Source organism: Amblyomma maculatum, chromosome 7 (genome assembly GCF_055883805.1).
Source record: "Amblyomma maculatum isolate TAMU_Amacu chromosome 7, ASM5588380v1, whole genome shotgun sequence".
Taxonomy (NCBI): domain Eukaryota; kingdom Metazoa; phylum Arthropoda; class Arachnida; order Ixodida; family Ixodidae; genus Amblyomma; species Amblyomma maculatum.
The window spans coordinates 55282585-55354673 of NC_139350.1; the positions used below are offsets into that span (position 1 = coordinate 55282585).

Here is a 72089-nt window from a genome sequence, read left to right on the forward strand (position 1 = left end):
GGTAAAACTCGCAACAACCAGACTTCGGCTGTCACGAAAGGTTTAAAATTTTTTGAGGACAGCCAGTTCATCAAGCACACTGATCCAGTCAGGTGGATCGGAAAGCACCCGATACGTTTCTCTAAGGAGCAGCACACTCTCGATAAAGTTCTCGCGTACAGAACGCGTGTTGACATCTGCATGTTGCACCTGCATCCTTGTTTTCCACAGGCTGTGGAGGCTCAGGACCATGACTAAATCCAAAGGAATACCCTCACTCTCGACTGGAAGGAACCGTATGCCATACGGATCTAACGGAAGGTCTTTCTTTAGTGTTCTCTGGAGAACATCCCAGTGAAAGACTGGGTCCCAGCAATCCAGAAAGACGTGCTCGATTGTCTCTGGTTTTTTGCAAAGGAGACAGTCTGTTGTCCAGGGAACGAATAAGCCTCTTTCATGTAACCAGGTTTTAACAGGTAATGTGTTGGAATGTAGCTTAAAGAAGAACGTTTTAACTGAAGGCCTAACTGGCATCTTTTTCACACGCTTTAAGACATCCTGTCCGGGGCCTCCACGGTGTGGTGCACGGTAAATCGGCAACGGTATCATCACATCCAGAAGATCTTTGTACAGCTTCTTCTTACACACTTTGCTCAAGTATTCCATTGAAAAACGCGCATGCAACATTCTGAAAGACAAGACAACTTCGCGCATGTACCCTTTTAAAGCGCCACTCATATTCTCACCAGAACAGACAACGTATTCTGGAAGCATTTTACACAGTCGTACTTGCATGACCGTCCTCAAGAATTTGTCGTTTTGATCACGAAGGAAAAAAAAACGCGAGACAACCTGTCGCAAAAAGAGATGCACAAGGCCCAAGCCCCCCGCCTTAACAGGCAGAAAGAGGTTGGTTCTGCTGCACTTTTCCCATGTTGATGACCACATGAAAACGGCAAAGACACGATGAATTTTTTGAATGCTAACACGCGTCGCCGAAAGCACATTCATTACGTACCATATCTTTGCCACAAGGAAAACATTGCACACATAAGCGCGTGAGAACATTGACAACGGCTTGCCCTGCCATGAATCAGCTTTCTCTCTCGCTCTCTCTGCTTGGCCAGCCCAGAATGGGGTGGGATCTTGGTACGATTCAAGCGGTACGCCTAAATACTGGGTCGGCAATTTTGACCATTGCAAACGAGAAAAGTATTCAGGCGTAACATCCCAATCTCCATGCCAGAAACCGGCACTTTTTTCCCAATTTACTTCACAGCCTGTCTGTCGGCAGAATTTTTCAACAAGGGCAGTAACTTCTTGAATGCTTTCTCTGCTTGAACAGAATACAGCGATGTCATCTGCATATGCCAGCATTTTGACCTGTGCTGACTGCAGCATAAAACCAGTTATACGTTCATTGTTTATGATAGACCGGCAGAGAGGCTCGAGGTAGGCCGCGAACAGTAGGGGTGACAGGGGGCAGCCTTGCCTCACTGACGACAGCACACGAATGCTGTCAGTGAGCTCTCCATTCACAATTATCCGTGTCGTGCAGTTCGCATACACCATTCGAACACCTTCCTCAATCACTCGCCCTATGTTTGAGTGTGTCAATACTTCAAACAAGGCATCGTGCGAAACGCGATCGAATGCTTTGGCGAGATCCAGCTGTATCATTGCCACTCGAGATCCAATCGCGTCACAACACTCCAAAACAGTTCGTACCACGTGCACATTAGTTGCGATGCTTCGACCTTTAATGCCGCACGTCTGGTGTGGCCCAACCAGACTCGGTATTACGCTTTGAAGCCTTTTCGCCAGCACTTTCATGTATATTTTGTAATCCACGTTGGTGAGGCTTATCGGCCGATAAGAACCCACCAACAGGCGTTTTCCTGGCTCATCATACTTCGGAATCAAAACAATGTGCGAGGTAGAAAACGAAGGTGGGACCTGCTTACGTTCGTATGACTCATCTAGCACTTTAAGCAAAATCTGGGCTGTGTAATCTTTAAATGCTTTGTAGAAAGCAGCGCCAAGCCCATCAGGTCCTGGCGACTTTCCCATTGGAAGGTCGTCTATCGCACTTTCTATTTCTGTCAAACTTATGGGTCGTTCTAGACGCGTTTTAACATCCTCATCGAGCTTTGACATTTGGCGCAAAAATTCTTCCTGAAAGCCATTTTTGACTTCGCGTTTACGGCCAAGCAATTCATTGTAGTGTTCTATAAAGGTATTTTTGATAGTAGCAGGGTCACTAGTTACAGCACCTCGGTTGTCAATTTGCCGTATTTCCTTTTGATACGCGTGCCGTTTCTCATCTGACAGCGCTCGCTTAGTTGGCGTCTCCCCCGCCCAAAATTTTTCCGACCTTGCTCTTATCACTGCTGCCTTATACTTTTCAGTGTCAATGTTTTCAAGTTGTCGTTTCAAGGCTTTTATTTCTTCTGCATATCTTCCCGGCTGGATGCTATCCATGCTAAGCAAAAACTCAAGCTCCTCGTGCATTTCTTTCTCTTTTCTTTTTTCCTCATATCGAATTGCGCTTGCAGTTTTGATAGCTAAAAGCTTTACTCTCTGCTTTAGCTCCTCCCACTCAACTATATAGCTTTCGGCCTGCGTCGAAAGTAATTTATCGAGTTCTTTCGTTGTCTCTCTTACAAAACTGTCGTCCTCTAAAAGCTTCACGTTAAATTTCCACAGGTGCCAGTTAAATCGTGACCTCCGCTGTTTCCTGCCAAATGTTCCAATTACTAAGCAATGGTCACTGAAGCTTACGGGCTTAACGTCATACTCTGTGCACAATGAAGCCAGTTCAACAGAGACATAAATGCGATCTAATCTGGCGTGGCTATCCCTTTGAAAATGCGTGTATTTAGGGTGTGCGTCGTAAGAGAACAAATAGCCAACGTCTTCGAGATTACACTCATTAATTAAAGAGTGCAGCAGCTGAGCACTCTTATCCCTCACTGGCAAATTTTTTGCGCGGTCCTGAGCGAAACAAACACAGTTGAAGTCTCCTATCAATATTACTACCTTGTCGCACCTAAGATGCATTTCGAGACTTTCGAAAAATGTTCTGCGCTCGCTCACCGCGTTCGGAGCATAAACACAGACAACACGATAACTATAATTTGAAAACGAAAAGTCAACAACAAGAAGGCGACCGCATTGGGAAGCCACAACGGAAGCAACGTTGATGCCTAAACTTTTACGAATAAATAAAACGCAGCCACCCGACGCGCCGACGGAATGGCAGACGCATACGTCATACAAAGAAGAAAAGGACGACGCCATACGATCAGTTAGCTCGTCGCTTTCAATCTTAGTTTCTTGGATAGCGATTAGGTCAAGGTCATTTTCAAGAATTAGGCATCGCAGCTGACTTTGTCGTCTTCTTGCTCCCAAACCCCGGACATTTAAAGATGCTAGACGAAGTGTTACATCGAGATTAACCGCCATGTTTAGTAACAAAAGCCCCGCTAATAAGAGTTCGTGGCGGGTAACAAAACACTAAACTCACAGTGCATAAAGCCTCCATGCAGCGTTCCCCAATCCAGTCTTTTGCAGGCGCCGTACAGATCACAGCCAGCACCGTCTTTACTGAGTCCACCTGGCCACACAGGCCAAAGGATTATGGAGGCGGTTTCACCGCCTGCCTTGACTCGGATGGGACGTTCGGGTTCGGCCGCGATTTGACGGCCGGCCGTCTCCTCCCGGTTGTTTTTGGTGGCGGCTCCCCGCTGCCACTGCCGTCCAGTTGCTCACTCTCGGTATCTTTCTGGTCACGCGGCCGCTTTCCGGGAAGTATACCGGCACCGACGCCAGCTGCTCCCTGAGTAACGTCCATTGCGGGTGCTTCGGCGCCCTCGATGTTCGATTCGTCGTCGTTCGTCGCGTTTTCCAACGCAGAATCCTCTTGGTCGGTAACTATTGGTTTGCTCGGTGGGCTAGCGTGAACACTAGGCTTCTGCGGCACAAGGACTTGAAGATTAGGCTGCAATACTTCCTTGTCCGCTGGTCCTTTTCCTGCTTGCGAAGTCTCCTCAGCGTCCGCCTCATCCATGTACAGCTCGAACGCTTCATCGCTTTTGCCGGGACCGGTGACGCTTGCGTATGTGCGAGTGCACTGACTCTCTTCGTGTCCGAACCGACGGCAAGAGCTGCATCGCGGAATGCGGCACTCACGCCGTATGTGACCTGTACCTTGGCAGCGCAGGCAAAGCGGGGCCCTGCCAGGCACTACCACTAGAGCCAATTCGCCACTGACGCTCACCTGATGCGGAAGGTCGTCGAGCTTGACACCTGGATTCAACTTGAGTGTCACAAGTCTTGTTGTTGAACCCTTATCCGACACGCCCTGTGCTCTCCACTTCTCCTTTGCAACATCTGTCACCCTCCCGAAAGCAGCAAAGGCGAGCCGCACGTCTTCGTCTGGTACACTGTGCAGCAACCAGTGTACCTTCATTCGGACGTCTCGGTTAGCAGGATCGATGACGAGACACCGAGCCACGGAGGCCGGGTAGAGGGGTGAGGAACCTTCTCTAACTTATAACAGAAGGAGGCAGCGTCAAGTGGCTAGAGTGTTTTCTGTTTTGTGAAGGATTATTTTTTATTTATTGCGCGAGAATACAGCTACCGACATTATGTGAGATGTATGTCATTCTCAATTAAGCAAACTTGCTTGTACTGTGCATGTGACAACTATTTAACTACAACCAGAGCCTAAAAATCCCGCCACTGGGACGACTCGAGACTTGAGCTTTTAGGTCAAGAGCCTAACACGCTAGCCGACTGCACCACAGAGCCCGGGTCGAGGGGTATGCCAAGAAGGAACCTTCTCTAGCTTATAACAGAATGAGGCAGCTTCAAATGGCTAGAGCGTTTCCTGTTTTGTGGAGCATTATTTTTTATTTAATGCGCGAGAATACCGCAACCAACATCATGTGCGATGTATGTCTTTCTCAATTAGGTAAATTTGCTTTTTCTCTTCAGTGACAACTACTACACAAAAGATAGAGATAAAAAAATGACGCCACCGGGAGGACTCGAAACTCCAACCTTTCGGTTAACAGCCGAACTCGCTAGCCGATTGCACCACAGAGGCCGGGTCGAGGGTCTTTTTTTCTTTTTTGACTGACTGTGTACTATCAGCGTTTTTATATTGAATGCATACCGCTGTGACTGCCGTTGCCCGCCCACAAGCGCTTGCGCTTCTGCGGGCACCCGCTATTTATTGCATGCATATTTCTCGCAATAAATTTCAAGTATGTATGTATGTATGTATGTATGTATGTATGTATGTATGTATGTATGTATGTATGTATGTATGTATGTATGTATGTATGTATGTATGTATGTATGTATGTATGTATGTATGTATGTATGTATGTATGTATGTATGTATGTATGTATGTATGTATGTATGTATGTATGTATGTATGTATGTATGTATGTATGTATGTATGTATGTATGCTTGTACTGTGCATGTGACAACTCGTAAACTACAACTCGAGCCTACAAATGCCGCCACTGGGACGACTCAAATCTCGAACTTTTCGGTCAAGAGCCTAACACGCTACCCGATTGCACCACAGAGCCCGGGTCGAGGGGTATGCCAAGAAGGAACCTTCTCTAGCTTATAACAAAATGAGGCAGCTTCAAATGGCCAGGGCGTTTCCAGTTTCGTGAAGCATTCTTTTTATTTCACGTGCGAGAATACAGCAAGAAAGCATTATGTGAGATGTATGTCTTTCTCAATTAAGCAAACTTTCTTTTGCTGGGCTGTGACAACTACTGCACTACAGCTAGAACCAAAAAATGCCGCCGCCGGGAGGACTCGAATATCCACCTTTAGGTTAACAGACGAACGAGCTAGCCGACTCCGCAACGGAGGCCGGGTCGAGGGGTATGCCATGAAAGAAGCTTCTCTATCTTATAACGGACTGAGGCAGCTTCAAGTGGCTAGAGCGTTTCCAGTTTTGTGGAGCACTATTTGTTATTTAATGCGCGAGAATACAGCAACCAACATTATGTGAGATGTATGTCTTTCTCAATTAAGCAAATTTGCTTGTGCCCTGCAGTGACAACTACTACACAATAGATAGAGCCAAAAAAATGACGCCCCCGGGAGGACTCGAACCTCCAACCTTCCGGTTAACAGCCGAACGCGCTAGCCGATTGCGCCATGGAGGCCGGATAGAGGGGTGAGGAACCTTCTCTAGCTTATAACAGAAGGAGCCAGCGTCAAGTGGCTAGAGTGTTTTCTGTTTTGTGAAGGATTATTTTTTATTTATTGCGCGAGAATACAGCTACCGACATTGTGTGAGATGTATGTCATTCTCAATTAAGCAAACTTGCTTGTACTGTGCATGTGACAACTATTTAACTACAACCAGAGCCTAAAAATGCCGCCACTGGGACGACTCGAAACTTGAGCTTTTAGGTCAAGAGCCTAACACGCTAGCCGACTGCACCACAGAGCCCGGGTCGAGGGGTATGCCAAGAAGGAACCTTCTCTAGCTTATAACAGAATGAGGCAGCTTCAAATGGCTAGAGCGTTTCCTGTTTTGTGGAGCATTATTTTTTATTTAATGCGCGAGAATACAGCAACCAACATTATGTGAGATGTGTGTCTTTCTCAGTTAAGCAAATTTGCTTGTGCTCTGCAGTGACAACTACTACACAATAGATAGAGCCAAAAAAATGACGCCACCGGGAGGACTCGAACCTCCAACCTTTCGGTTAACAGCCGAACGCGCTAGCCGATTGCGCCACGGAGGCCGGGTAGAGGGGCTGAGGAACCTTCTCTAACCTATAACAGAAGGAGGCAGCGTCAAGTGACTAGAGTGTTTTCTGTTTTGTGAAGGATTATTTTTTATTTGTTGCGCGAGAATACAGCTACCGACATTATGAGAGATGTATGTCATTCTCAATTAAGCAAACTTGCTTGTACTGTGCATGTGACAACTATTTAACTACAACCAGAGCCTAAAAATGCCGCCACTGGGACGACTCGAATCTTGAGCTTTCAGGTCAAGAGCCTAACACGCTAGCCGACTGCACCACAGAGCCCGGGTCGAGGGGTATGGCAAGAAGGAACCTTCTCTAGCTTATAACAGAATGAGGCAGCTTCAAATGGCTAGAACGTTTCCTGTTTTGTGGAGCATTATTTTTTATTTAATGCGCGAGAATACCGCAACCAACATCATGTGCGATGTATGTCTTTCTCAATTAGGTAAATTTGCTTTTGCTCTTCAGCGACAACTACTACACAAAAGATAGAGCCAAAAAAATGACGCCACCGGGAGGACTCGAACCTCCAACCTTTCGGTTAACAGCCGAACGCGCTAGCCGATTGCGCCACGGAGGCCGGGTAGAGGGGTGAGGAACCTTCTCTAACTTATAACAGAAGGAGGCAGCGTCAAGTGGCAAGAGTGTTTTCTGTTTTGTGAAGGATTATTTTTTATTTATTGCGCGAGAATACAGCTACCGACATTATGTGAGATGTATGTCATTCTCAATTAATCAAACTTGCTTGTACTGTGCATGTGACAACTATTTAACTACAACCAGAGCCTAAAAATGCCGCCACTGGGACGACTCGAAACTTGAGCTTTTAGGTCAAGAGCCTAACACGCTAGCCGACTGCACCAGAGAGCCTGGGTCGAGGGGTATGAATAGAAGGAACCTTCTCTAGCTTATAACAGAATGAGGCAGCTTCAAATGGCTAGAGCGTTTCCCGTTTTGTGGAGCATTATTTTTTATTTAATGCGCGAGAATACAGCAACCAACATTATGTGAGATGTATGTCTTTCTCAATTAAGCAAATTTGCTTGTGCTCTGCAGTAACAACTACTACACAATAGATAGAGCCAAAAAAATGACGCCACCGGGAGGACTCGAACCTCCAACCTTTCGGTTAACAGCCGAACGCGCTAGCCGATTGCGCCACGGAGGCCGGGTAGAGGGGTGAGGAACCTTCTCTTACCTATAACAGAAGGAGGCAGCGTCAAGTGACTAGAGTGTTTTCTGTTTTGTGAAGGATTATTTTTTATTTGTTACGCGAGAATACAGCTACCGACATTATGTGAGATGTATGTCATTCTCAATTAAGCAAACTTGCTTGTACTGTGCATGTGACAACTATTTAACTACAACCAGCGCCTAAAAATGCCGCCACTGGGACGACTCGAAACTTGAGCTTTTAGGTCAAGAGCCTAACACGCTAGCCGACTGCACCACAGAGCCCGGGTCGAGGGGTGTGCCAAGAAGGAGCCTTCTCTAGCTTATAACAGAATGAGGCAGCTTCAAATGGCTAGAACGTTTCCTGTTTTGTGGAGCATTATTTTTTATTTAATGCGCGAGAATACCGCAACCAACATCATGTGCGATGTATGTCTTTCTCAATTAGGTAAATTTGCTTTTGCTCTTCAGCGACAACTACGACACAAAAGATAGAGCCAAAAAAATGACGCCACCGGGAGAACTCGAACCTCCAACCTTTCGGTTAACAGCCGAACGCGTTAGCCGATTGTGCCACGGAGGCCGGGTAAGGGGTGAGGAACCTTCTCTAACTTATAACAGAAGGAGGCAGCGTCAAGTGGCTAGAGTGTTTTCTGTTTTGTGAAGGATTATTTTTTATTTATTGCGCGAGAATACAGCTACCGACATTATGCGAGATGTATGTCATACTCAATTAAGCAAACTTGCTTGTACTGTGCATGTGACAACTATTTAACTACAACCAGAGCCTAAAAATGCCGCCACTGGGACGACTCGAAACTTGAGCTTTTAGGTCACGAGCCTAACACGCTAGCCGACTGCACCACAGAGCCCGGGTCGAGGGGTATGCCAAGAAGGAACCTTCTCTAGCTTATAACAGAATGAGGCAGCTTCAAATGGCTAGAGCGTTTCCTGTTTTGTGGAGCATTATTTTTTATTTAATGCGCGAGAATACAGCAACCAACATTATGTGAGATATATGTCTTTCTCAATTAAGCAAATTTGCTTGTGCTCTGCAGTGACAACTACTACACAATAGATAGAGCCAAAAAAATGACGCCACCGGGAGGACTCGAAACTCCAACCTTTCGGTTAACAGCCGAACGCGCTAGCCGATTGCACCACAGAGGCCGGGGCGAGGGTCTTTTTTTCTTTTTTGACTGACTGTGTACCATCAGAGTTTTTATATTGAATGCATACCGCTGTGACTGCCGTTGCCCGCCCACAAGCGCTTGCGCTTCTGCAGGCACCCGCTATTTATTGCATGCATATTTCTCGCAATAAATTTCAAGTATGTATGTATGTATGTATGTATGTATGTATGTATGTATGTATGTATGTATGTATGTATGTATGTATGTATGTATGTATGTATGTATGTATGTATGTGTGTGTGTGTGTGTGTGTGTGTGTGTGTGTGTGTGTGTGTGTGTGTGTGTGTGTGTGTGTGTGTGTGTGTGTGTGTGTGTGTGTGTGTGTGTGTGTGTGTGTGTGTGTGTGTGTGTGTGTGTGTGTGTGTGTGTGTGTGTGTGTGTGTGTGTGTGTGTGTGTGTGTGTGTGTGTGTGTGTGTGTGTGTGTGTGTGTGTGTGTGTGTGTGTGTGTGTGTGTGTGTGTGTGTGTGTGTGTGTGTGTGTGTGTGTGTGCGTGTGTGTGTGTGTGTGTGTGTGTGTGTGTGTGTGTGTGTGTGTGTGTGTGTGTGTGTGTGTGTGTGTGTGTGTGTGTGTGTGTGTGTGTGTGTGTGTGTGTGTGTGTGTGTGTGTGTGTGTGTGTGTGTGTGTGTGTGTGTGTGTGTGTGTGTGTGTGTGTGTGTGTGTGTGTGTGTGTGTGTATGTATGTATGTATGTATGTATGTATGTATGTATGTATGTATGTATGTATGTATGTATGTATGTATGTATTTATGTATGTATGTATGCTTGTACTGCGCATGTGACAACTCCTAAACTACAACTAGAGCCTACAAATACCGCCACTGGGACGACTCAAATCTCGAACTTTTCGGTCAAGAGCCTAACACGCTACCCGATTGCACCACAGAGGCCGGGCCGAGGGGTATGCCAAGAAGGAACCTTCTCTAGCTTATAACAAAATGAGGCAGCTTCAAGTGGCTAGAGCGTTTCCTGTTTTGTGGAGCATTATTTTTTATTTAATGCGCGAGAATACCGCAACCAACATCATGTGAGATGTATGTTTTTTTCAATTAGGCAAATTTGTTTTGCTCTGCAGTGGCAACTACTACACAAAAGATAGAGCAAAAAAAAAGCCGCCACCGGGAGGACTCGAATAACCAACCTTTAGTTTAACAAACGAACGCTCTAGCCAATTGCGGCACGGAGGCCGGGTAGAGGGGTGAGGAACCTTCTCTAACTTATAACAGAAGGAGGCAGTGTCAAGTGGCTAGAGTGTTTCCTGTTTTGTGAAGGATTATTTTTTATTTAATGCAAGAGAATACAGCAACCAACATTATGTGAGATGTATGTCTTTCTCAATTAAGCAAACTTGCTTGTACTGTACATGTGACAACTATTTAACTACAACAAGAGCCTAAAAATGCCGCCACTGGGACGCCTCAAATCTCGAACTTTTCGGTCAAGAGCCTAACACGCTACCCGATTGCACCACAGAGCCCGCGTCGAGGGGTATGCCAAGAAGGAACCTTCTCTAGCTTATAACAAAACGAGGCAGCTTCAAATGGCCAGGGCGTTTCCAGTTTCGTGAAGCATTCTTTTTATTTCATGTGCGAGAATACAGCAACAAAGCATTATGTGAGATGTATGTCTTTCTCAATTAAGCAAACTTGCTTGTACTGTGCATGTGTCAACTACTAAACTACAACCAGAGCCTAAAAATGCCGAAACTGGGACGACTCGAATCTCGAACTTTTCGGTCAAGAGGCTAACACGCTAGCCGATTGCGCCACGTAGGCCGGGTCGAGCGGTATGCCAAGAAGTAAGCTTCTCTATCTTATAACAGACTGAGGCAGCTTCAAATAGCTAGGGCGTTTCCTGTTTCGTGAAGCATTCTTTTTTATTTCATGTGCGAGAATACAGCAACAAAGCATTACGTGAGATGTATGTCTTTCTGAAATAAGCAAACTTGCTTGTGCTGCGCAGTGACAACTACTGCACTACATACAGCTAGAGACAAAACATGCCGCCACCGGGAGGATTCGAATATCCAAGCTTTTGGTTAACAGACGAACGCAATATCCGATTGCGGCACGGAGGCCGGGTCGAGGGGTATGCCAAGAAGTAAGCTTCTGTATCTTATAATTGACTGAGGGAGCTTCAAATGGCTAGGGCGTTTTCTGTTTCGTGAATTTATTCTTTTTTGTTTCAGGTGCGAGAGTACAGCAACAAAGCATTACGTGAGATGTATGTCTTTCTGAATTAAGCAAACTTCCTTGTGCTGCGCAGTGACAACTACTGCACTACAGCTAGAGCCAAAAAATGCCGCCACCGCGAGGACTCGAATATCCACCTTTAGGTTAACAGATGAACGCGCTAGCCGATTGCGCAACGGAGGCCGGGTCGAGGGGTATGCCAAGAAGTAAGCTTCTCTATCTTACAACAGACTGAGGCAGCATCAAATGGCTAGGGCGTTTCCTGTTTCGTGAAGCATTCTTATTTGTTTCATGTGCGAGAATACAGCAACAAAGCATTATTTGAGATGTATGTCTTTCTCAATTAAGCAAACTTGCTTGTGCTGCGCAGTGACAACTACTGCACTACAGCTAGAGACAAAAAATGCCGCCACCGGGAGGATTCGAATATCCAAGCTTTTGGTTAACAGACGAACGCAATATCCGATTGCGGCACGGAGGCCGGGTCGAGGGGTATGCCAAGAAGTAAGCTTCTCTATCTTACAACAGACTGAGGCAGCATCAAATGGCTAGGGCGTTTCCTGTTTCGTGAAGCATTCTTATTTGTTTCATGTGCGAGAATACAGCAACAAAGCATTATTTGAGATGTATGTCTTTCTCAATTAAGCAAACTTGCTTGTGCTGCGCAGTGACAACTACTGCACTACAGCTAGAGACAAAAAATGCCGCCACCGGGAGGATTCGAATATCCAAGCTTTTGGTTAACAGACGAACGCAATATCCGATTGCGGCACGGAGGCCGGGTCGAGGGGTATGCCAAGAAGTAAGCTTCTCTATCTTACAACAGACTGAGGCAGCATTAAATGGCTAGGGCGTTTCCTGTTTCGTGAAGCATTCTTATTTGTTTCATGTGCGAGAATACAGCAACAAAGGTTTATGTAAGATGTATGTCTTTCTCAATTAAGCAAACTTGCTTGTGCTGCGCAGTGACAACTACTGCACTACAGCTAGAGCCAAAAAATGCCGCCACCGCGAGGACTCGAATATCCACCTTTAGGTTAACAGACGAACGCGCTAGCCGATTGCGCAACGGAGGCCGGGTCGAGGGGTATGCCAAGAAGTAAGCTTCTCTATCTTACAACAGACTGAGGCAGCATCAAATGGCTAGGGCGTTTTCTGTTTCGTGAAGCATTCTTATTTGTTTCATGTGCGAGAATACAGCAACAAAGCATTACGTGAGATGTATGTCTTTCTCAATTAAGCAAACTTGCTTGTGCTGCGCAGTGACAACTACTGCACTACAGCTAGAGCCAAATAATGCCGCCACGGGGAGGATTCGAATATCCAAGCTTTTGGTTAACAGACGAATGCAATATCCGATTGCGGCACGGAGGCCGGGTCGAGGGGTATGCCAAGAAGTAAGCTTCTCTATCTTACAACAGACTGAGGCAGCATCAAATGGCTAGGGCGTTTCCTGTTTCGTGAAGCATTCTTATTTGTTTCATGTGCGAGAATACAGCAACAAAGCATTACGTGAGATGTATGTCTTTCTCAATTAAGCAAACTTGCTTGTGCTGCGCAGTGACAACTACTGCACTACAGCTAGAGACAAAAAATGCCGCCACGGGGAGGATTCGAATATCCAAGCTTTTGGTTAACAGACGAATGCAATATCCGATTGCGGCACGGAGGCCGGGTCGAGGGGTATGCCAAGAAGTAAGCTTCTCTATCTTACAACAGACTGAGGCAGCATCAAATGGCTAGGGCGTTTTCTGTTTCGTGAAGCATTCTTATTTGTTTCATGTGCGAGAATACAGCAACAAAGCATTACGTGAGATGTATGTCTTTCTCAATTAAGCAAACTTGCTTGTGCTGCGCAGTGACAACTACTGCACTACAGCTAGAGCCAAATAATGCCGCCACGGGGAGGATTCGAATATCCAAGCTTTTGGTTAACAGACGAATGCAATATCCGATTGCGGCACGGAGGCCGGGTCGAGGGGTATGCCAAGAAGTAAGCTTCTCTATCTTACAACAGACTGAGGCAGCATCAAATGGCTAGGGCGTTTCCTGTTTCGTGAAGCATTCTTATTTGTTTCATGTGCGAGAATACAGCAACAAAGCATTACGTGAGATGTATGTCTTTCTCAATTAAGCAAACTTGCTTGTGCTGCGCAGTGACAACTACTGCACTACAGCTAGAGCCAAATAATGCCGCCACGGGGAGGATTCGAATATCCAAGCTTTTGGTTAACAGACGAATGCAATATCCGATTGCGGCACGGAGGCCGGGTCGAGGGGTATGCCAAGAAGTAAGCTTCTCTATCTTACAACAGACTGAGGCAGCATCAAATGGCTAGGGCGTTTCCTGTTTCGTGAAGCATTCTTATTTGTTTCATGTGCGAGAATACAGCAACAAAGCATTACGTGAGATGTATGTCTTTCTCAATTAAGCAAACTTGCTTGTGCTGCGCAGTGACAACTACTGCACTACAGCTAGAGCCAAATAATGCCGCCAGCGGGAGGATTCGAATATCCCAGCTTTTGGTTAACAGACGAACGCAATATCCGATTGCGGCACGGAGGCCGGGTCGAGGGGTATGCCAAGAAGTAAGCTTCTCTATCTTACAACAGACTGAGGCAGCATCAAATGGCTAGGGCGTTTCCTGTTTCGTGAAGCATTCTTATTTGTTTCATGTGCGAGAATACAGCAACAAAGCATTACGTGAGATGTATGTCTTTCTCAATTAAGCAAACTTGCTTGTGCTGCGCAGTGACAACTACTGCACTACAGCTAGAGCCAAATAATGCCGCCAGCGGGAGGATTCGAATATCCCAGCTTTTGGTTAACAGACGAACGCAATATCCGATTGCGGCACGGAGGCCGGGTCGAGGGGTATGCCAAGAAGTAAGCTTCTCTATCTTACAACAGACTGAGGCAGCATCAAATGGCTAGGGCGTTTTCTGTTTCGTGAAGCATTCTTATTTGTTTCATGTGCGAGAATACAGCAACAAAGCATTACGTGAGACGTATGTCTTTCTCAATTAAGCAAACTTGCTTGTGCTGCGCAGTGACAACTACTGCACTACAGCTAGAGCCAAATAATGCCGCCACGGGGAGGATTCGAATATCCAAGCTTTTGGTTAACAGACGAATGCAATATCCGATTGCGGCACGGAGGCCGGGTCGAGGGGTATGCCAAGAAGTAAGCTTCTCTATCTTACAACAGACTGAGGCAGCATCAAATGGCTAGGGCGTTTCCTGTTTCGTGAAGCATTCTTATTTGTTTCATGTGCGAGAATACAGCAACAAAGCATTACGTGAGATGTATGTCTTTCTCAATTAAGCAAACTTGCTTGTGCTGCGCAGTGACAACTACTGCACTACAGCTAGAGCCAAATAATGCCGCCAGCGGGAGGATTCGAATATCCCAGCTTTTGGTTAACAGACGAACGCAATATCCGATTGCGGCACGGAGGCCGGGTCGAGGGGTATGCCAAGAAGTAAGCTTCTCTATCTTACAACAGACTGAGGCAGCATCAAATGGCTAGGGCGTTTCCTGTTTCGTGAAGCATTCTTATTTGTTTCAAGTGCGAGAATACAGCAACAAAGCATTCCGTGAGATGTATGTCTTTCTCAATTAAGCAAACTTGCTTGTGCTGCGCAGTGACAACTACTGCACTATAGCTAGAGACAAAAAATGCCGCCACCGGGAGGATTCGAATATCCCAGCTTTTGGTTAACACACGAACGCAATATCCGATTGCGGCACGGAGGCCGGGTCGAGGGGTATGCCAAGAAGTAAGCTTCTCTATCTTACAACAGACTGAGGCAGCATCAAATGGCTAGGGCGTTTCCTGTTTCGTGAAGCATTCTTATTTGTTTCATGTGCGAGAATACAGCAACAAAGCATTACGTGAGATGTATGTCTTTCTCAATTAAGCAAACTTGCTTGTGCTGCGCAGTGACAACTACTGCACTACAGCTAGAGCCAAATAATGCCGCCAGCGGGAGGATTCGAATATCCCAGCTTTTGGTTAACAGACGAACGCAATATCCGATTGCGGCACGGAGGCCGGGTCGAGGGGTATGCCAAGAAGTAAGCTTCTCTATCTTACAACAGACTGAGGCAGCATCAAATGGCTAGGGCGTTTCCTGTTTCGTGAAGCATTCTTATTTGTTTCAAGTGCGAGAATACAGCAACAAAGCATTCCGTGAGATGTATGTCTTTCTCAATTAAGCAAACTTGCTTGTGCTGCGCAGTGACAACTACAGCACTACAGCTAGAGACAAAAAATGCCGCCACCGGGAGGATTCGAATATCCCAGCTTTTGGTTAACACACGAACGCAATATCCGATTGCGGCACGGAGGCCGGGTCGAGGGGTATGCCAAGAAGTAAGCTTCTCTATCTTACAACAGACTGAGGCAGCATCAAATGGCTAGGGCGTTTCCTGTTTCGTGAAGCATTCTTATTTGTTTCATGTGCGAGAATACAGCAACAAAGCTTTATGTAAGATGTATGTCTTTCTCAATTAAGCAAACTTGCTTGTGCTGCGCAGTGACAACTACTGCACTACCGCTAGAGCCAAAAAATGCCGCCACCGCGAGGACTCGAATATCCACCTTTAGGTTAACAGACGAACGCGCTAGCCGATTGCGCAACGGAGGCCGGGTCGAGGGGTATGCCAAGAAGTAAGCTTCTCTATCTTACAACAGACTGAGGCAGCATCAAATGGCTAGGGCGTTTCCTGTTTCGTGAAGCATTCTTATTTGTTTCATGTGCGAGAATACAGCAACAAAGCTTTATGTAAGATGTATGTCTTTCTCAATTAAGCAAACTTGCTTGTGCTGCGCAGTGACAACTACTGCACTACCGCTAGAGCCAAAAAATGCCGCCACCGCGAGGACTCGAATATCCACCTTTAGGTTAACAGACGAACGCGCTAGCCGATTGCGCAACGGAGGCCGGGTCGAGGGGTATGCCAAGAAGTAAGCTTCTCTATCTTACAACAGACTGAGGCAGCATCAAATGGCTAGGGCGTTTTCTGTTTCGTGAAGCATTCTTATTTGTTTCATGTGCGAGAATACAGCAACAAAGCATTACGTGAGATGTATGTCTTTCTCAATTAAGCAAACTTGCTTGTGCTGCGCAGTGACAACTACTGCACTACAGCTAGAGCCAAATAATGCCGCCACGGGGAGGATTCGAATATCCAAGCTTTTGGTTAGCAGACGAACGCAATATCCGATTGCGGCACGGAGGCCGGGTCGAGGGGTATGCCAAGAAGTAAGCTTCTCTATCTTACAACAGACTGAGGCAGCATCAAATGGCTAGGGCGTTTTCTGTTTCGTGAAGCATTCTTATTTGTTTCATGTGCGAGAATACAGCAACAAAGCATTCCGTGAGATGTATGTCTTTCTCAATTAAGCAAACTTGCTTGTGCTGCGCAGTGACAACTACTGCACTATAGCTAGAGACAAAAAATGCCGCCACCGGGAGGATTCGAATATCCCAGCTTTTGGTTAACAGACGAACGCAATATCCGATTGCGGCACGGAGGCCGGGTCGAGGGGTATGCCAAGAAGTAAGCTTCTCTATCTTACAACAGACTGAGGCAGCATCAAATGGCTAGGGCTTTTCCTGTTTCGTGAAGCATTCTTATTTGTTTCATGTGCGAGAATACAGCAACAAAGCTTTATGTAAGATGTATGTCTTTCTCAATTAAGCAAACTTGCTTGTGCTGCGCAGTGACAACTACTGCACTACAGCTAGAGCCAAAAAATGCCGCCACCGCGAGGACTCGAATATCCACCTTTAGGTTAACAGACGAACGCGCTAGCCGATTGCGCAACGGAGGCCGGGTCGAGGGGTATGCCAAGAAGTAAGCTTCTCTATCTTACAACAGACTGAGGCAGCATCAAATGGCTAGGGCGTTTTCTGTTTCGTGAAGCATTCTTATTTGTTTCATGTGCGAGAATACAGCAACAAAGCATTACGTGAGATGTATGTCTTTCTCAATTAAGCAAACTTGCTTGTGCTGCGCAGTGACAACTACTGCACTACAGCTAGAGCCAAATAATGCCGCCACGGGGAGGATTCGAATATCCAAGCTTTTGGTTAACAGACGAACGCAATATCCGATTGCGGCACGGAGGCCGGGTCGAGGGGTATGCCAAGAAGTAAGCTTCTCTATCTTACAACAGACTGAGGCAGCATCAAATGGCTAGGGCGTTTCCTGTTTCGTGAAGCATTCTTATTGGTTTCATGTGCGAGAATACAGCAACAAAGCATTACGTGAGATGTATGTCTTTCTCAATTAATCAAACTTGCTTGTGCTGCGCAGTGACAACTACTGCACTACAGCTAGAGCCAAATAATGCCGCCAGCGGGATGATTCGAATATCCCAGCTTTTGGTTAACAGACGAACGCAATATCCGATTGCGGCACGGAGGCCGGGTCGAGGGGTATGCCAGGAAGTAAGCTTCTCTATCTTACAACAGACTGAGGCAGCATCAAATGGCTAGGGCGTTTCCTGTTTCGTGAAGCATTCTTATTTGTTTCAAGTGCGAGAATACAGCAACAAAGCATTCCGTGAGATGTATGTCTTTCTCAATTAAGCAAACTTGCTTGTGCTGCGCAGTGACAACTACTGCACTATAGCTAGAGACAAAAAATGCCGCCACCGGGAGGATTCGAATATCCCAGCTTTTGGTTAACAGACGAACGCAATATCCGATTGCGGCACGGAGGCCGGGTCGAGGGGTATGCCAAGAAGTAAGCTTCTCTATCTTACAACAGACTGAGGCAGCATCAAATGGCTAGGGCGTTTCCTGTTTCGTGAAGCATTCCTATTTGTTTCATGCGCGAAAACAGCAACAAAGCATTACGTGAGATGTATGTCTTTCTCAATTAAGCAAACTTGCTTGTGCTGCGCAGTGACAACTACTGCACTACAGCTAGAGACAAAAAATGCCGCCACCGGGAGGATTCGAATATCCAAGCTTTTGGTTAACAGACGAACGCAATATCCGATTGCGGCACGGAGGCCGGGTCGAGGGGTATGCCAAGAAGTAACCTTCTCTATCTTACAACAGACTGAGGCAGCATCAAATGGCTAGGGCGTTTCCTGTTTCGTGAAGCATTCCTATTTGTTTCATGTGCGAGAATACAGCAACAAAGCATTACGTGAGATGTATGTCTTTCTCAATTAAGCAAACTTGCTTGTGCTGCGCAGTGACAACTACTGCACTACAGCTAGAGACAAAAAATGCCGCCACCGGGAGGATTCGAATATCCCAGCTTTTGGTTAACAGACGAACGCAATATCCGATTGCGGCACGGAGGCCGGGTCGAGGGGTATGCCAAGAAGTAAGCTTCTCTATCTTACAACAGACTGAGGCAGCATCAAATGGCTAGGGCGTTTCCTGTTTCGTGAAGCATTCCTATTTGTTTCATGTGTCGAGAATACAGCAACAAAGCATTACGTGAGATGTATGTCTTTCTCAATTAAGCAAACTTGCTTGTGCTGCGCAGTGACAACTACTGCACTACAGCTAGAGACAAAAAATGCCGCCACCGGGAGGATTCGAATATCCCAGCTTTTGGTTAACAGACGAACGCAATATCCGATTGCGCATGGAGGCCGGGTCGAGGGGTATGCCAAGAAGTAAGCTTCTCTATCTTACAACAGACTGAGGCAGCATCAAATGGCTAGGGCGTTTCCTGTTTCGTGAAGCATTCCTATTTGTTTCATGTGCGAGAATACAGCAACAAAGCATTACGTGAGATGTATGTCTTTCTCAATTAAGCAAACTTGCTTGTGCTGCGCAGTGACAACTACTGCACTACAGCTAGAGACAAAAAATGCCGCCACCGGGAAGATTCGAATATCCAAGCTTTTGGTTAACAGACGAACGCAATATCCGATTGCGGCACGGAGGCCGGGTCGAGGGGTATGCCAAGAAGTAAGCTTCTCTATCTTACAACAGACTGAGGCAGCATCAAATGGCTAGGGCGTTTCCTGTTTCGTGAAGCATTCCTATTTGTTTCATGTGCGAGAATACAGCAACAAAGCATTACGTGAGATGTATGTCTTTCTCAATTAAGCAAACTTGCTTGTGCTGCGCAGTGACAACTACTGCACTACAGCTAGAGACAAAAAATGCCGCCACCGGGAGGATTCGAATATCCCAGCTTTTGGTTAACAGACGAACGCAATATCCGATTGCGGCACGGAGGCCGGGTCGAGGGGTATGCCAAGAAGTAAGCTTCTCTATCTTACAACAGACTGAGGCAGCATCAAATGGCTAGGGCGTTTCCTGTTTCGTGAAGCATTCCTATTTGTTTCATGTGTCGAGAATACAGCAACAAAGCATTACGTGAGATGTATGTCTTTCTCAATTAAGCAAACTTGCTTGTGCTGCGCAGTGACAACTACTGCACTACAGCTAGAGCCAAATAATGCCGCCAGCGGGAGGATTCGAATATCCCAGCTTTTGGTTAACAGACGAACGCAATATCCGATTGCGGCACGGAGGCCGGGTCGAGGGGTATGCCAAGAAGTAAGCTTCTCTATCTTACAACAGACTGAGGCAGCATCAAATGGCTAGGGCGTTTCCTGTTTCGTGAAGCATTCCTATTTGTTTCATGTGCGAGAATACAGCAACAAAGCATTACGTGAGATGTATGTCTTTCTCAATTAAGCAAACTTGCTTGTGCTGCGCAGTGACAACTACTGCACTACAGCTAGAGACAAAAAATGCCGCCACCGGGAAGATTCGAATATCCAAGCTTTTGGTTAACAGACGAACGCAATATCCGATTGCGGCACGGAGGCCGGGTCGAGGGGTATGCCAAGAAGTAAGCTTCTCTATCTTACAACAGACTGAGGCAGCATCAAATGGCTAGGGCGTTTCCTGTTTCGTGAAGCATTCCTATTTGTTTCATGTGCGAGAATACAGCAACAAAGCATTACGTGAGATGTATGTCTTTCTCAATTAAGCAAACTTGCTTGTGCTGCGCAGTGACAACTACTGCACTACAGCTAGAGACAAAAAATGCCGCCACCGGGAAGATTCGAATATCCAAGCTTTTGGTTAACAGACGAACGCAATATCCGATTGCGGCACGGAGGCCGGGTCGAGGGGTATGCCAAGAAGTAAGCTTCTCTATCTTACAACAGACTGAGGCAGCATCAAATGGCTAGGGCGTTTCCTGTTTCGTGAAGCATTCCTATTTGTTTCATGTGCGAGAATACAGCAACAAAGCATTACGTGAGATGTATGTCTTTCTCAATTAAGCAAACTTGCTTGTGCTGCGCAGTGACAACTACTGCACTATAGCTAGAGACAAAAAATGCCGCCACCGGGAGGATTCGAATATCCAAGCTTTCGGTTAACAGACGAACGCAATATCCGATTGCGGCACGGAGGCCGGGTCGAGGGGTATGCCAAGAAGTAAGCTTCTCTATCTTACAACAGACTGAGGCAGCATCAAATGGCTAGGGCGTTTCCTGTTTCGTGAAGCATTCTTATTTGTTTCATGTGCGAGAATACAGCAACAAAGCATTACGTGAGATGTATGTCTTTCTCAATTAAGCAAACTTGCTTGTGCTGCGCAGTGACAACTACTGCACTACAGCTAGAGCCAAATAATGCCGCCACGGGGAGGATTCGAATATCCAAGCTTTTGGTTAACAGACGAACGCAATATCCGATTGCGCAACGGAGGCCGGGTCGAGGGGTATGCCAAGAAGTAAGCTTCTCTATCTTACAACAGACAGAGGCAGCATCAAATGGCTAGGGCGTTTCCTGTTTCGTGAAGCATTCTTATTTGTTTCATGTGCGAGAATACAGCAACAAAGCATTACGTGAGATGTATGTCTTTCTCAATTAAGCAAACTTGCTTGTGCTGCGCAGTGACAACTACTGCACTACAGCTAGAGCCAAATAATGCCGCCAGCGGGAGGATTCGAATATCCCAGCTTTTGGTTAACAGACGAACGCAATATCCGATTGCGGCACGGAGGCCGGGTCGAGGGGTATGCCAAGAAGTAAGCTTCTCTATCTTACAACAGACAGAGGCAGCATCAAATGGCTAGGGCGTTTCCTGTTTCGTGAAGCATTCTTATTTGTTTCATGTGCGAGAATACAGCAACAAAGCATTACGTGAGATGTATGTCTTTCTCAATTAAGCAAACTTGCTTGTGCTGCGCAGTGACAACTACAGCACTACAGCTAGAGACAAAAAATGCCGCCACCGGGAGGATTCGAATATCCAAGCTTTTGGTTAACAGACGAACGCAATATCCGATTGCGGCACGGAGGCCGGGTCGAGGGGTATGCCAAGAAGTAAGCTTCTCTATCTTACAACAGACAGAGGCAGCATCAAATGGCTAGGGCGTTTCCTGTTTCGTGAAGCATTCTTATTTGTTTCATGTGCGAGAATACAGCAACAAAGCATTACGTGAGATGTATGTCTTTCTCAATTAAGCAAACTTGCTTGTGCTGCGCAGTGACAACTACAGCACTACAGCTAGAGACAAAAAATGCCGCCACCGGGAGGATTCGAATATCCAAGCTTTTGGTTAACAGACGAACGCAATATCCGATTGCGGCACGGAGGCCGGGTCGAGGGGTATGCCAAGAAGTAAGCTTCTCTATCTTACAACAGACAGAGGCAGCATCAAATGGCTAGGGCGTTTCCTGTTTCGTGAAGCATTCTTATTTGTTTCATGTGCGAGAATACAGCAACAAAGCATTACGTGAGATGTATGTCTTTCTCAATTAAGCAAACTTGCTTGTGCTGCGCAGTGACAACTACAGCACTACAGCTAGAGACAAAAAATGCCGCCACCGGGAGGATTCGAATATCCAAGCTTTTGGTTAACAGACGAACGCAATATCCGATTGCGGCACGGAGGCCGGGTCGAGGGGTATGCCAAGAAGTAAGCTTCTCTATCTTACAACAGACAGAGGCAGCATCAAATGGCTAGGGCGTTTCCTGTTTCGTGAAGCATTCTTATTTGTTTCATGTGCGAGAATACAGCAACAAAGCATTACGTGAGATGTATGTCTTTCTCAATTAAGCAAACTTGCTTGTGCTGCGCAGTGACAACTACAGCACTACAGCTAGAGACAAAAAATGCCGCCACCGGGAGGATTCGAATATCCAAGCTTTTGGTTAACAGACGAACGCAATATCCGATTGCGGCACGGAGGCCGGGTCGAGGGGTATGCCAAGAAGTAAGCTTCTCTATCTTACAACAGACTGAGGCAGCATCAAATGGCTAGGGCGTTTCCTGTTTCGTGAAGCATTCTTATTTGTTTCATGTGCGAGAATACAGCAACAAAGCATTACGTGAGATGTATGTCTTTCTCAATTAAGCAAACTTGCTTGTGCTGCGCAGTGACAACTACTGCACTACAGCTAGAGCCAAATAATGCCGCCAGCGGGAGGATTCGAATATCCCAGCTTTTGGTTAACAGACGAACGCAATATCCGATTGCGGCACGGAGGCCGGGTCGAGGGGTATGCCAAGAAGTAAGCTTCTCTATCTTACAACAGACTGAGGCAGCATCAAATGGCTAGGGCGTTTCCTGTTTCGTGAAGCATTCTTATTTGTTTCATGTGCGAGAATACAGCAACAAAGCATTACGTGAGATGTATGTCTTTCTCAATTAAGCAAACTTGCTTGTGCTGCGCAGTGACAACTACTGCACTACAGCTAGAGCCAAATAATGCCGCCAGCGGGAGGATTCGAATATCCCAGCTTTTGGTTAACAGACGAACGCAATATCCGATTGCGGCACGGAGGCCGGGTCGAGGGGTATGCCAAGAAGTAAGCTTCTCTATCTTACAACAGACTGAGGCAGCATCAAATGGCTAGGGCGTTTCCTGTTTCGTGAAGCATTCCTATTTGTTTCATGTGCGAGAATACAGCAACAAAGCATTACGTGAGATGTATGTCTTTCTCAATTAAGCAAACTTGCTTGTGCTGCGCAGTGACAACTACTGCACTACAGCTAGAGACAAAAAATGCCGCCACCGGGAGGATTCGAATATCCAAGCTTTTGGTTAACAGACGAACGCAATATCCGATTGCGGCACGGAGGCCGGGTCGAGGGGTATGCCAAGAAGTAAGCTTCTCTATCTTACAACAGACTGAGGCAGCATCAAATGGCTAGGGCGTTTCCTGTTTCGTGAAGCATTCCTATTTGTTTCATGTGCGAGAATACAGCAACAAAGCATTACGTGAGATGTATGTCTTTCTCAATTAAGCAAACTTGCTTGTGCTGCGCAGTGACAACTACTGCACTACAGCTAGAGACAAAAAATGCCGCCACCGGGAGGATTCGAATATCCCAGCTTTTGGTTAACAGACGAACGCAATATCCGATTGCGGCACGGAGGCCGGGTCGAGGGGTATGCCAAGAAGTAAGCTTCTCTATCTTACAACAGACTGAGGCAGCATCAAATGGCTAGGGCGTTTCCTGTTTCGTGAAGCATTCCTATTTGTTTCATGTGCGAGAATACAGCAACAAAGCATTACGTGAGATGTATGTCTTTCTCAATTAAGCAAACTTGCTTGTGCTGCGCAGTGACAACTACTGCACTACAGCTAGAGACAAAAAATGCCGCCACCGGGAGGATTCGAATATCCCAGCTTTTGGTTAACAGACGAACGCAATATCCGATTGCGGCACGGAGGCCGGGTCGAGGGGTATGCCAAGAAGTAAGCTTCTCTATCTTACAACAGACTGAGGCAGCATCAAATGGCTAGGGCGTTTCCTGTTTCGTGAAGCATTCTTATTTGTTTCATGTGCGAGAATACAGCAACAAAGCATTATTTGAGATGTATGTCTTTCTCTAATTAAGCAAACTTGCTTGTGCTGCGCAGTGACAACTACTGCACTACAGCTCGAGAGAAAAAATGCCGCCACCGGGAGGATTCGAATATCCAAGCTTTTGGTTAACAGACGAACGCAATATCCGATTGCGGCACGGAGGCCGGGTCGAGGGGTATGCCAAGAAGTAAGCTTCTCTATCTTACAACAGACTGAGGCAGCATCAAATGGCTAGGGCGTTTCCTGTTTCGTGAAGCATTCTTATTTGTTTCATGTGCGCGAATACAGCAACAAAGCTTTATGTAAGATGTATGTCTTTCTCAATTAAGCAAACTTGCTTGTGCTGCGCAGTGACAATACTGCACTACAGCTAGAGCCAAAAAATGCCGCCACCGCGAGGACTCGAATATCCACCTTTAGGTTAACAGACGAACGCGCTAGCCGATTGCGCTACGGAGGCCGGGTCGATGGGTATGCCAAGAAAGAAGCTTCTCTAGCTTATAACCGACGGAGGCAGCTTCAAATGGCTTGGGAGTTTTCTGTTTCGTGACGCATTCTTCTTTTATTTAATGCGCGAGAATACAACAACAAAGCATTATGTGAGATGTATGTCTTTCTCAAATAAGCAAACTTCTTTCGGCTGCGCAGTGACAACTACTGCACTACAGCTAGAGCCAAAAAATGCCGCCACCGGGAGGACTCGAATATCCACCTTTAGGTTAAAAGACGAACGTGCTAGCCGATCGCGGCACGGAGGCCGGGTCGAGAGTATGCCAAGAAGCTTCTGTATCTTATAACAGACTGAGGCAGCTTCAAATAGCTAGAGCGTTTCCTGTTTCGTGAAGCATTCTTTTTTTATTTCATGTGCGAGAATACGGCAACAAAGCATTATGTGACATGTATGTATTTCTCAATTAAGCAAACTTGCTTGCACTGTGCATGTGACCACTACTAAACTACAACTAGAGCCTAAAAATGCCGCAACATGGACGACTCGAATCTCGAACTTTTCGGTTAAGAGCCTAACACGCTAGCCGATTGCACCACAGAGGCCGGGTCGAGGGGTATGCCAAGAAGCATCATTCTCTAGCTTATAACAGAATGAGGCAGCTTCAACAGAGTACAGCGTTTCCTGTTTTGTGGAGCATTATTTTTTATTTAAATCGCGAGAATACAGCAAACAACCTTATGTGAGACGTATGTCTTTCTCAACTGAGCAAACTTGCTTCTGCTGCGCAGTGACAACTACTGCAATAAAGCTAGAGCCAAAAAATGCCGCCACCGGGAGGACTCGAATATCCACCTTTAGGTTAACAGACGAACGCGCAAGCCGATTGCAGCACGGAGGCCGGGTCGAGTGGTATGCCAAGAATTAAGCTTCTCTATCTTATAACCGACTGAGGCAGCTTCAAGTGGCTAGAGCGTTTCCTGTTTTATGGAGCATTAGTTTTTATTTAATCCGCGAGAATACAGCAACCAACATTATGTGAGATGTATGTCTTTCTCAATTAAGCAAACTTGCTTGTACTGTGCATGTGACAACTCCTAAACTACAACTAGAGCCTAAAAATGCCGAAACTGGGACGACTCGAATCTCGAACTTTTCGGTCAAGAGCCTAACACGCTAGCCGATTGCACCACAGAGGCCGGGCCGAGGGGTATTCCAAGAAGGAACGTTCTCTAGCTTATAACAAAATGAGGCAGCTTCAAGTGGCTAGAGCGTTTCCTGTTTTGTGGAGCATTATTTTTTATTTAATGCGCGAGAATACCGCAACCAACATCATGTGAGATGTATGTCTTTCTCAATTAGGCAAATTTGCTTTTGCTTTGCAGTGACAACTACTACACAAAAGATAGAGCAAAAAAATGCCGCAACCGGGAGGACTCGAATAACCAACGTTTAGGTTAACAAACGAACGCTCCAGCCAATTGCGGCACGGAGGCCGGGTAGAGGGGTGAGGAACCTTCTCTAATTATAACAGAAGGAGGCAGCTTCAAATGGCTAGGGCGTTTCCAGTTTCGTGAAGGATTATTTTTTATTTAATGCGTGAGAATACAGCAACCAACATTATGTGAGATGTATGTCTTTCTCAATTAAGCAAACTTGCTTGTACTGTGCATGTGACAACTATTTAACTACAACTAGAGCCTAAAAATGCCGCCACTGGGACGACTCGAATCTTGAGCTTTTAGGTCAAGAGCCTAACACGCTAGCCGACTGCACCACAGAGTCCGGGTCGAGGGGTAGGCCAAGAAGGAACGTTCTCTAGATTATAACAGAATGAGGCCGCTTCTAGTGGCTAGAGCGTTTCCGGTTTTCTGGAGCATTATTTTTTATTTAATGCGCGAGAATACAGCAACCAACATTATGTGAGATGTATGTCTTTCTCAATTAGGCAAATTTGATTGTGCTCTGCAGTGACAACTACTACACAATAGATACAGCAAAAAAAAATGACGCCATCGGGAGGACTCGAACCTCCAACCTTTCGGTTAACAGCCGAACGCGCTAGCCGATTGCGCCACGGAGGCCGGGCAGAGGGGTGAGTAACCTTCTCTAACTTATAACAGAAGGAGGCGGCGTCAAGTGGCTAGAGCGTTTTCTGTTTTGTGAAGGATTATTTTTTATTTATTGCGCGAGAATACAGCTACCAACATTATGTGAGATGTATGTCTTTCTCAATTAAGCAAACTTGCTTGTACTGTGCATGTGACAACTATTTAACTACAACCAGAGCCTAAAAATGCCGCCACTGGGACGACTCGAAACTTGAGCTTTTAGGTCAAGAGCCTAACACGCTAGCCGATTGCACCACAGAGGCCGGGTCGAGGGGTATGCCAAGAAGGAACATTCTCTAGCTTATAACAGAATGAGGCAGCTTCAACTGGATAGAGCGTTTCCTGTTTTGTGGAGCATTATTTTTTATTTAATACGCGAGAATAGAGCAACCAACATTATGTGAGATGTATGTCTTTCTTAATTAAGCAAACTTGTTTGTACTGTGCATGTGACAACTCTTTAACTACAACTAGAGCCTAAAAATGCCGCCACTGGGACGACTCGAATCTTGAGCTTTTAGGTCAAGAGCCTAACACGCTAGCCAATTGCACCACAGAGGCCGGGTCGAGGGGTATGCCAAGAAGGAACATTCTCTAGCTTATAACAGAATGAGGCAGCTTCAACTGGATAGAGCGTTTCTTGTTTTGTGGAGCATTATTTTTTATTTAATGCGCGAGAATACAGCAACCAACATTATGTCAGATGTATGTCTTTCTCAATTAGGCAAATTTGCTTGTGTTCTGCAGTGACAACTACTGCACTACAGCTAGAGCCAAAAAATGCCGCCACCGGGAGGATTCCAATATCCAACCTTTAGCTTAACAGACGAACGCGCTAGCCGATTGCGGCATGGCAGCCGGGTCGAGGGCTATGCCAAGAAGTAAGCTTCTCTATCTTACAACAGACTGAGGCAGCTTCAAATGGCTAGGGTGTTTCCTGTTTCGTGAAGCATTCTTTTTTGTTTCATGTGTGAGAATACAGCAACAAAGCTTTATGTGAGATATATGTCTTTCTCAATTAAGCAAACTTGCTTGTACTGTGCATGTGACAACTACTAAACTACAACTAGAGCCTAAAAATGCCGCAACGGGGACGACTCGAATCTCGATCTTTTCGGTTAAGAGCCTAACACGCTAGCCGATTGCAGCACAGATGCTGGGTCGAGGGGTATGCCAAGAAGGATCATTCTCTAGCTTATAACAGAATGAGGCAGCTTCAACTGGATAGAGCGTTTCCTGTTTTGTGTAGCATTATTTTTTATTTAATTCGCGAGAATACAGCAACCAACATTATGTGAGATGTATGTCTTTCTCAATTAGGCAAATTTTCTTGTGCTCTGCAGTGACAACTACTACACAAAAGATAGAGCAAAAAAAAGCCGCCACCGGGAGGACTCGAATATCCACCTTTATGTTAACAGACGAACGCGCTAGCCGATTGCGCCACGGAGGCCGTGTCGAGGGGTATGCCAATAAGTAAGCTTCTCTACCTTATAACAGACTAAGGCAGCTTCAAATGGCTAGTGCGTTTCCTGTTTCGTGAAGCATTCTTTTTTATTTCATGTACGAGAATACAGGAACAAAGCATTATGTGAGACGTATGTCTTTCTCAGTTGAGCAAACTTGCTTCTGCTGCGCAGTGACAACTACTTCACTACAGCTAGAGCCAAAAAATGCCGCCACCGGGAGGACTCGAATATCCACCTTTAGGTTAACAGACGAACGCGCAAGCCGATTGCAGCACGGAGGCCGGGTCGAGTGGTATGCCAAGAAGGAACCTTCTCTAGCTTATAACAAAATGAGGCAGCTTCAAGTGGCTAGAGCGTTTCCTGTTTTGTGGAGCATTATTTTTTATTTAATGCGCGAGAATACCGCAACCAACATCATGTGAGATGTATGTCTTTCTCAATTAAGCAAACTTGCTTGTACTGTGCATGTGACAACTATTTGACTACAACTAGAGCCTAAAAATGCCGCCACTAGGACGACTCGAATCTTGAGCTTTTAGGTCAAGATCCTATCACGCTGGCCGACTGCACCCATGAGCCCAGGTCGAGGGGTATGCCAAGAAGGAACCTTCTCTAGCTTATAACAGAATGAGGCAGCTTCAACTGGCTAGAGCGTTTCCTGTTTTGTGGAGCATTATTTTTTATTTAATGCGCGAGAATACAGCAACCAACATTATGTGAGATGTATGTCTGTCTCAATTAAGCAAATTTGCTTGTGCTCTGCAGTGACAACTACTACACAATAGATAGGGCCAAAAAAATGACGCCACCGGGAGGACTCGAACCTCCAACCTTTCGGTTAACAGCCGAACGCGCTAGCCGATTGCGCCACGGAGGCCGGGCAGAGGGGTGAGTAACCTTCTCTAACTTATAACAGAAGGAGGCGGCGTCAAGTGGCTAGAGTGTTTTCTGTTTTGTGAAGGATTATTTTTTATTTATTGCGCGAGAATACAGCTACCAACATTATGTGAGATGTATGTCTTTCTCAATTAAGCAAACTTGCTTGTACTGTGCATGTGACAACTATTTAACTACAACCAGAGCCTAAAAATGCCGCCACTGGGACGACTCGAAACTTGAGCTTTTAGGTCAAGAGCCTAACACGCTAGCCGATTGCACCACAGAGGCCGGGTCGAGGGTCTTTTTTTCTTTTTTGACTGACGGTGTACTATCAGCGTTTTTATATTGAATGCATACCGCTGTGACTGCCGTTGCCCGCCCACAAACGCTTGCGCTTCTGCGGGCACCCGCTATTTATTGCATGCATATTTCTCGCAATAAAGTTCAAGAATGTATGTATGTATGTATGTATGTATGTATGTATGTATGTATGTATGTATGTATGTATGTATGTATGTATGTATGTATGTATGTATGTATGTATGTATGTATGTATGTATGTATGTATGTATGTATGTATGTATGTATGTATGTATGTATGTATGTATGTATGTATGTATGTATGTATGTATGTATGTATGTATGTATGTATGTATGTATGTATGTATGTATGTATGTGTGTGTGTGTGTGTGTGTGTGTGTGTGTGTGTGTATGTATCTATGTATGTATGCATGTATGTATGTCTGTATGTATGTATGCTTGTACTGTGCATGTGACAACTCCTAAACTACAACTAGAGCCTACAATTGCCGCCACTGGGACGACTCAAATCTCGAACTTTTCGGTCAAGAGCCTAACACGCTACCCGATTGCACCACAGAGGCCGGGTCGAGGGGTATGCTGTTACGACCGTGCATCATCCGCACTTGCGCGCTCTATTGTTCGCCTGTGGGCATGGATAAGTGCTGTGGATATGTGGTGTTGGTACAATGGCTCTAAGTGAGCCTGTTTCCAGGAATCCTGTTTTGTAAGCCTGTTTTGCTTTGTGGACACCCTGCAAATGCCAAATTGACCCTGTCAAGAGAACCTCTAGAAAAACACAATGAAATGTCCCCCTGCGGGAAATAGCCGGAAGTGCTTTCGTTCAATTGTTCACCCTTCCCGTCGAGAAGCGCTATGGTCAAGTAAGGAATGCCTATTGTCCAAAGGAGACGACAGAGTGACGTCCGCTGACGTACAGGAAAAGAAAGGAGCAAGGTGATTGCGGCCATTAGAGGATTTCCTGGGAATGCAGGAAAGGTTTGCAATTGTTGGAAAGGGACAATGCTGGGAGCCGTATGCGGCGCGCACGTGCACTTGGGTTTCTGATAAGTAAATCCACTTGCCGGAACCAGCCTATCGATTCTTGGCTGAAGAATAGAAAGGTACCTCCTCGCCGTTCCCAAGCTTTTCCCGCCAACAAGTGACCAGGCCCAACGAAACAATGCCGGGCCAGTCAGTGCTTCAGACCATCAGTGCAGTGATGTGTTCGATTGGATGCCAATATCTGAGGGGCGTGCCCTGGATTTGGTCGGTCAGCATCTTCAGAGAGGGGCTGGACATAGGGGGTTTTAAGGACGCTGCAGAGCACGAAATGTCGCTCTGAGCCCTGGGTAAACGGCTCATCCAGGTGCTTCTCGCTACGAACTTTTAACGCTTGCCATTTTGCTGCTATACCCTTCTTCTTCATGTAAATATTCATGTAAATAAGATTTCTCAAAGTGCCATTAAACCTGCTTGTACATATTTTACCAACTTCGAAGAATCAATCCTTCATCAACCCCGAGTCTCTGCACGCTACCAAGTGAAGGCCGGGTCGACGTAGCCCCAGCGTCACGACAACTGGTGACCAGCGTTGGGATCTGAATCTACAAGCCACAACATCTGGTGATTGGAGGTGGATCTGAAGCTGCAAGCCACAACATCTGGTGATCGGAGGTGGCATCTCAAGCAACAAGCAGGCGCAACAATCGGCCAACAAGAGAGCAGCTCGGAACTTCGATCGCATGTGTGGGTGAGTGCTTGGCTTTTCTTCTGATGTGGACCAGGTTCTAGAACAGGGTTAGATTTTAGAACTGGTAAAAAGTGTTGAAACGCCTTTAGGTTTGGTAGTTTGCACTGTTGTTTTGGAAGTAGCCGACACTCGGAGCGATCATGGACCTACAAAAGCTGCAGAAACCGGAACTGTTGCAATTGTGTGAGGAATTGGGAATTGATACAAGTGGTTTGGCACGAAAACCCTTGATTATAAAGGCAATCACTGATCTGGGAACCGATGATGAGGAGCTCAGTGAAGCATGGAACCTCATTGGTCAAAAAAAGGAACAGCTCAGACAGCAGAAAGAGCGGGAAAAAGAGGAAAAGAGTCGTGAGCGTGAAATTGAAATTGAGAGAGAAGCAAAAAGGCTGGAGCTAGAAATTGAGCTCCGGAAATTAGAACTAGAGTTGAGCAAGAGGTCGGCCAATTGTCCCCAGCTAGCGGTACCTCTTCTAAACAAGGAGGCAGATTTCAAGATGTCAAAGTACATGCAGCCATATGTGATATCAGGGGATATCGGTCTGTATCTGGCTAACTTTGAACGAACTTGCGAAAGACTGTCCTTCCAGCGAGACACTTGGTCTCAAAGATTATTGACGGTTCTGCCCTGCGAGGCAGCGGAGGTTGTCGCGCGGCTAAGCAAGGAGGACGCGGACAACTACGAGAAGGTCAAGGCTTGCCTTCTGAGAAAGTATAGGCTTAGCGCCGAGGCGTTCAGACAACGTTTTCGGAACGCTACTAAGTCCAGGGACGAGAGTTACCCTGAATTCCTGTACAATTTAAGAGTCAATTTGGGCGAGTGGCTAAAGAGCACTGATTGCTACAGTGATAGGGACGCTGTAGTCGAGCGAATTCTTTTGGAGCAGTTTTATAACTGCCTCCCAGAAACAGAAAGAAATTGGTTACAGGACCGAGGCGACATTAAGTCGGCAACTGAAGCTGCCGAACTCATTGAGGAGTATGCTTCGCGCCGACAATTCAGCTACCCAGCAGTGGATAGGCCCCGCAATCCCAAGTTGAGTGTGAATAACCGTCAGGAAAGGCACTTTGCTAGAGTTGGAAACGAAGAAATGAAGGTTTCTTCAGGCAAACTCCCTAGAAAGGACGGCAGTGAGAAAAGTGGGGAAGTGACCAACGCGCAGAACACTAAGAATAAGCTTGAGGCTAGGAAGCCGCTCACATGCTTTAGGTGTAATGAGCAGGGTCACATTGCCGTCAACTGCCGGAAAGAAAAGATTGCTTTCTCGTATGTCAGTGACTGCGATGAAAATATGCAGCTTTTAGAACCCTACCTGCATGACCTAGTAGTCAACGGGAAGCCTTGCAAGGTACTGCGCGATTCGGCCGCAACGATGGATGTTGTCCATCCGGCGTATGTGTCGCCTTCCGACTATACAGGACAGTGTGCATGGATCCGCCAGGTAGTGGAGGAACAGAGTGTGTGCTTGCCAATCGCGAACGTGGTCATCGATGGCCCTTTCGGCGAGTTAACAACCGAGGCTGCCGTTTCAGGAAAGCTCCCTAAGTGTTATCCGTATTTGTTTTCCAAAAAATCGGACATGCTACTGCGAAAGAGGTTCATCCTTTTCGGAGACAGAGTTGTGCAAGCCCTAACACGTTCAAAGGCGCGAGAACTAGCTACACTGCTCATTCCAAAAAAATCCACAGCGGAGGAAACGGCAGTTAAAACAGTGGTAAATGCGGAAGATAGCAAGTCAGAAAACTTTGAGAGCGAGGCATCTCAGATAAGTCAACTTGAAAGTGAGCTTGATGAGACGCGGAATGAGGACGTTCTTGAGAGTAACCTCTTGCCGCCAGTGTCTAGTAATCTCACGAGACTTTTGAGTGGAACCCGAGAGGACTTAGCTATGGAGCAAGCCAATGATCCCAAGATACAGGAGATAAGGGAGCGCCACCGCGCCAGTAAGACAGCAAAGAATATTTCTTTTGAGATGAGAAAGGGAGTGCTGTATCGCTTATTCAAGGATAAGCGCGGAGTAGAGCGGGACCAATTAGTCGTTCCCCAAAAGTACCGCGGAGACTTACTGCGACTTTCCCATGGCAGCTCGTGGTCATGTCACCTTAGAATAAAGAAAACAAAGCAGAGGCTGTTGCAAGAATACTATTGGCCTGGATGTTTTAAGGACACGGAAAATTTTGTACGGTCATGCGACACGTGCCAGCGGGTTGGAAAGGCGCAAGATAAGTGGAAAGCTCCGATGGTGTTAGTACCAATCATTACCGAGCCGTTTCACCGGTTAGTAATAGATGTAGTTGGGCCACTTCCTGTGACAGAGTCAGGGTACCGTTATATCCTCACTATGTTATGCCCAGCCACAAAGTTTCCAGAGGCTGTTCCGCTGCGCGAGGTGACGTCCGAGAGTGTAGTGGATTCGCTGCTGTCAGTGTTTGCACGAGTTGGATTCCCTTCCGAGGTCCAAAGTGATCAGGGTAGCGTTTTCACGAGTGTCCTCACCACCTCATTTCTCGAGCGATGCGGCATTAAGGTAGTGCATAGCTCGATCCATCATCCGCAGAGCAACAGCGTAGAAAGATGGCACTCTGTTCTCAAACGAGTCCTGAGGGGACTGTGCTATGAAAACAAGCGCGAATGGGATACCTGCCTGCCTGCAGCGCTTTTCGCTTTGCGGTCAGTGCCGCACGAATCCACTGGATTTAGCCCAGCCGAGCTGGTGTACGGAAGGTCACTGCGCTCACCTTTTCGAATGGTGCGCGAAGCCTGGGAGGGGCGCGGAGAAGACCCAACAGTAGTAGAATTCATTCTGAACCTCTTGAATCGCTTACATAACACTAAGGAACTCGTTGAGGCAAGCATAAAGTCAGCCCAGGCTCGTTCCAAAGTGTACTATGATAAGTCAGCCCGTCAAAGGACGTTTTGTATCGGGGACCAGGTGATGTTGCTGAGAAGTTCAAGGCAGAATAAGCTCGAAGTACAGTGGGAAGGACCGGCTGAAGTCGTTGCAAAGCTTTCTAACACTAACTACGCAGTGAAAATCTCCGGTAGGCGTAAAGAAGTGCGCATTTATCATTGCAATCTTATGAAGCCTTATGTGCAGAGGGAAGCCGTGGTAAATCTAACGTTAAACCTTCCCGAGGAGATGGGGGACAACTTGATTTGCCTCAGCGGAAAAGGAAGCAACGCTCAGGAGCTTCTCAAAAAGACGGAGCAGAGAGGAGAACTAAAGAAATCCCAGCTGTCCGATCTGGGCGAAATAATAACAGAGTTTGAGGCCTGCTTCGTGGACAGGCCAGGCAGGACTGATTTGACTGAGCACGATATTGAGCTGACTTCAGACGTGCCAGTGCGATCAAGGTGCTGCCGATTTTCTCCAAGGCAAAGAGAAATTCTGGATAGGGAAGTAACTCGCATGCTGGAATTGGGAGTAATAAAACCCTCGGAAAGCGATTATGCTTCGCCTATGATCTTAGTAGAAGCTCCAGGTAAAGACCCTAGGCCTGTGGTAGACTACCGAAAGCTAAATTCTCTCACCAGGGATCAAGTGTATCCTATTCCGAATATTGAGGAGAGAGTAGAACAGGTCAGTAGAGCGGCATATGTGACTACGCTGGACCTTACTCGAGGATACTGGCAAGTACCGCTCACTGAACGCGCCAGCAGATACGCGGCTTTCGTCACTCCGACAGGCAGCTACCAGCCAACAATGATGAGTTTCGGGCTCAAAAATGCTCCATTTTGTTTTTCCCGTCTCATGGATAGGGTTTTAAAGGGGTTGTGAAGCATTCGCGGTGCCTTATTTAGACGACATTGCGGTTTTTTCCGCCTCATGGGCGGACCATATGGTACATCTAAGAGCTGTACTGAGCCTTTTGCGTCAAGCTGGACTAACCGTAAAGGCCGAGAAATGTTGCCTGGCAGGGGCGACCGTGGACTACTTGGGTCACAATGTAGGTCAAGGTTTCAGGAAACCCAGCGAGATAAAGATTTCTGCGGTAGCAGACTACCCGCGGCCGAGCACGAAGACGGAAATTCGAGCATTCCTGGGTCTGACTGGATACTACAATCACTACATCCCTAACTATTCAGCTTTGGCCAGCCCTCTGACCGACGCTCTCCGCAAGACAGAACCGACAAATATAGTCTGGGACGAACAAAAGGAAGCCTCCTTCGTAAACCTGAAGGCTGTGCTGATTAGCCGTCCGGTATTGCGAGCTCCAGACTATGGCCGAGAATTCACGGTCCAGTGTGACGCCAGTGATCGAGGGTTAGGTGCTGTTCTCTGCCAGAGAGATGACGACGGTAATGAGCACCCCGTGCTCTACCTGAGCAGAAAACTGAGTTCTAGAGAGAGGGCTTATTGCGCGTCAGAGAAAGAGTGCGCTTGCATTGTATGGGCCATTCAAAAATTGCAGTGCTATCTTGGAGGGGCCAAATTCACCGTAGAGACGGACCATTGTCCCCTGGCTTGGCTGCAAACTGCGACATCGAAGAACAGTCGCCTTCTTAGGTGGAGCTTGATTTTACAGCAGTACAATTTTGAAGTAAGATACAAAAAGGGGAAATTAAATGGGAATGCGGACGCGCTTAGCCGCTGTTTCTAAGCGGTCCGAGGTGTTCCTCACCATGTATCCAAATTGATAATCAGGTTTTTTTTTTTTTTTTTCTCGTGCACTTGTATATGTGTGACTATGTAAAGCAGCACGTTTGGTTTTCTAGGAATACGTGGGTCCTGAACGTCTTGAGAGTGGGCTTTTCTCGAACAATGGCAGTTTTCTTTTAACCTGGTCTCTTCAGACGGAAGCCGAGTGCTTGCTTCGACATGTGGTTGAGTTTCAGACAGCTCGAGCAATTTGGCCTACGACAATCAAGACAACGCGACAAGCAACAGCGAGCTTCAAGCGTTCATGTGCAGGCCATTAAGTCGTCTCTTCATGCAGCAGCTGCGACTGCTGCCCTCCGAGACTCTTCTGGCGGGGGAGGAGGCTGTTACGACCGTGCATCATCCGCACTTGCGCGCTCTATTGTTCGCCTGTGGGCATGGATAAGTGCTGTGGATATGTGGTGTTGGTACAATGGCTCTAAGTGAGCCTGTTTCCAGGAATCCTGTTTTGTAAGCCTGTTTTGCTTTGTGGACACCCTGCAAATGCCAAATTGACCCTGTCAAGAGAACCTCTAGAAAAACACAAAGAAATGTCCCCCTGCGGGAAATAGCCGGAAGTGCTTTCGTTCAATTGTTCACCCTTCCCGTCGAGAAGCGCTATGGTCAAGTAAGGAATGCCTATTGTCCAAAGGAGGCGACAGCGTGGCACGTCCGCAGACATACAGGACAAGAAAGGAGCAAGGTGATTACGGCCATTAGAGGATTTCCTGGGAATGCAGGAAAGATTTGCAATTGTTGGAAAGGGACAATGCTGGGAGCCGTATGCGGCGCGCACGTGCACTTGGGTTTCTGAGAAGTAAATCCACTTGCCGGAACCAGCCTATCGATTCTTGGCTGAAGAATAGAAATGTACCTCCTCGCCGTTCCCAAGCTTTTCCCGCCAACAAGTGACCAGGCCTAACGAAACAATGCCGGGCCAGTCAGTGCTTCAGACCATCAGTGCAGTGATGTGTTCGATTGGATGCCGATATCTGAAGGGCGTGCCCAGGATTTGGTTGGTCAGCATCTTCAGAGAGGGGCTGGACATAGGGGGTTTTAAGGACGCTGCAGAACACGAAATGTCGCTCTGAGCCCTGGGTAAACGGCTCATCCAGATGCTTCTCGCTATGAACTTTTAACGCTTGCCATTTTGCTGCTATACCCTTCTTCTTCATGTAAATATTCATGTAAATAAGATTTCTCAAAGTGCCATTAAACCTGCTTGTACATATTTTACCAACTTCGAAGAATCAATCCTTCATGAACCCCGAGTCTCGGCACGCTACCAAGTGAAGGCCGGGTCGACGTAGCCCCAGCGTCACGACAATGCCAAGAAGAAACCTTCTCTAGCTTATAACAGAATGAGGCAGCTTCAAATGGCTAGGGCGTTTCCAGTTTCGTGAAGCATTCTTTTTATTTCATGTGCGAGAATACAGCAAAAAAAGCATTATGTGAGATGTATGTCTTTCTCAATTAAGCAAACTTGCTTGTACTGTGCATGTGACAACTACTAAACCACAACTAGAGCCTAAAAATGCCGCAACTGGGACGCCTCGAATCTCGAACTTTTCAGTTAGATCCTAACACGCTAGCCGATTGCACCACAGAGGCCGGGTCGAGGGGTATGCCAAGACGGAACATTCTCTAGCTTATAACAGAATGAGGTAGCTTCAAGTGGCTAGAGAGTTTCCTGTTTTGTGGAGCATTATTTTTTATTTATTGCGCGAGAATACAGCAACCAACATTATGTGAGATGTATGTCTTTCTCAAATAGGCAAATTTGCTTGTGCTCTGCAGTGACAACTACTACACAATAGATAGAGCCAAAAAAAATGACGCCACCGGGAGGACTCGAAACTCCAACCTTTCGGTTAACAGCCGAACGCGTTAGCCGATTGCCCCACGGAGGCCGGGTCGAGGGGTATGCCAAGAAAGAAGCTTCTCTAGCTTATAACCGACGGAGGCAGCTTCAAATGGCTAGGGAGTTTCCTGTTTCGTGACGCATTGTTCTTTTATTTAATGCGCGAAAATACACCGACAATGCATTATGTGAGATGTATGTCTTTCTCAATTAAGCAAACTTGCTTCTGCTGCGCAGTGACAACTAGTGCACTACAGCTAGCGCCAAAATTGCCGACACCGGGAGGACTCGAATATCCACCTTTAGGTTAACAGACGAACGCGCTAGCCGATTGCGCAACGGAGGCCGGGTCGAGGGGTATGCCAAGAAAGAAGCTTCTCTAGCTTATAACCGACGGAGGCAGCTTCAAATGGCTAGGGAGTTTCCTGTTTCGTGACGCATTGTTCTTTTATTTAATGCGCGAAAATACACCAACAATGCATTATGTGAGATGTATGTCTTTCTCTATTAAGCAAACTTGCTTCTGCTGCGCAGTGACAACTAGTGCACTACAGCTAGAGCCAAAATTGCCGACACCGGGAGGACTCGAATATTCACCTTTAGGTTAACAGACGAACGCGTTAGCCGATTGCGGCACGGAGGCCGGGTCGAGAGTATGCCAAGAAGAAAGCTTCTCTATCTTATTACAGACTGAGGCAGCTTCTAATGGCTAGGGCGTTTCCTGTTTCGTGAAGCATTCTTTTTTATTTCATGTGCGAGAATACAGCAACAAAGCATTATGTGAGATGCATGTCTTTCTCAATTAAGCAAACTTGCTTGTACTGTGCATGTGACAACTACTAAACCACAACTAGAGCCTAAAAATGCCGCAACTGGGACGCCTCGAATCTCGAACTTTTCAGTTAAGATCCTAACACGCTAGCCGATTGCACCACAGAGGCCGGGTCGAGGGGTATGCCAAGACGGAACATTCTCTAGCTTATAACAGAATGAGGTAGCTTCAAGTGGCTAGAGAGTTTCCTGTTTTGTGGAGCATTATTTTTTATTTATTGCGCGAGAATACAGCAACCAACATTATGTGAGATGTATGTCTTTCTCAAATAGGCAAATTTGCTTGTGCTCTGCAGTGACAACTACTACACAATAGATAGAGCCAAAAAAAATGACGCCACCGGGAGGACTCGAAACTCCAACCTTTCGGTTAACAGCCGAACGCGCTAGCCGATTGCACCACAGAGGCCAAGTCGAGGGTCTTTTTTTCTTTTTTGAATGACTGTGTACTATCAGCGTTTTTATATTGAATGCATACCGCTGTGACTGCCGTTGCCCGCCCACAAGCGCTTGCGCTTCTGCGGGCACCCGCTATTTATTGCATGCATATTTCTCGCAATAAAGTTCAAGTATGTATGTATGTATGTATGTATGTATGTATGTATGTATGTATGTATGTATGTATGTATGTATGTATGTATGTATGTATGTATGTATGTATGTATGTATGTATGTATGTATGTATGTATGTATGTATGTATGTATGTATGTATGTATGTATGTATGTATGTATGTATGTATGTATGTATGTATGTATGTATGTATGTATGTATGTATGTATGTATGTATGTATGTATGTATGTATGTATGTATGTATGTATGTATGTATGTATGTATGTATGTATGTATGTATGTATGTATGTATGTATGTATGTATGTATGTATGTATGTATGTATGTATGCATGCATGCATGCATGCATGTATGTATGTATGTATGTATGTATGTATGTATGTATGTATGTATGTATGTATGTATGTATGTATGTATGTACTGTGCATGTGACAACTCCTAAACTACAACTAGAGCCTACAAATGCCGCCACTGGGACGCCTCAAATCTCGAACTTTTCGGTCAAGAGCCTAACACGCTACCCGATTGTACCACAGAGGCCGGCCGGGTCGAGGGGTATGCCAAGAAGGAACCTTCTCTAGCTTATAACAAAATGAGGCAGCTTCAAATGGCCAGGGCGTTTCCTGTTTCGTGAAGCATTCTTTTTTATTTCATGTCCGAGAATACAGCAACAAAGCATTATGTGAGATGTATGTCTTTCTCAATTAAGCAAACTTGCTTGTACTGTGCATGTGACAACTACTAAACCACAACTAGAGCCTAAAAATGCCGCAACTGGGACGCCTCGAATCTCGAACTTTTCAGTTAAGATCCTAACACGCTAGCCGATTGCACCACAGAGGCCGGGTCGAGGGGTATGCCAAGACGGTATATTCTCTAGCTTATAACAGAATGAGGCAGCTTCAAGTGGCTAGAGAGTTTCCTGTTTTGTGGAGCATTATTTTTTATTTATTGAGCGAGAATACAGCAACCAACATTATGTGAGATGTATGTCTTTCTCAAATAGGCAAATTTGCTTGTGCTCTGCAGTGACAACTACTACACAATAGATAGAGCCAAAAAAAAAGACGCCACCGGGAGGACTCGAAACTCCAACCTTTCGGTTAACAGCCGAACGCGCTAGCCGATTGCACCACAGAGGCCGGGTCGAGGGTCTTTTTTTCTTTTTTGACTGACTGTGTACTATCAGCGTTTTTATATTGAATGCATACCGCTGTGACTGCCGTTGCCCGCCCACAAGCGCTTGCGCTTCTGCGGGCACCCGCTATTTATTGCATGCATATTTCTCGCAATAAAGTTCAAGTATGTATGTATGTATTGTAATAGGGCGTTTATTGACGCTCAGATGGAGAGCTGTGAGGACAGGACCTTGCAACGGCGAGCCCAGCGTACTTCTTCTTTGTCTTCGTCGCACAACGCACAGGTGCATGTCGATGGCTGAAGTGCTGACTATCACAGTACATTTTCCCCCCGGGTAAAAAAGGAGCCATCCTGGCGACTTATGGCGCGGAAAGCACAGCGGGGTCATAGAATGGCTTCAATCGGTTCACGTGAACTGTTTCACGACCATGGCGACGCAAGTCCGCAGAGGGCGTGACGGGCTCAACTACGTAGTTGACTGCAGATGTTTGCTGGAGGACCCTATATGGCCCGTGGTAGCGAGCAAGAAACTTCTTTGAAAGGCCAGGGGTTGTGGAGGGCACCCAGAGCCACACCAGTGTGTCCGGGAGATATGACGAAGCTTCGCCGGTATCACGGAGGTATTTTTGTTGCCACTGATTTTCTGTTGTGAGAGAGCGGGCGAGCTGACGGCATTCTTCTGCGTACGTGACGGCATCGGATAGCGGGGAAGATTCGGAAACGTCAGGGCGGTAGGGAAAAAGTGTGTCCATAGTACAGGGTGGCTCGCGCCCGTAAAGGAGAAAGAATGGAGAGAATCCAGTAGTGGCCTGTGTCGCGGTGTTATATGCGTAAGTAACAAACGGTAGAACTTGGTCCCAATTGGAATGGTCGGTGTTCACGTACATAGCCAGCATGTCACCGAGAGTGCGGTTAAAACGTTCTGTCAGTCCATTCGTCTGAGGGTGGTACGAGGTAGCGGTGCGGTGTATGATGCGGCATTCTTTCAGGAGAGCCTCAAGAGCGTCTGATAAGAAAACGCGTCCGCGGTCCCTGAGCAGTTCGCGAGGGGCACCATGGCGAAGAACCAGGTTTTTCAGAATAAAGGCAGCCACGTCGCGTGCGGAAGCAGAGGGCAATGATGATGTCTCAGTGTAGCGGGTCAGATGATCCACTGCCACGATAATCCAGCGGTTGCCAGCTGAAGTTGTAGGAAGGGGACCGTATAGATCTATGCCGACACGATCAAACGGACGGGCAGGACAGGGTAACGGCTGCAACGAAGCAGAGGACTTGAGAGGAGTTTTTCGGCGTTGGCAAGACTGGCAGGAGCGGACAAAATGGCGGACAAAGCGGTACATTCCGCGCCAGAAGAAGCGTAGACGCAAGCGCGTGTAGGTTTTCAACACTCCGCCGTGGGCGCACTGGGGATCAGTATGGAAAGCAGCACAAATTTCGGCGCGGAGATGACGGGGGATGACTAAAAGCCACTTCCTTCCGTCGTGAAGATAATTGCGGCGATAGAGCAGCCCGTCACGAATTGAAAAATGGTGAGCTTGGCGGGCAAGCGCCCGAGACAGACGACCTGGAGAGTGACTTGAAAGAAAGTCCAGAAGTGTAGATATCCACGGGTCGCGCCGCTGTTCCGTGGCCATGTCAATAGTGGCAAGCGAAGACAAATCGTAGGCGCAGATCTCATCAGGCAACGAAGAGGGAGGCAGCGGTGAGCGCGAAAGAGCGTCCGCGTCAGTATGCTTGAGGCCTGAGCGATATATGACACGAATGTCATACTCTTGGAGGCGAAGAGCCCAGCGAGCAAGGCGGCCGGACGGGTCCTTGAGGGACGCCAGCCAGCACAGAGCGTGATGATCAGTGACCACATAAAATGGTCGGCCATAGACATACGGACGGAATTTGCCGATGGCCCAAATAATGGCCAAGCATTCTCTTTCCGTAACAGAATAATTGGACTCTGCCTTGGTCAAGGTGCGGCTTGCGTACGCCACCACATAGTCTCGGATACCAGGTTTGCGTTGGGTGAGAACGGCGCCTATCCCAATACCGCTAGCGTCAGTGTGAATCTCAGTTGGCGCATTCGGGTCGAAGTGGCGGAGGATGGGAGGCGAAACTAAAAGACGGCGTAAAGTGTTGAAGGCGTCATCACAAGCAGGTGTCCATGCGCAGAGGTCGGAGCTGCCGGAGAGGAGCTGGATGAGAGGAGCAATAATAGAGGCGAAATTTAAGATGAAGCGGCGAAAGTAGGAGCATAGGCCAATGAAACTTCGTAGCTGCTTCAGTGATTTTGGGCGTGGGAATTCGGCAACTGCACGAAGTTTGGTGGGATCGGGAAGAATGCCATCCTTAGAAACGACATAACCTAGAATTGTTAGTCGGCGAGCAGCAAAGCGGCACTTCTTCAGATTCAGTTGGAGGCCGGCGGTAGCGAGACAAGTGAGAACGTCCTTCAGTCGGAGCAGGTGGGACTGAAAATCGGTAGAAAAGACTACGATATCATCGAGATAGCAAAGACAGGTTCGCCACTTGAATCCACGAAGCACAGTGTCCATGAGGCGTTCAAAGGTGGCCGGGGCGTTGCAAAGCCCAAAGGGCATGACGTTGAATTCATATAATCCATCTGGTGTGATGAAGGCAGTTTTAGAGCGGTCAGCGTCAGCCATTGGCACCTGCCAGTAGCCAGATCGTAAATCCAACGAGAAGAAAAACTCGGCGCCCTGCAAGCAGTATAGTGCGTCATCGATGCGTGGCAGAGGATAGACGTCCTTGCGCGTGATCTTGTTGAGCCGGCGGTAGTCGACACAAAACCGGAAGGAGCCATCTTTCTTAGGTACCAACACAACTGGAGACGCCCCGGGACTGTGGGATGGCCGAATGACACCCCGACGGAGCATGTCGTCCACATGATCAGCAATTACTTGGCGCTCCGAAGCCGACACGCGATAGGGGCGCTGGCGCAAAGGTGCAGTTTTACCGGTGTCGATGGTGTGCTCTACGACAGACGTGCGGCCCAAGTCAGTTTGAGGAAAGTCGAATGAAGAAGCGAAGTTCTGCAAGAGGGCGACAAGTTGATCACGTTGCGCAAGTGGAAGATCAGCATCAATAGCATGTTGGAAAACGTCGGAGGGCGTCGAAGCGGTCGCAACATCGCAAGAGCACAGACTAACGTCGAAGGAGGGGGTTGAGTCAGCAAGAGTGGTGATATGACTGGGATCAAGCTCTTCAAGACGTCCAATGCATTCGCCACGGAGCAGGACTGCTGGGCAAGAAAATGGGTTCGAGGCGTAAAGTGCACTCTTGCCGTCTTGAATTTCGAGAACTGCGAACGGAAAAAGGAGGCAGGGATGACGGGAGGTGGCTTCGGAAGGTGTAAAAATCGCAGTCAAAGGAGTTACCCACTCACAAGACAGTGGTACGAGGGCAGCAGAGAACGGAGGAATGTCGGTGTCATGGGCGACGAGAAGTTTTGCAGTGCGGGGAGGGGTATCACAGAAGGGGGCATCACAGAGGGGGGCGAAGGCAATTTGTGCACGAGCACAGTCAATAACGGCTTGATGAGTCGATAGAAAATCGTATCCGAGGATGATATCATGCGAGCAGTTCGGCAGAACAATAAACTCGATGGGGTACAAGACGTCTTGAATGAGCACACGGGCTGTGCAAGATGCGGAGGGGTAAATGTGCTGTGATGAGGCGGTGCGGAGCGAAACGTCGGAAATCGGAGTGGTCACTTTGCGAATTCGACGGCAGAGCGCTTCACTGATGACGGAGACGGCTGCACCGGTATCGACGAGAGCGAGAACTGTGGCGCCTTCTACAGAAACTTTGATAACATTAGCGGGACGACATGGAGGACTTGAGGAATTCGAAACAAGCGCAGTTCTTGCCCCCGGAACTGCGACTGTTAGTTTCCCTCAACGGTGCTGGTAGAACGTCGCAGCATTGGAGAAAGCGATCGGCGCCGAGGAGAATGTGATCGACGAGTGGTATAGGGTTGGCGATCTTGTGGGACAAATTGAGAACCGGGCGGAATCATTTGCGAGCGTGAGTCGGTATCGTACGGGTAAAATCGAATGTCAGGCTGTGAAGGTTGGAGGCGCTGGTGACAAAGGCGCGCAACATGGCCCGGCCGACCGCAGGCATAGCAAATCGGAAGGTTGTCCGTAGTACGCCAAGGTTTCATAGGATGTGGGCAGAACCTTGATAGTGGGGCTTGAAACGAAGGCTCAGCATGCGGCGGTGAACGGTAGGCAGGGACCTGCACATAGGAGCCAGACGTGGGCGAAGGTGGTGGCCTAGCCGTTACTTGGGCATACGTGAGAGGTGCCGTCACAGGCGGCACCACGGCGTTGGACGGCAAGGCATCAGCGACGTGTTCTTGCACGACACGGCGTATAGCAGGGGCCAAAGATGGAGCCAGTTCAAGAACGAGGCGGCCCGAGTCTTGAAAATGGGGAAGGAGTGAGATTTGACGTGCGACCTCTTCACGAATAAAATCTTTGATCTTTTGATTCAGCGGGCTCCCTTCAGAAGTTGGCGAACCACCCAGGGCTAATGCGGATACGCCTTCGTCGCACACACTGGAGCGGCGCCTAGAAGCGCGCCGCTTGCGGAGCTCGTCGTAGCTCTGGCAAAGCTTCACGAGTTCACTAACGCTGGTGGGATCTTTCGCTACCAGCATCTGGAAGGCGTCCTCAGAAATGCCCTCGAGGATGTAGCGGATTTTGTTTGCTTCCGGCATGGCCGGGTCGACTCGTTTGCAGAGATCAACGACGTCTTCTATGTAGCTGGTAAAGGTCTCATCAGCGCGCTGAACACGATCGTGTAAACGTTGTTCGGCACGAAGCTTACGCACTGCCGGGCGGCCGAACACTTCCGCGAAATTCTTTTTAAATGTCGACCAAGATGACAGGTCAGCCTCATGGTTGCGAAACCAGAGGTTCGCCACGTCCGTCAGATATAATATGACGTTACTGAGCTTGTATGAGTCATCCCACTTGTTGTAGCTGCTTACTCTTTCATAGGATGACAGCCAGTCGTCGACATCCTGATCGGCCGTGCCGCTGAACAGGCAAGGGTCACGCTGGCGCACGACGCCAGCACACATGATCGTGGGTGGAACGGCCGGCAGCGTCGAAGTGTCTTGCATGGCGGTCGTAGAGGGTAGTGTACGGCTTCGCAGTTCCAGTTTGGGTGGGATCGTTTCCGGCACCTCCGCCAATTGTAATAGGGCGTTTATTGACGCTCAGATGGAGAGCTGTGAGGACAGGACCTTGCAACGGCGAGCCCAGCGTACTTCTTTGTCTTCGTCGCACAACGCACAGGTGCATGTCGATGGCTGAAGTGCTGACTATCACAGTACAGTATGTATGTATGTATGTATGTATGTATGTATGTATGTATGTATGTATGTATGTATGTATGTATGTATGTATGTATGTATGTATGTATGTATGTATGTATGTATGTATGTATGTATGTATGTATGTATGTATGTATGTATGTATGTATGTATGTATGTATGTATGTATGTATGTATGTATGTATGTATGTATGTATGTATGTATGTATGTATGTATGTATGTATGTATGTATGTATGTATGTATGTATGTATGTATGTATGTATGTATGTATGTATGTATGTATGTATGTATGTATGTATGTATGTATGTATGTATGTATGTATGTATGTATGTATGTATGTATGTATGTATGTATGTATGTATGTATGTATGTATGTATGTATGTATGTATGTATGTATGTATGTATGTATGTATGTATGTATGTATGTATGTATGTATGCTTGTACTGTGCATGTGACAACTCCTAAACTACAACTAAAGCCTACAAATGCCGCCACTGGGACGCCTCAAATCTCGAACTTTTCGGTCAAGTGCCTAACACGCTACCCGATTGTACCACAGAGGCCGGCCGGGTCGAGGGGTATGCCAAGAAGGAACCTTCTCTAGCTTATAACAAAATGAGGCAGCTTCAAATGGCCAGGGCGTTTCCAGTTTCGTGAAGCATTCTTTTTATTTCATGTGCGAGAATACAGCAAAAAAAGCATTATGTGAGATGTATGTCTTTCTCAATTAAGCAAACTTGCTTCTGCTGGGCTGTGACAACTACTGCACTAAAGCTAGAGCCAAAAAATGCCGCCACGGGGAGGACTCGAATATCCACCTTTAGGTTAACAGACGAACGCGCTAGCCGATTGCGCAACGGAGGCCGGGTCGAGGGGTATGCAAAGAAAGAAGGTTCTCTAGCTTATAACCTACGGAGGCAGCTTCAAATGGCTAGGGAGTTTCCTGTTTCGTGACGCATTGTTCTTTTATTTAATGCGCGAGAATACAGCAACAATGCATTATGTGAGATGTCTGTCTTTCTCTATTAAGCAAACTTGCTTCTGCTGCGCAGTGACAACTAGTGCACTACAGCTAGAGCCAAAAAATACCGCCACCGGGAGGACTCGAATATTCACCTTTAGGTTAACAGACGAACGCGCTAGCCGATTGCGGCACGGAGGCCGGGTCGAGGGTCTTTTTTTCTTTTTTGAATGACTGTGTACTATCAGCGTTTTTATATTGAATGCATACCGCTGTGACTGCCGTTGCCCGGCCACAAGCACTTGCGCTTCTGCGGGCACCCGCTATTTATTGCATGCATATTTCTCGCAATAAAGTTCAAGTATGTATGTATGTATGTATGTATGTATGTATGTATGTATGTATGTATGTATGTATGTATGTATGTATGTATGTATGTATGTATGTATGTATGTATGTATGTATGTATGTATGTATGTATGTATGTATGTATGTATGTATGTATGTATGTATGTATGTATGTATGTATGTATGTATGTATGTATGTATGTATGTATGTATGTATGTATGTATGTATGTATGTATATATGTATGTATGTATGTATGTATGTATGTACTGTGCATGTGACAACTCCTAAACTACAACTAGAGCCTACAAATGCCGCCACTGGGACGCCTCAAATCTCGAACTTTTCGGTCAAGAGCCTAACACGCTACCCGATTGTACCACAGAGGCCGGCCGGGTCGAGGGGTATGCCAAGAAGGAACCTTCTCTATCTTATAACAAAATGAGGCAGCTTCAAATGGCCAGGGCGTTTCCAGTTTCGTGACGCATTGTTCTTTTATTTAATGCGCGAGAATACAGCAACAATGCATTATGTGAGATGTATGTCTTTCTCTATTAAGCAAACTTGCTTCTGCTGCGCAGTGACAACTAGTGCACTACAGCTAGAGCCAAAAAATACCGCCACCGGGAGGACTCGAATATTCACCTTTAGGTTAACAGACGAACGCGCTAGCCGATTGCGGCACGGAGGCCGGGTCGAGAGTATGCCAAGAAGAAAGCTTCTCTATCTTATTACAGACTGAGGCAGCTTCTAATGGCTAGGGCGTTTCCTGTTTCGTGAAGCATTCTTTTTTATTTCATGTCCGAGAATACAGCAACATAGCATTATGTGAGATGTATGTCTTTCTCAATTAAGCAAACTTGCTTGTACTGTGCATGTGACAACTACTAAACCACACCTAGAGCCTAAAAATGCCGCAACTGGGACGCCTCGAATCTCGAACTTTTCAGTTAAGATTCTAACACGCCAGCCGATTGCACCACAGAGGCCGGGTCGAGGGGTATGCCAAGACGGAACATTCTCTAGCTTATAACAGAATGAGGCAGCTTCTAGTGGCTAGAGAGTTTCCTGTTTTGTGGAGCATTATTTTTTATTTATTGCGCGAGAATACAGCAACCAACATGATGTGAGATGTATGTCTTTCTCAAATAGGCAAATTTGCTTGTGCTCTGCAGTGACAACTACTACAGAATAGATAGAGCCAAAAAAAAATGACGCCACCGGGAGGACTCGAAACTCCAACCTTTCGGTTAACAGCCGAACACGCTAGCCGACTGCACCACAGAGGCCGGGTCGAGGGTCTTTTTTTCTTTTTTGACTGACTGTGTACTATCAGCGTTTTTATATTGAATGCATACCGCTGTGACTGCCGTTGCCCGCCCACAAGCGCTTGCGCTTCTGCGGGCACCCGCTATTTATTGCATGCATATTTCTCGCAATAAAGTTCAAGTATGTATGTATGTATGTATGTATGTATGTATGTATGTATGTATGTATGTATGTATGTATGTATGTATGTATGTATGTATGTATGTATGTATGTATGTATGTATGTATGTATGTATGTATGTATGTATGTATGTATGTATGTATGTATGTATGTATGTATGTATGTATGTATGTATGTATGTATGTATGTATGTATGTATGTATGTATGTATGTATGTATGTATGTATGTATGTATGTATGTATGTATGTATGTATGTATGTATGTATGTATGTATGTATGTATGTATGTATGTATGTATGTATGTATGTATGTATGTATGTATGTATGTATGTATGTATGTATGTATGTATGTATGTATGTATGTATGTATGTATGTATGTATGTATGTATGTATGTATGTATGTATGTATGTATGCATGCATGTATGTATGCTTGTACTGTGCATGTGACAACTCCTAAACTACAACTAGAGCCTACAAATGCCGCCACTGGGACGACTCAAATCTCGAACTTTTCGGTCAAGAGCCTAACACGCTACCCGATTGTACCACAGAGGCCGGCCGGGTCGAGGGGTATGCCAAGAAGGAACCTTCTCTAGCTTATAACAAAATGAGGCAGCTTCAAATGGCCAGAGCGTTTCCAGTTTCGTGAAGCATTCTTTTTATTTCATGTGCGAGAATACAGCAAAAAAGCATTATGTGAGATGTATGTCTTTCTCAATTAAGCAAACTTGCTTCTGCTGGGCTGTGACAACTACTGCACTAAAGCTAGAGCCAAAAAATGCCGCCACGGGGAGGACTCGAATATCCACCTTTAGGTTAACAGACGAACGCGCTAGCCGATTGCGCAACGGAGGCCGGGTCGAGGGGTGTGCCAAGAAAGAAGGTTCTCTAGCTTATAACCGACGGAGGCAGCTTCAAATGGCTAGGGAGTTTCCTGTTTCGTGACGCATTGTTCTTTTATTTAATGCGCGAAAATACACCAACAATGCATTATGTGAGATGTATGTCTTTCTCAATTAAGCAAACTTGCTTCTGCTGCGCAGTGACAACTAGTGCACTACAGCTAGAGCCAAAATTGCTGACACCGGGAGGACTCGAATATTCACCTTTAGGTTAACAGACGAACGCGATAGCCGATTGCGGCACGGAGTCCGGGTCGAGAGTATGACAAAAAGCAAGCTTCTCTATCTTATTGCAGACTGAGGCAGCTTCTAATGGCTAAGGCGTTTCCTGTTTCGTGAAGCATTCTTTTTTATTTCATGTGCGAGAATACAGCAACAAAGCAATATGTGAGATGTATGTCTTTCTGAATTAAGCAAACTTGCTGGTACTGTGCATGTGTCAACTACTAAACTACAACTAGAGCCTAAAAATGCCGCCACTTGGACGATTCGAATCTCGAAATTTTTAGTTAAGATCCTAACACGCTAGCCGATTGCACCACAGAGGCCGGGTCGAGGAGTATGCCAAGAAGGAACATTCTCTAGCTTATAACAGAATGAGGCAGCTTCAAGTGGCTAGAGCGTTTCCGGTTTTGTGGAACATTATTTTTTATTTATTGCGCGACAATACAGCAACAAAGCATTATGTGAGAATTATGTCCTTCTCAATTAAGCAAACTTGCTTGTGCTGAGCAGTGACAACTACTGCACAATAGATAGAGACAAAAAAATAAATGACGCCACCGGGAGGACTCGAAACTCCAACCTTTCGGTTAACAGCCGAACGCGCTAGCCGATTGCACCACAGAGGCTTTTTTTTTTCTTTATTGCCAGGCTCCGACAACGAACTCAGTACATCACGATACACTATATACAAAAACAAGCAAGACGTGGAACAAAAATGAAACGCTGTCAGTTTTGTACTGACATTGTCACTTAAAATTCCTTTAGCCCTGCCAAGGCTTCCACCCTTGGCAGCCACTGCGGCACACACTCAAGTGTCTTCTGCACCTCAACGAAGCGGGAAATGCTCTCCCGAAAATACACCCTTGCAGGCTTCGCATCAGGATCACAATAGTAGCCGGCCATGCGGGAGCGCCATACAGATTTGAGGCCAGCCAACATTACGAGATCGAAAGGAAAACCATCTTCGTTATCTATCGCCAAATATCTGATCCCGTGTGGATCTAGAGGGAAATCCTTTTTCACTGTTCTCTGCAGAACATCCCAGAAATACACTCCTTCGCAGCAGTGAAGAAAAACATGATCTATAGTTTCGGGTAGCTTGCAGATTAGACAGTTAGTTCCCCATGGCACGAAAAAACCTCGTTGTTCAAGCAATGTTTTGACTGGAAGTGTTTCAGTATGAAGTTTAAAAAAAAGGACTTCATGCCTGGTGTCACCTGCATTTTCTTCACCCGTTTTAACACATTCTGGCCCTGCCCTCCACTGTGCATGGCTCTGTACATCGTTACAGGAAGTATGCTGTCGCACACATCTTTGTACAGTGTTTTCCTTTTCACCGCAGACAAATAATCGTTAGAAAATCGTACTGTCAAGAAACATACGCTCATCACCACCTCGTTGAAGAAGCCTTTAATTGGCCCTGGCATTTCATTCGTGCCGATCACAAAGTTTGGCAACGCCCGTCTTAATCTCATTTGGCACACCGTTCGTAAGAAAGAGTCTTTTGTGTCCCTGAAAAACAGAAACCTGTTAATAATTTGTCGCACAAATGGGTGCGCCAGACCAAGACCACCGTCCTCTACCTTTCTGAACAAATTTGTTCGGCTGCACCTTTCCCACTGCGATGCCCAAATAAAGGTGGCAAACACTCTGTGCAGGTTTTGCACATTTAGCCTCGAGCAATGCAAAACCTGCATTAGATACCATAATTTACTTATAAAAAAAAGATTAGACACAGTTGCCTTGGAAAAAAACGAGAGAGGAACCCCCTATCAGCTGTCTGCTTTCTCACGTATTTCATGCGCCTGGCTTCTCCAGAGGTCATCATTGCTTTCGTAGAATTGCAGAGGGACACCCAGGTACTTCACTGGGGTCTTCACCCACGTTACGCCTGCAAACGTGTCTGGGGTTGACGCCCATTCTCCATGCCAAAAACCCAGGCATTTTTCCCAATTGATCAAACTCCCTGTGATGTCCCGAAAACATTTTACCTCTTCGACCACTGCTATAATACTTTCTTTATCAATACAACACACTGCGACGTCATCGGCATATGCTAAGAGCTTCACTTCGGCAGCTTCGAGTCGAAAACCGTGAACAGAATCATTTTTAATAATACTCAAGCATAGTGATTCAATGTACAGACAAAATAAAAGTGGGCTGAGGGGGCAGCCTTGGCGTACCGCACGCTGCACGGCAATGGGGGCCCCCAGTGACTTGTTTACAATAAGCCGCGTTGAGCAATTCCTGTACGCCATGGCCACACCCTCTCTGATAACCGAACCGACATTAATATGGTCAAGAATGGCGAACAGGATAACATGTGATACACAGTCAAAGGCCTTCTCTAGGTCGAGCTGCAAAACCGCGACGCCAGATTGCATGACATCACAACACTCAAGCACGCACCGCATCTTGTGTATGTTGCTTACTATAGACCTTCCCTTGATTCCACCTGTCTGGTGGCACCCTACTATGTCCTTAATCACTGTCTGGAGCCTAGTTGCTAAGACTTTAATTAATATTTTATAGTCAACATTGGTTAAAGAGATGGGCCTGTAACTCGTTACAAGGCGAAGTCTTTCTGTATCGTCAGTTTTTGGTATGAGAACAGCATGTGACGTACTATATGACGGTGGTAATTCTTTCAGTTGGTATGCCTCATTGAATACAACTGTAAGCACTGCAGACAACTTATCTTTGAAAAACTTGTAGACCGCGGCACTCAAGCCATCGGGCCCAGGCGACTTTCCGTCGTTCAAGTTTTCAATTGCTCGGCACACTTCTCTTTCAGTTATTGGCCGCTCCAAAACTCCTTTTACCTCGTCGGCCAGTCGCGGCATCTGACCCAGAAACATCTTTTTGAAACCGTCTAAGTCAGCTTCATGAAACGCGAATAACGCCTGATAATGCTCAAAGAACTCTCGCCCAATGCCGTCGTTATCTGACACCACAACGCCGTTCCGCTCTATCTCGCATACGTGGTTTCGTTGGCCGTTCGTTTTTTCCAAACCTAAAGCCCGCTTCGTAGGTACTTCGCCCGCTTTTAGTGCATTTGTTCTAGCTCGCACCAGCGCGCCCCGATAACGCTCTTCTTCGATCAGCTGTAATTGCGTTTTATAATCCTCACGTCATCTTTGAAAACACCTGGCTTTTTGCATTCCTCTGTTATTAACATCTTTAGTGTTTTCTGCAGTTCGATTTCTTTAATTTTTTCGTGAAATCGAATCGAACTGGCCCTATCAATCGCTGTGATTTTGATTTGCTCTTTGCATAGTTCCCACTGTTGTCCCACCTTGCAGTAATCGTTCATATTTATTGTGTTGGTTTCTTCTGTCACTTTTGCGACAAAATATTCGTCGTCGAGAAGCTTAACGTTCATTTTCCACATATCCCAAGCAAACTTCCTAACTTGTTTCTTTGTTCCTATTACGCACTTAACCAGACAGTGGTCAGTAAAACACAGCGGTAGCACGGTGTAAGTGCGGCATTTTGGGATCAAGTCGAGTGCTACATAAACCCGGTCTAGGCGTGCGTGGCTTGTCCCCTGGAAATGAGTGTACTTCACTGCCTGTCCACTCTCTAGGACTTCGTCCACGTCGACTAATTCGGCTGCGGTAACAATATCGGCTAATAAATCTGTGCTCTTATCTCGGAAAGCCGTGCCGCTGGTTTTGTCTGTAGAATTCAGTACATAGTTATAGTCCCCCAAAATAATGAAGCATTTTTCAGGGTCCATATATTGCTAAACCATAGCGAAAAAATTATATCTCTCATCCACTGCATTTGGTGCGTATATGCAAATAACCCGATATTCCCTTTGGAAATAACTAAAATCACAAATAACGAATCTTCCAGAGGACCCTGATGTGATGCTCTGCACAGTAAGACCCGGTAGCTTTTTGACAAAGAGTACGCACCCTGCCGACAACCCAACAGCGTGGCTAACCGCAGCGTAGTACTTTGAGGTAAAACGCAGCACCATGCTCCCAGTCTCCTCTTCTCCCTCGACTTTTGTCTCCTGAACAGCTAGCACGTCAATGTCATAATCTGTTATCAGCCGATACAATTGACTTTGTTTTCGTTTGCTCGCTAGTCCTCTGACATTCAACGTGGCTACACTTAGAGACGGTTCAGGTGCCATTGTTGCTCTAATTATGACGTAGGCCCAGGAGCATGGTGCTTACCTTTAACGTCTAGCAAGCCGCTAGACGCCTCCGGAGCCGCCCGGCTGGCCGGTCTCGCTTTTCGGCGGGGGTGGCTTGTCGACAGGTTTTCTTTCCGCTGCGAAGTTAGGTCGCGGCTTGAAGGACGACCGCCGTCCCTGCACCGCTTTCACAGGCGGCTCGTCAACACTGCTTGCATACGGCATGTCGTCGAGATCGCCGGCTACGTCGTGGGGGCGCTTACTTGCAGTTCCGGAACCCACTGAACTTACATTGCCATTGCCTGGGAGCTCCTGACCCTTCACTGCTGCGGGCTGCTGCGCTTGACCGGATCCATCTTCGTTGATGTCCGAATCTGCCGATTATGGGTTTTCCACCATTTCACTTGCCCTGTCCGTGCTTTTATTATGGGCTCCTTCGCTAAGGAGAGGCATTTCTGCTCCCGAAGAAGTCGCTATCTCACCAGTCCCCTCCGCAGCGTCCTCCGCCTCATCCTCGTCCATGAGGTGTTCGGTGTCATCACTCGCCGCCGTTCTCGTTGCCGCGGCGTAGGTACGGACGCACTGCGAGTCCTCATGCCCAAATCGCCTGCAGATCGAGCAACGCGGCACCTTGCACTCTCTTCTCACGTGGCCCGAGCCATGGCATCGCAGGCACTGCATCGGGCGACCAGGTGCGACAACTAGTGCCAGTTCACCACCGACCCGTAACTGGTGCGGCAGGTCTTCTATTTTCATGCCTTTCTTCAGCTTCAAAAGCACTGACCTTGTTGTGGAGCCCTTGTCACTCACACCCTGCACTCGCCAGCGCTCTCGTCTGACATCCATTACAGTCCCAAAGGCCGCAAGTCCGGACCGGACGTCCTCGTCCGCCACTCCACGCAATAGCCAGTGAAGCTTCAGCTTCACCTGCTGTTCCTGCGGGTCGATGATGACACAGCGTCGCCTCTTCACCATTAGCTCCTTCACGCCAAGCAGCCGTTTTCTAGCCTCGGCCCCATTAAGGGTGACTGCCCAAACGTGGTTAACCTTGGTTAACCTGGTATACTCCCAGGGCCACCACATCCGGCAGGAAGCCTGTAGGCAAGAGCGCATCTCGTAAATCTTCAACCCTGTAGGGCCTTGTTCTCACGTCGCCGTGCAAAAACACGGTGTTCTGAACGATGCGTCCGGTTGGCAGCTGAGGCAGAATAAGCCGATAATCGCTGTCTTCGCTATCTGAGAACCTGTTTCCGCGGCAGGTAAAAGCCGCAATCGCCGCTCCGTCGGAGCACATGATTCCGCGTCCGTACACGGCGGTGGCCGGAAGTAGAATGATTGCACTACAGAGGCCGGGTCGACGGTATGCCAAGAAGTAAGCTTTTCTATCTTATAACAGACTGAGGCAGCTTCAAATGGCTAGGGCGTTTCCTGTTTCGTGAAGCATTCTTTTTTATTTCATGTACGAGAATACAGCAACAAAGAATTATGTCAGATGTATGTCTTTATCAATTAAGCAAACTTGCTTCTGCTCGGCAGTGACAACTACTGCACTACAATTAGAGCCAAAAAATGCCGCCACCGGGAGGACTCGAATATCCACCTTTAGGTTAACACACGAACGCGCTAGCCGATGGCGGCACGTAGGCCGGGCCGAATGGTATGCCAAGAAGTAAGCTTCTCTATCTTATAACAGACCGAGGCAGCTTCAAATGGCTAAGGCGTTTTCTGTTTCGTGAAGCATTCTTTTTTATTTTGTGTGCGAGAATACAGCAACAAAGCATTATGTGAGATGTATGTAGTTCTCAATTAAGCAAACTTGCTTCTGCTGCGCAGTGACAACCACTGCACTACAGCTAGAGCTAAAAAATGCCGCCACCGGGAGGACTCGGATATCCAAACGTTAAGTTAACAGACGAACGCGCTAGCCGATTGCGGCACGGAGGCCGGGTCGAGGGGTATGCCAAGAAGGAAGCTTCTCTATCTTATAACAGACTGAGGCAGCTTCAAATGGCTAGGGCGTTTCCTGTTTCGTGAAGCATTCTTTTTTATTTTATGTGCGAGAATACAGCAACAAAGCATTATGTGAGATGTATGTAGTTCTCAATTAAGCAAACTTGCTTCTGCTGCGCAGTGACAACCACTGCACTACAGCTAGAGCTAAAAAATGCCGCCACCGGGAGGACTCGAATATCCTAACGTTAGGTTAACAGACGAACGCGCTAGCCCATTGCGGCACGGAGGCCGGGTCGAGGGGTATGCCAAGAAGGAAGCTTCTCTATCTTATAACAGACTGAGGCAGCTTCAAATGGCTAGGGCGTTTCCTGTTTCGTGAAGCATTCTTTTTTATTTTATGTGCGAGAATACAGCAACAAAGCATTATGTGAGATGTATGTAGTTCTCAATTAAGCAAACTTGCTTCTGCTGCGCAGTGACAACCACTGCACTACAGCTAGAGCTAAAAAATGCCGCCACCGGGAGGACTCGAATATCCAAACGTTAGGTTAACAGACGAACGCGCTAGCCGATTGCGGCACGGAGGCCGGGTCGAGGGGTATGCCAAGAAGGAAGCTTCTCTATCTTATAACAGACTGAGGCAGCTTCAAATGGCTAGGGCGTTTCCTGTTTCGTGAAGCATTCTTTTTTATTTTATGTGCGAGAATACAGCAACAAAGCATTATGTGAGATGTATGTAGTTCTCAATTAAGCAAACTTGCTTCTGCTGCGCAGTGACAACCACTGCACTACAGCTAGAGCTAAAAAATGCCGCCACCGGGAGGACTCGGATATCCAAACGTTAAGTTAACAGACGAACGCGCTAGCCGATTGCGGCACGGAGGCCGGGTCGAGGGGTATGCCAAGAAGGAAGCTTCTCTATCTTATAACAGACTGAGGCAGCTTCAAATGGCTAGGGCGTTTCCTGTTTCGTGAAGCATTCTTTTTTATTTTATGTGCGAGAATACAGCAACAAAGCATTATGTGAGATGTATGTAGTTCTCAATTAAGCAAACTTGCTTCTGCTGCGCAGTGACAACCACTGCACTACAGCTAGAGCTAAAAAATGCCGCCACCGGGAGGACTCGAATATCCAAACGTTAGGTTAACAGACGAACGCGCTAGCCCATTGCGGCACGGAGGCCGGGTCGAGGGGTATGCCAAGAAGGAAGCTTCTCTATCTTATAACAGACTGAGGCAGCTTCAAATGGCTAGGGCGTTTCCTGTTTCGTGAAGCATTCTTTTTATTTTATGTGCGAGAATACAGCAACAAAGCATTATGTGAGATGTATGTAGTTCTCAATTAAGCAAACTTGCTTCTGCTGCGCAGTGACAACCACTGCACTACAGCTAGAGCTAAAAAATGCCGCCACCGGGAGGACTCGAATATCCAAACGTTAGGTTAACAGACGAACGCGCTAGCCGATTGCGGCACGGAGGCCGGGTCGAGGGGTATGCCAAGAAGGAAGCTTCTCTAACTTATAACAGACTGAGGCAGCTTCAAATGGCTAGATCGTTTCCTGTTTCGTGAAGCATTCTTTTTTATTTCATGTGCGAGAATACAGCAACAAAGCATTATGTCAGATGTATGTCTTTCTCAATTAAGCAAGCTTGCATCTGCTGCGCAGTGACAACTACTGCACCACAGCTAGAGCCAAAAAATGCCGCCACCGGAAGGACTCGAATATCCACCTTTAGGTTAACAGACGAACGCGCTAGCCGATTGCGGCACGGAGGCCAGCTCAGATGGTATGCCAAGAAGTAAGCTTCTCTGTCTTATAACAGACTGAGGCAGCTTCAAATGGCTAAGGCGTTCCCTGTTTCGTGAAGCATTCTTTTTTATTTCATGTCCGAGAATACAGCAACAAAGCATTATTTGAGATGTATGTCTTTCTCAATTAAGCAAACGTGCTTGTGCTGCGCAGTGACAGCTACTGCACTACAGCTAGAGCCAAAAAATGCCGCCACCGGGAGGACTCGAATATGCAACCTTTAGGTTAACAGACGAACGCGCTAGCCGATTGCGGCACGGAGGCCGGGTCGAGGGGTATGCCAAGAAGTAAGCTTCTCTATCTTATAACAGACTGAGGCAGCCTCAAATGGGTAGGACGTTTCCTGTTTCGTGAAGCATTCTTTTTTTATTTCGTGTGCGAGAATACAGCAACAAAGCATTATGTGAGATGTATGTCTTTCTGAATTAAGCAAACTTGCTTGTGCTGCGCAGTGACAGCTACTGCACTACAGCTAGAGCCAAAAAATGCCGCCACCGGGAGGACTCGAATATGCAACCTTTAGGTTAACAGACGAACGCGCTAGCCGATTGCGGCACGGAGGCCAGGTCGGCGGGTGTGCCAAGAAGTAAGCTTCTCTGTCTTATAACAGACTGAGGAAGCTTCAAATGGCTAGGGCGTTTCCTGTTTCGTGAAGCATTCTTTTTTATTTCATGTGCGAGAATACAGCAAATAAGCATTATGTGAGAATTATGTCTTTCTCAATTAATCAAACTTGCTTGTGCTGAGCAGTGACAACTACTGCACAAGAGCTAGAGGCAAAACTGCCGCCACCGGGAGGACTCGAATCTCGAACCTTTTGGTTTAGAGGCGAACGCGATAGCCGATTGCGACACGGAGGCCGGTTCGAGGGGAATACCAAGAAGAAAGCTTCTTTAGCTTATAACTGACAGAGGCAGCTTCAACTGGCTAGCGCGTTTTCTGTTTCCTGAAGCCTTCTTTTATTTATTGCGCGACAATACAGCAACAAAGCATTAAGTGAGAAGTATGTCTTTCTCAATTAAGCAAACTTGCTTGTGCTGAGCAGTGACAACTACTGCACAAAAGCTAGAGGCAAAACTGCCGCCACCGGGAGGACTCGAATCTCGAACCTTTTGGTTTACAGGCGAACGCGATAGCCGAATGCGCCACGGAGGCCGGTTCGAGGGGAATACCAAGAAGGCAGCTTATCTAGCTTATAACTGACAGAGGCAGCTTCAACTGGCTAGCGCGTTTTCTGTTTCGAGAAGCCTCCTTTTATTTATTGCGCGACAATACAGCAACAAAGCATTAAGTGAGAAGTATGTCTTTCTCAATTAAGCAAACTTGCTTGTGCTGAGCAGTGACAACTACTGCACAACAGCAAGAGGCAAAACTGCCGTCAGCGGGAGGAATCGAATCTCGAACCTTTTGGTTTACAGGCGAACGCGATAGCCGAATGCGCCACGGAGGCCGGTTCGAGGGGAATACCAAGGAAGCTTCTCTAGCTTATAACTGACAGAGGCAGCTTCAACTGGCTAGCGCGTTTTCTGTTTCGTGAAGCCTTCTTTTATTTATTGCGCGACAATACAGCAACAAAGCATTATGTGAGAAGTATGTCTTTCTCAATTAAGCAAACTTGCTTGTGTTGAGCAGTGACAACTAATGCACAACAGCAAGAGGCAAAACTGCCGTCAGCGGGAGGAATCGAATCTCGAACATTTTGGTTTACAGGCGAACGCGATAGCCGAATGCGCCACGGAGGCCGGTTCGAGGGGAATACCAAGAAGGAAGCTTCTCTAGCTTATAACTGACAGAGGCAGCTTCAACTGGCTAGCGCGTTTTCTGTTTCGTGAAGCTTTCTTTTATTTATTGCGCGACAATACAGCAACAAAGCATTATGTGAGAATTATGTCTTTCTCAATTAAGCAAACTTGCTTGTGCTGAGCAGTGACAACTACTGCACAAGAGCTAGAGGCAAAACTGCCGCCACCGGGAGGACTCTAATCTCGAACCTTTTGGCTTACAGGCGAACGCGATAGCCGAATGCGGCACGGAGGCCGGTTCGAGGGGAATACCAAGAAGGAAGCTTCTCTAGCTTATAACTGACAGAGGCAGCTTCAACTGGCTAGCGCGTTTTCTGTTTCGTGAAGCTTTCTTTTATTTATTGCGCGACAATACAGCAACAAAGCATTATGTGAGAATTATGTCTTTCTCAATTAAGCAAACTTGCTTGTGCTGAGCAGTGACAACTACTGCACAAGAGCTAGAGGCAAAACTGCCGCCACCGGGAGGACTCTAATCTCGAACCTTTTGGTTTACAGGCGAACGCGATAGCCGAATGCGCCACGGAGGCCGGGTCGAGGGGTATGCCAAGAAGTAAGCTTCTCTATCTTATAACAGACTGAGGCAGCTTCAAATGGCTAGGGCGTTTCCTGTTTCGTGAAGCATTCTTTTTTATTTCATGTGCGAGAATACAGCAAATAAGCATTATGTGAGAATTATGTCTTTCTCAATTAATCAAACTTGCTTGTGCTGAGCAGTGACAACTACTGCACAAGAGCTAGAGGCAAAACTGCCGCCACCGGGAGGACTCGAATCTCGAACCTTTTGGTTTAGAGGCGAACGCGATAGCCGATTGCGACACGGAGGCCGGTTCGAGGGGAATACCAAGAAGAAAGGTTCTCTAGCTTATAACTGACAGAGGCAGCTTCAACTGGCTAGTGCGTTTTCTGTTTCGTGAAGCCTTCTTTTATTTATTGCGCGACAATACAGCAACAAAGCATTAAGTGAGAAGTATGTCTTTCTCAATTATGCAAACTTGCTTGTGCTGAGCAGTGACAACTGCTCCACAAAAGCTAGAGGCAGTACTGCCGCCACCGGGAGGACTCGAATCTCAAACCTTTTGGTTTACAAGCGAACGCGATAGCCGAATGCGGCACGGAGGCCGGTTCGAGGGGAATACCAAGAAGGAAGCTTCTCTAGCTTATAACTGAAAAGGGAACTTCAACTGGCTAGCGCGTTTTCTGTTTCGTGAAGCCTTCTTTTATTTATTGCGCGACAATACAGCAACAAAGCATTAAGTGAGAAGTATGTCTTTCTCAATTAAGCAAACTTGCTTGTGCTGAGCAGTGACAACTACTGCACAAAAGCTAGAGGCAAAACTGCCGCCACCGGGAGGACTCGAATCTCGAACCTTTTGCTTTACAGGCGAACGCGATAGCCGAATGCGCCACGGAGGCCGGTTCGAGGGGAATACCAAGAAGGAAGCTTCTCTAGCTTATAACTGACAGAGGCAGCTTCAACTGGCTAGCGCGTTTTCTGTTTCGAGAAGCCTTCTTTTATTTATTGCGCGACAATACAGCAACAAAGCATTTAGTGAGAAGTATGTCTTTCTCAATTAAGCAAACTTGCTTGTGCTAAGCAGTGACAACTACTGCACAACAGCTACAGGCAAAACTGCCGTCACCGGGAGGACTCGAATCTCGAACCTTTTGGTTTACAGGCGAACGCGATAGCCGAGTGCGGCACGGAGGCCGGTTCGAGGGGAATACCAAGAAGGAAGCTTCTCTAGCTTATAACTGACAGAGGCAGCTTCAACTGGCTAGCGCGTTTTCTGTTTCGTGAAGCCTTCTTTTATTTATTGCGCGACAATACAGCAACAAAGCATTATGTGAGATGTATGTCTTTCTCAATTAAGCAAACTTGCTTGTGCTGAGCAGTGACAACTACTGCACAAGAGCTAGAGGCAAAACTGCCGCCACCGGGAGGACTCGAATCTCGAACCTTTTGGTTTAGAGGCGACCGCGATAGCCGATTGCGCCACGGAGGCCGGTTCGAGGGGAATACCAAGAAAGAAGCTTCTCTAGCTTATAACTGACAGAGGCAGCTTCAACTGGCTAGCGCGTTTTCTGTTTCGAGAAGCCTTCTTTTATTTATTGCGCGACAATACAGCAACAAAGCATTTAGTGAGAAGTATGTCTTTCTCAATTAAACAAACTTGCTTGTGTTGAGCAGTGACAACTACTGCACAACAGCAAGAGGCAAAACTGCCGCCACCGGGAGGACTCGAATCTCGAACCTTTTGGTTTAGAGGCGAACGCGATAGCCGAATGCGCCACGGAGGCCGGTTCGAGGGGAATACCAAGAAGGAAGCTTCTCTAGCTTATAACTGACAGAGGCAGCTTCAACTGGCTAGCGCGTTTTCTGTTTCGTGAAGCCTTCTTTTATTTATTGCGCGACAATACAGCAACAAAGCATTATGTGAGAATTATGTCTTTCTCAATTAAGCAAACTTGCTTGTGCTGAGCAGTGACAACTACTGCACAAAAGCTAGAGGCAAAACTGCCGCCACCGGGAGGACTCGAATCTCGAACCTTTTGGTTTACAGGCGAACGCGATAGCCGAGTGCGGCACGGAGGCCGGTTCGAGGGGAATACCAAGAAGGAAGCTTCTCTAGCTTATAACTGACAGAGGCAGCTTCAACTGGCTAGCGCGTTTTCTGTTTCGTGAAGCCTTCTTTTATTTATTGCGCGACAATACAGCAACAAAGCATTATGTGAGATGTATGTCTTTCTCAATTAAGCAAACTTGCTTGTGCTGAGCAGTGACAACTACTGCACAAAAGCTAGAGGCAAAACTGCCGCCACAGGGAGGACTCGAATCTCGAACCTTTTGCTTTACAGGCGAACGCGATAGCCGAATGCGCCACGGAGGCCGGTTCGAGGGGAATACCAAGAAGGAAGCTTCTCTAGCTTATAACTGACAGAGGCAGCTTCAACTGGCTAGCGCGTTTTCTGTTTCGTGAAGCCTTCTTTTATTTATTGCGCGACAATACAGCAACAAAGCATTATGTGAGATGTATGTCTTTCTCAATTAAGCAAACTTGCTTGTGCTGAGCAGTGACAACTACTGCACAAGAGCTAGAGGCAAAACTGCCGCCACCGGGAGGACTCGAATCTCGAACCTTTTGGTTTAGAGGCGACCGCGATAGCCGATTGCGCCACGGAGGCCGGTTCGAGGGGAATACCAAGAAGGAAGCTTCTCTAGCTTATAACTGACAGAGGCAGCTTCAACTGGCTAGCGCGTTTTCTGTTTCGTGAAGCCTTCTTTTATTTATTGCGCGACAATACAGCAACAAAGCATTTAGTGAGAAGTATGTCTTTCTCAATTAAACAAACTTGCTTGTGTTGAGCAGTGACAACTACTGCACAACAGCAAGAGGCAAAACTGCCGTCAGCGGGAGGAATCGAATCTCGAACCTTTTGGTTTACAGGCGAACGCGATAGCCGAATGCGCCACGGAGGCCGGTTCGAGGGGAATACCAAGAAGGAAGCTTCTCTAGCTTATAACTGACAGAGGCAGCTTCAACTGGCTAGCGCGTTTTCTGTTTCGTGAAGCCTTCTTTTATTTATTGCGCGACAATACAGCAACAAAGCATTATGTGAGAATTATGTCTTTCTCAATTAAGCAAACTTGCTTGTGCTGAGCAGTGACAACTACTGCACAAGAGCTAGAGGCAAAACTGCCGCCACCGGGAGGACTCGAATCTCGAACCTTTTGGTTTAGAGGCGACCGCGATAGCCGATTGCGCCACGGAGGCCGGTTCGAGGGGAATACCAAGAAAGAAGCTTCTCTAGCTTATAACTGACAGAGGCAGCTTCAACTGGCTAGCGCGTTTTCTGTTTCGAGAAGCCTTCTTTTATTTATTGCGCGACAATACAGCAACAAAGCATTAAGTGAGAAGTATGTCTTTCTCAATTAAGCAAACTTGCTTGTGCTGAGCAGTGACAACTACTGCACAAGAGCTAGAGGCAAAACTGCCGCCACCGGGAGGACTCTAATCTCGAACCTTTTGGTTTACAGGCGAACGCGATAGCCGAATGCGCCACGGAGGCCTGTTCGAGGGGAATACCAAGAAGGAAGCTTCTCTAGCTTATAACTGACAGAGGCAGCATCAACTGGCTAGCGCGTTTTCTGTTTCGTGAAGCCTTCTTTTATTTATTGCGCGGTAATACAGCGACAAAGCATTATGTGAGATGTATTTCTTTCTCAATCAATCAAGCTTGCTTGTGTTGAGTAGTGACAACTACTACACAACAGCTAGATCCAAAAAATGCGGCCACCGGAAGGACTCGAATCTCGCACCTTTCGGTTAACAGCCCAACGCGATAGCCGATTGCGCCGAGGCCGGTTCGAGTGCCATGCCAAGAAGGAAGCTTCTCTAACTTATAACAGAATGAGTCCGCTTCAAATGGCTAGAGCGTTTCCTGTTTCGTGAAGCATTCTTCTATTTATTGCGCGGGAATACAGCAACAAAGCATTACGTGAGATGTATTTCTTTCTCAATCAATCAAGCTTGCTTGTGCTGAGCAGTGACAACTACTGCACGACAGCTAGAGCCAAAAAATGCGGCCACCGGAAGCACTCGAATCTCGAAACCTTTCGGTTAACAGCCGGACGCGATAGCCGATTGCGCCGCGGAGGCCGGTTCGAGGGCTATGCCATGAAGGAAGCTTCTCTAACTTATAACAGAATGAGTCCGCTTCAAATGGCTAGAGCGTTTCGTGTTTCGTGAAGCATTCTTCGTTTTTTTATTGCGCGAGAATGCAGCAACAAAGCATTACGTAAGATGTATGTCTTTCTCAATCAATCAAACTTGCTTCTGCTGAGCAGTGACAACTACTGCACCACAGCTTGAGCCAAAATATGCGGCCACCGAAAGCACTCGAATCTCGAAACCTTTCGGTTAACAGCCGAACGCGATAGCCGATTGCGCCGCGGAGGCCGGTTCGAGGGCTATGCCATGAAGGAAGCTTCTCTAACTTGTAACAGAAAGAGTCCGCTTCAAATGGCTAGAGCGTTTCCTGTTTCGTGAAGCATTCTTCGTTTTTTTATTGCGCGAGAATTCAGCAACAAAGCATTACGTAAGATGTATGTCTTTCTCAATCAATCAAACTTGCTTGTGCTGAGCAGTGACAACTACTGCACCACAGCTTGAGCCAAAATTTGCGGCCACCGGAAGGACTCGAATCTCGAAACCTTTCGGTTAACAGCCGGACGCGATAGAAGATTGCGCCGCGGAGGCCGGTTCGAGGGCTATGCCATGAAGGAAGCTTCTCTAACTTATAACAGAAAGAGTCCGCTTCAAATGGCTAGAGCGTTTCCTGTTTCGTGAAGCATTCTTCGTTTTTTTATTGCGCGAGAATGCAGCAACAAAGCATTACGTAAGATGTATGTCTTTCTCAATCAATCAAACTTGCTTGTGCTGAGCAGTGACAACTACTGCACCAGAGCTAGAGCCAAAAAATGCGCCCACCGGAAGGACTCGAATCTCGAAACCTTTCGGTTAACAGCCGAACGCGATAGCCGATTGCGCCGCGGAGGCCGGTTCGAGGGCTATGCCATGAAGGAAGCTTCTCTAACTTATAACAGAAAGAGTCCGCTTCAAATGGCTAGAGCGTTTCCTGTTTCGTGAAGCATTCTTCGTTTTTTTATTGCGCGAGAATTCAGCAACAAAGCATTACGTAAGATGTATGTCTTTCTCCATCAATCAAACTTGCTTGTGCTGAGCAGTGACAACTACTGCACCAGAGCTTGAGCCAAAATTTGCGGCCACCGGAAGGACTCGAATCTCGAAACCTTTCGGTTAACAGCCGGACGCGATAGCCGATTGAGCCGCGGAGGCCGGTTCGAGGGCTATGCCATGAAGGAAGCTTCTCTATCTTATAACAGACTAAGGCAGCTTCAAATGGCTAGGGCGTTTCCTGTTTCGTGAAGCATTCTTTTTTATTTTATGTGCGAGAATACAGCAACAAAGCATTATGTGAGATGTATGTAGTTCTCAATTAAGCAAACTTGCTTCTGCTGCGCAGTGACAACCACTGCACTACAGCTAGAGCTAAAAAATGCCGCCACCGGGAGGACTCGGATATCCAAACGTTAAGTTAACAGACGAACGCGCTAGCCGATTGCGGCACGGAGGCCGGGTCGAGGGGTATGCCAAGAAGGAAGCTTCTCTATCTTATAACAGACTGAGGCAGCTTCAAATGGCTAGGGCGTTTCCTGTTTCGTGAAGCATTCTTTTTTATTTTATGTGCGAGAATACAGCAACAAAGCATTATGTGAGATGTATGTAGTTCTCAATTAAGCAAACTTGCTTCTGCTGCGCAGTGACAACCACTGCACTACAGCTAGAGCTAAAAAATGCCGCCACCGGGAGGACTCGAATATCCAAACGTTAGGTTAACAGACGAACGCGCTAGCCCATTGCGGCACGGAGGCCGGGTCGAGGGGTATGCCAAGAAGGAAGCTTCTCTATCTTATAACAGACTAAGGCAGCTTCAAATGGCTAGGGCGTTTCCTGTTTCGTGAAGCATTCTTTTTTATTTTATGTGCGAGAATACAGCAACAAAGCATTATGTGAGATGTATGTAGTTCGCAATTAAGCAAACTTGCTTCTGCTGCGCAGTGACAACCACTGCACTACAGCTAGAGCTAAAAAATGCCGCCACCGGGAGGACTCGAATATCCAAACGTTAGGTTAACAGACGAACGCGCTAGCCGATTGCGGCACGGAGGCCGGGTCGAGGGGTATGCCAAGAAGGAAGCTTCTCTATCTTATAACAGACTGAGGCAGCTTCAAATGGCTAGATCGTTTCCTGTTTCGTGAAGCATTCTTTCTTATTTCATGTGCGAGAATACAGCAACAAAGCATTATGTCAGATGTATGTCTTTCTCAATTAAGCAAGCTTGCATCTGCTGCGCAGTGACAACTACTGCACTACAGCTAGAGCCAAAAAATGCCGCCACCGGAAGGACTCGAATATCCACCTTTAGGTTAACAGACGAACGCGCTAGCCGATTGCGGCACGGAGGCCAGGTCAGATGGTATGCCAAGAAGTAAGCTTCTCTGTCTTATAACAGACTGAGGCAGCTTCAAATGGCTAAGGCGTTCCCTGTTTCGTGAAGCATTCTTTTTTATTTCATGTCCGAGAATACAGCAACAAAGCATTATTTGAGATGTATGTCTTTCTCAATTAAGCAAACGTGCTTGTGCTGCGCAGTGACAGCTACTGCACTACAGCTAGAGCCAAAAAATGCCGCCACCGGGAGGACTCGAATATGCAACCTTTAGGTTAACAGACGAACGCGCTAGCCGATTGCGGCACGGAGGCCGGGTCGAGGGGTATGCCAAGAAGTAAGCTTCTCTATCTTATAACAGACTGAGGCAGCCTCAAATGGGTAGGACGTTTCCTGTTTCGTGAAGCATTCTTTTTTTATTTCGTGTGCGAGAATACAGCAACAAAGCATTATGTGAGATCTATGTCTTTCTGAATTAGGCAAACTTGTTTGTGCTGCGCAGTGACAACTACTGCACTACAGCTAGAGCCAAAAAATGCCGCCACCAGGAGGACTCGAATATCCAACCTTTAGTTTATAGACGAACGCGCTAGCCGATTGCGGCACGGAGGCCGGGTCGAGGGGTATGCCAAGAAGTAAGCTTCTCTGTCTTATAACAGACTGAGGAAGCTTCAAATGGCTAGGGCGTTTCCTGTTTCGTGAAGCATTCTTTTTTATTTCATGTGCGAGAATACAGCAAATAAGCATTATGTGAGAATTATGTCTTTCTCAATTAATCAAACTTGCTTGTGCTGAGCAGTGACAACTACTGCACAAGAGCTAGAGGCAAAACTGCCGCCACCGGGAGGACTCGAATATCCAACCTTTAGTTTATAGACGAACGCGCTAGCCGATTTCCCCACGGAGGCAGGGTCGAGGGGTATGCCAAGAAGTAAGCTTCTCTATTTTATAACAGACTGAGGCAGCTTAAAATGGCTAAGGCGTTCCCTGTTTCGTGAAGCATTCTTTTTTATTTGATGTGCGAGAATACAGCAACAAAGCATTATTTGAGATGTATGTCTTTCTCAATTAAGCAAACGTGCTTGTGCTGCGCAGTGACAGCTACTGCACTACAGCTAGAGCCAAAAAATGCCGCCACCGGAAGGACTCGAATATCCACCTTTAGGTTAACAGACGAACGCGCTAGCCGATTGCGGCACGGAGGCCAGGTCGGCGGGTGTGCCAAGAAGTAAGCTTCTCTGTCTTATAACAGACTGAGGAAGCTTCAAATGGCTAGGGCGTTTCCTGTTTCGTGAAGCATTCTTTTTTATTTCATGTGCGAGAATACAGCAAATAAGCATTATGTGAGAATTATGTCTTTCTCAATTAATCAAACTTGCTTGTGCTGAGCAGTGACAACTACTGCACAAGAGCTAGAGGCAAAACTGCCGCCACCGGGAGGACTCGAATCTCGAACCTTTTGGTTTAGAGGCGAACGCGATAGCCGATTGCGACACGGAGGCCGGTTCGAGGAGAATACCAAGAAGAAAGCTTCTTTAGCTTATAACTGACAGAGGCAGCTTCAATTGGCTAGCGCGTTTTCTGTTTCCTGAAGCCTTCTTTTATTTCTTGCGCGACAATACAGCAACAAAGCATTAAGTGAGAAGTATGTCTTTCTCAATTAAGCAAACTTGCTTGTGCTGAGCAGTGACAACTACTGCACAAAAGCTAGAGGCAAAACTGCCGCCAACGGGAGGACTCGAATCTCGAACCTTTTGGTTTACAGGCGAACGCGATAGCCGAATGCGCCACGGAGGCCGGTTCGAGGGGAATACCAAGAAGGCAGCTTATCTAGCTTATAACTGACAGAGGCAGCTTCAACTGGCTAGCGCGTTTTCTGTTTCGAGAAGCCTCCTTTTATTTATTGCGCGACAATACAGCAACAAAGCATTAAGTGAGAAGTATGTCTTTCTCAATTAAGCAAACTTGCTTGTGCTGAGCAGTGACAACTACTGCACAACAGCAAGAGGCAAAACTGCCGTCAGCGGGAGGAATCGAATCTCGAACCTTTTGGTTTACAGGCGAACGCGATAGCCGAATGCGCCACGGAGGCCGGTTCGAGGGGAATACCAAGAAGGAAGCTTCTCTAGCTTATAACTGACAGAGGCAGCTTCAACTGGCTAGCGCGTTTTCTGTTTCGTGAAGCCTTCTTTTATTTATTGCGCGACAATACAGCAACAAAGCATTATGTGAGAAGTATGTCTTTCTCAATTAAGCAAACTTGCTTGTGTTGAGCAGTGACAACTAATGCACAACAGCAAGAGGCAAAACTGCCGTCAGCGGGAGGAATCGACTCTCGAACATTTTGGTTTACAGGCGAACGCGATAGCCGAATGCGCCACGGAGGCCGGTTCGAGGGGAATACCAAGAAGGAAGCTTCTCTAGCTTATAACTGACAGAGGCAGCTTCAACTGGCTAGCGCGTTTTCTGTTTCGTGAAGCTTTCTTTTATTTATTGCGCGACAATACAGCAACAAAGCATTATGTGAGAATTATGTCTTTCTCAATTAAGCAAACTTGCTTGTGCTGAGCAGTGACAACTACTGCACAAGAGCTAGAGGCAAAACTGCCGCCACCGGGAGGACTCTAATCTCGAACCTTTTGGCTTACAGGCGAACGCGATAGCCGAATGCGGCACGGAGGCCGGTTCGAGGGGAATACCAAGAAGGAAGCTTCTCTAGCTTATAACTGACAGAGGCAGCTTCAATTGGCTAGCGCGTTTTCTGTTTCGTGAAGCTTTCTTTTTTATTTCATGTGCGAGAATACAGCAAATAAGCATTATGTGAGAATTATGTCTTTCTCAATTAATCAAACTTGCTTGTGCTGAGCAGTGAGAACTACTGCACAAGAGCTAGAGGCAAAACTGCCGCCACCGGGAGGACTCGAATCTCGAACCTTTTGGTTTAGAGGCGAACGCGATAGCCGATTGCGACACGGAGGCCGGTTCGAGGAGAATACCAAGAAGAAAGCTTCTTTAGCTTATAACTGACAGAGGCAGCTTCAATTGGCTAGCGCGTTTTCTGTTTCCTGAAGCCTTCTTTTATTTCTTGCGCGACAATACAGCAACAAAGCATTAAGTGAGAAGTATGTCTTTCTCAATTAAGCAAACTTGCTTGTGCTGAGCAGTGACAACTACTGCACAAAAGCTAGAGGCAAAACTGCCGCCACCGGGAGGACTCGAATCTCGAACCTTTTGGTTCACAGGCGAACGCGATAGCCGAATGCGCCACGGAGGCCGGTTCGAGGGGAATACCAAGAAGGCAGCTTATCTAGCTTATAACTGACAGAGGCAGCTTCAACTGGCTAGCGCGTTTTCTGTTTCGAGAAGCCTCCTTTTATTTATTGCGCGACAATACAGCAACAAAGCATTAAGTGAGAAGTATGTCTTTCTCAATTAAGCAAACTTGCTTGTGCTGAGCAGTGACAACTACTGCACAACAGCAAGAGGCAAAACTGCCGTCAGCGGGAGGAATCGAATCTCGAACCTTTTGGTTTACAGGCGAACGCGATAGCCGAATGCGCCACGGAGGCCGGTTCGAGGGGAATACCAAGAAGGAAGCTTCTCTAGCTTATAACTGACAGAGGCAGCTTCAACTGGCTAGCGCGTTTTCTGTTTCGTGAAGCCTTCTTTTATTTATTGCGCGACAATACAGCAACAAAGCATTATGTGAGAAGTATGTCTTTCTCAATTAAGCAAACTTGCTTGTGTTGAGCAGTGACAACTAATGCACAACAGCAAGAGGCAAAACTGCCGTCAGCGGGAGGAATCGACTCTCGAACATTTTGGTTTACAGGCGAACGCGATAGCCGAATGCGCCACGGAGGCCGGTTCGAGGGGAATACCAAGAAGGAAGCTTCTCTAGCTTATAACTGACAGAGGCAGCTTCAACTGGCTAGCGCGTTTTCTGTTTCGTGAAGCTTTCTTTTATTTATTGCGCGACAATACAGCAACAAAGCATTATGTGAGAATTATGTCTTTCTCAATTAAGCAAACTTGCTTGTGCTGAGCAGTGACAACTACTGCACAAGAGCTAGAGGCAAAACTGCCGCCACCGGGAGGACTCTAATCTCGAACCTTTTGGCTTACAGGCGAACGCGATAGCCGAATGCGGCACGGAGGCCGGTTCGAGGGGAATACCAAGAAGGAAGCTTCTCTAGCTTATAACTGACAGAGGCAGCTTCAATTGGCTAGCGCGTTTTCTGTTTCGTGAAGCTTTCTTTTTTATTTCATGTGCGAGAATACAGCAAATAAGCATTATGTGAGAATTATGTCTTTCTCAATTAATCAAACTTGCTTGTGCTGAGCAGTGAGAACTACTGCACAAGAGCTAGAGGCAAAACTGCCGCCACCGGGAGGACTCGAATCTCGAACCTTTTGGTTTAGAGGCGAACGCGATAGCCGATTGCGACACGGAGGCCGGTTCGAGGGGAATACCAAGAAGAAAGCTTCTCTAGCTTATAACTGACAGAGGCAGCTTCAACTGGCTAGCGCGTTTTCTGTTTCGTGAAGCCTTCTTTTATTTATTGCGCGACAATACAGCAACAAAGCATTAAGTGAGAAGTATGTCTTTCTCAATTATGCAAACTTGCTTGTGCTGAGCAGTGACAACTGCTGCACAAAAGCTAGAGGCAATACTGCCGCCACCGGGAGGACTCGAATCTCGAACCTTTTGGTTTACAAGCGAACGCGATAGCCGAATGCGGCACGGAGGCCGGTTCGAGGGGAATACCAAGAAGGAAGCTTCTCTAGCTTATAACTGAAAAGGGAACTTCAACTGGCTAGCGCGTTTTCTGTTTCGAGAAGCCTTCTTTTATTTATTGCGCGACAATACAGCAACAAAGCATTTAGTGAGAAGTATGTCTTTCTCAATTAAGCAAACTTGCTTGTGCTAAGCAGTGACAACTACTGCACAACAGCTACAGGCAAAACTGCCGTCACCGGGAGGACTCGAATCTCGAACCTTTTGGTTTACAGGCGAACGCGATAGCCGAGTGCGGCACGGAGGCCGGTTCGAGGGGAATACCAAGAAGGAAGCTTCTCTAGCTTATAACTGACAGAGGCAGCTTCAACTGGCTAGCGCGTTTTCTGTTTCGTGAAGCCTTCTTTTATTTATTGCGCGACAATACAGCAACAAAGCATTATGTGAGAAGTATGTCTTTCTCAATTAAGCAAACTTGCTTGTGTTGAGCAGTGACAACTACTGCACAACAGCAAGAGGCAAAACTGCCGTCAGCGGGAGGACTCGAATCTCGAACCTTTTGGTTTAGAGGCGACCGCGATAGCCGATTGCGCCACGGAGGCCGGTTCGAGGGGAATACCAAGAAAGAAGCTTCTCTAGCTTATAACTGACAGAGGCAGCTTCAACTGGCTAGCGCGTTTTCTGTTTCGAGAAGCCTTCTTTTATTTATTGCGCGACAATACAGCAACAAAGCATTAAGTGAGAAGTATGTCTTTCTCAATTAAGCAAACTTGCTTGTGCTGAGCAGTGACAACTACTGCACCACAGCTTGAGCCAAAATATGCGGCCACCGGAAGGACTCGAATCTCGAAACCTTTCGGTTAACAGCCGAACGCGATAGCCGAATGCGCCACGGAGGCCTGTTCGAGGGGAATACCAAGAAGGAAGCTTCTCTAGCTTATAACTGACAGAGGCAGCATCAACTGGCTAGCGCGTTTTCTGTTTCGTGAAGCCTTCTTTTATTTATTGCGCGGTAATACAGCGACAAAGCATTATGTGAGATGTATTTCTTTCTCAATCAATCAAGCTTGCTTGTGTTGAGTAGTGACAACTACTACACAACAGCTAGATCCAAAAAATGCGGCCACCGGAAAGACTCGAATCTCGCACCTTTCGGTTAACAGCCCAACGCGATAGCCGATTGCG

The 72089-nt window shown here is 46.9% G+C and overlaps 5 non-coding genes across 5 annotated transcripts; all 5 read right to left on the bottom strand.

Moving 5' to 3' along the window:
* Positions 1-6104: 6104 nt before the first annotated feature.
* Positions 6105-6178, bottom strand: TRNAN-GUU (transfer RNA asparagine (anticodon GUU)). Its single transcript has one exon. It is a non-coding gene; the product is annotated as a tRNA-Asn (tRNA).
* Positions 6179-6692: 514 nt separating this feature from the next.
* TRNAN-GUU (transfer RNA asparagine (anticodon GUU)) lies at positions 6693-6766 on the bottom strand. The gene has a single exon. It is a non-coding gene; the product is annotated as a tRNA-Asn (tRNA).
* Positions 6767-7281: 515 nt separating this feature from the next.
* On the bottom strand, positions 7282-7355 carry TRNAN-GUU (transfer RNA asparagine (anticodon GUU)). Its single transcript has one exon. It is a non-coding gene; the product is annotated as a tRNA-Asn (tRNA).
* A 514-nt stretch (positions 7356-7869) lies between these two features.
* TRNAN-GUU (transfer RNA asparagine (anticodon GUU)) lies at positions 7870-7943 on the bottom strand. The gene has a single exon. It is a non-coding gene; the product is annotated as a tRNA-Asn (tRNA).
* A 21048-nt stretch (positions 7944-28991) lies between these two features.
* On the bottom strand, positions 28992-29065 carry TRNAN-GUU (transfer RNA asparagine (anticodon GUU)). Its single transcript has one exon. It is a non-coding gene; the product is annotated as a tRNA-Asn (tRNA).
* Positions 29066-72089: the final 43024 nt, after the last annotated feature.